At 35.0% G+C, this 72089-nt stretch overlaps 4 protein-coding genes and 1 long non-coding RNA gene across 8 annotated transcripts; 2 read left to right on the top strand and 3 right to left on the bottom strand.

Moving 5' to 3' along the window:
- Positions 1–7497: 7497 nt before the first annotated feature.
- On the bottom strand, positions 7498–8117 carry LOC140894634 (uncharacterized). The gene is made up of 3 exons (XR_012153879.1): positions 7929–8117; positions 7716–7852; positions 7498–7630 (listed from the first exon to the last, which is right to left on the bottom strand). It is a non-coding gene; the product is annotated as an uncharacterized lncRNA (long non-coding RNA).
- A 15469-nt stretch (positions 8118–23586) lies between these two features.
- Positions 23587–24513, bottom strand: LOC140861261 (syntaxin-125-like). The gene has a single exon (XM_073264271.1). It carries the CDS (start codon positions 24511–24513, stop codon positions 23587–23589), a length of 927 nt encoding a protein of 308 aa, XP_073120372.1.
- A 573-nt stretch (positions 24514–25086) lies between these two features.
- LOC140863468 (probable methyltransferase PMT21) lies at positions 25087–29580 on the bottom strand. 3 transcript variants are annotated; one of them, XM_073266920.1, is made up of 8 exons: positions 29440–29580; positions 27679–27950; positions 27244–27392; positions 26969–27164; positions 26640–26850; positions 25827–26502; positions 25424–25501; positions 25087–25341 (listed from the first exon to the last, which is right to left on the bottom strand). In XM_073266920.1, the coding sequence occupies exons 2-8, from the start codon at positions 27943–27945 to the stop codon at positions 25122–25124; spliced, it is 1797 nt and encodes a 598-aa protein (XP_073123021.1). In that variant the 5' UTR covers positions 27946–27950; positions 29440–29580; the 3' UTR covers positions 25087–25121. The 3 variants fall into 3 exon arrangements, with proteins under 3 accessions (XP_073123021.1, XP_073123020.1, XP_073123022.1); XM_073266919.1 differs by lacking the exon at positions 29440–29580 and adding an exon at positions 28384–28520; XM_073266921.1 differs by lacking the exon at positions 29440–29580 and adding an exon at positions 28307–28444.
- A 1171-nt stretch (positions 29581–30751) lies between these two features.
- LOC140865443 (anamorsin homolog) lies at positions 30752–34288 on the top strand. The gene is made up of 8 exons (XM_073270094.1): positions 30752–31123; positions 31594–31741; positions 32443–32603; positions 32710–32790; positions 32965–33124; positions 33214–33347; positions 33690–33764; positions 34017–34288. The coding sequence occupies exons 2-8, from the start codon at positions 31603–31605 to the stop codon at positions 34053–34055; spliced, it is 789 nt and encodes a 262-aa protein (XP_073126195.1). The 5' UTR covers positions 30752–31123; positions 31594–31602; the 3' UTR covers positions 34056–34288.
- A 4762-nt stretch (positions 34289–39050) lies between these two features.
- On the top strand, positions 39051–41413 carry LOC140866284 (acyl-CoA-binding protein-like). 2 transcript variants are annotated; one of them, XM_073271245.1, is made up of 4 exons: positions 39051–39204; positions 40617–40734; positions 40836–40898; positions 41152–41413. In XM_073271245.1, exons 1-4 carry the CDS (start codon positions 39193–39195, stop codon positions 41223–41225), a joined length of 267 nt encoding a protein of 88 aa, XP_073127346.1. In that variant the 5' UTR covers positions 39051–39192; the 3' UTR covers positions 41226–41413. The 2 variants fall into 2 exon arrangements, with proteins under 2 accessions (XP_073127346.1, XP_073127345.1); XM_073271244.1 differs by lacking the exon at positions 39051–39204 and adding an exon at positions 40315–40381.
- The last annotated feature ends 30676 nt before the right edge of the window (positions 41414–72089 follow it).

Below are 72089 nucleotides of genomic sequence, written 5' to 3' on the forward strand. Positions count from 1 at the left end.
TATTTCTGAGGTGGTCTGATTGTTCTTGACGATCTCCTGAGTTCAATCACCGGAGTTTGTAGACCTACTTCTTGTAGTTTCTTCTTACTGATTACTATCCTCCGACTCAATCATAGTATATATATCAATGAAACTTCATTTGACTTCTTACATTAAGACATTTATCTTCTGCTGCAATGTCTCACATTTCCATTGTACAAAACTTGCTCATTGAAAATGACATCTCTGCTCCGAATGGATCTTTCAATTTTGGTCATCCTAGAACCGATAACCAATTCAATGAACTTCATATCCAATAATGAAATATTTCTTTGTATTTGGGATCAAGTTTTCTTTCTACTTTTGGACTGAACCGATGTGAACATATGAGAGACAAGCAAACACTTTCAAGAACGAAAGGTTTACTACAATTGCCACTCCAAACTTCCTCTGGTATTCCTGCAATCATTGGTACCGAAGGTCCTTTGTTTTCAGATACGCCGCAATTTTTTACCTGCATTAGCCCAGAATGATTTTCGCTAGCCTCCTGCGTGCAATCTCATGCTCCTGGCACGTTCATTCAGGTTCTGTTCATTCTTTCAGCCACTCCATTCTGTTGGTATGTACCAGGATTGGTTTTCTCCACATTGTTCCCGTTTTGTGCAACATTACTTCTTGAACTCAAATCTTTCATATTCTCCTCCGTTATCAGACCGAAAGCACTTCACCGTTAAGTTGGTCCTCATTTTCCACCATGACTTGTCCACCTCTTAAAGGTTTCGTAAAATGAAGTAGCCCTTAACCAAAATCAGTACTTAAGGAATTAAATCATAATGTACTTGGAAAGAGATTCGAAGCTCCGAAGGTGAGTTCGGAAGCTTCGAGACATGATTGGAAGCTCTCCGCTGCAGGATCGGAACCTCCGATGGTATTACGTCAGGCATGACGTGTGTTGGGATCGGAAGCTCGCGATCCACCCCCTTATCCGAAGTCAACTAGTGATATTTTGACACTTGGCAGATCAGGATCTTCGAAGCTCCGATGGCAAAGATCGGACATTCCGATCGAGTATCGGAGGCTCCGATCGTTACTAGAAGGCCGAGAATTCATTTTCAATTGCCAATTCCGGATTTACTCTCTACTCTAGTCGTATTCGAGTTTCTAAACCTCCTAGGCTTTACCAAGTCCTCGAGGCGTTCGAAGTCATAGCAAAGTTGTGCCCAAGTTCTGGAGGCATCGACAGCAAAGGGCTAAACGACGGACGAAGGTATAGCGTTTTTTCTTCCTATAAATATTTAAGAGTAATCAAATAGCTTAGTTAAGGCTTGTAGAGCACATTAAATGATAATAAGTATCAGTATTGGCAGTGTAGAGTAACAATAGGCTTGGACCTAGATTGGGTAGAGCTCACACTGATTTGAGGTACGAAAGTTACTGTTCGAGATATCCTGACTGAGTATGCAGTGTATTTAATGTGACTGCATGGTTTATCTGTCATTGATTTATGTTGCATTCAATTGCATACTATCCTATCTCCTTCGAAGATGTCGGTTAGTAGGGTTTTTCCCCTATCCAATGTAGTGGTTGGACTTCCATCGATTTGGGTCCGCAATATCCAATGGTATAATGGTATGGGAGCCAGCCTCCTGAATCGACGCACACAGCGTGCTACTTACCAGGACCCGGCCTGTCTCTGTTATCTGCTCCTTGACCTCGAGTTTATAGGGAGTTCACTTTGCATGCATGAATACACATACTCTCGTACTGAGCGTTTTATGCTCCTGTTTTCATACTCTGTGTTTTTGGACACCCTAAGTCCATGGGCTTGTTTGCGATTGGATGAGGCAGGTGGATCCAAGAGAGGCGAGGCAGTTGTTGGCCTCTGGAGCTGTCGCCTACGGATTCATTTTGTTGTTATTAATTTGATTCAGCTGTTCGAGTCTGGTTGTATAATATTTGGGTATTTACAAGATTCCTTGTCTTGGGATTGATATTGTTTATGGTTTTCGCAGTTTTAATTCAGATATTCTTTAAATTAAGTTAATTGCATTCCTAAGTTCTGTTTAGTAGGTGATCCAGGTAAGGGTCACTACAGGAAACAATCATAAATTTATTTTTTAAAAAAAAACCAAAACCTTCCTTCTCGTATCATCAATAAATGTGACCTAATAACCCTAGCCGTCAAGGGATGTCACAAGAGATGGGTCCCATATATCAGCATGAATCAAATCCAACTTTGCTGCTTTTGTCTCTACCCCTCTAACCGCCTTTCGAAAAGCTTCACCCATTTCCTGTTTTCCAAGAACATAACTTTCACACAATTTGTGTTCGACAGTTTTTAACTTCGGTAGCTTTCCTTTTGATATCAGCATCTTCAGTCCCTTCTCACTCATATGTCAAAGCCTACAATGCCATAGACTTGTTGGCTTCAGCATCCACAGCTGCAAAAATTTCTCTGCAACTGGAAGTCATATAAAGAGTTCGCAGTTTTTTGTTCCTCGAACAATACTCATGGCCCCCCCCCCCCCCTTTTTTTTTTTTGCTAACTTTCCAAGAGCGCATCACCAAAGGTCACTTTAATGGCCTTCGTCATCGAGCTGTATCCCACTGAGATTAGATTCCGAGTCAACGTTGGTACATGCCTCACATTGTTGAGCTTCCAGATAGCATCCGTTTGACATGTTTCAAACGTGACAATCAACCCATACCAGCTATTTCCAAAGGTTTTCCATCAGCCAGGAAAACTTTGCCATAATTACCAACAGTGTAATTACTGAATAGCTCACGTTCACTAGTGGTATGAAACGACCTCCCGAATCCATAACACCAAAATCAACCGGCTTTCCATGAATAGTACTAAGACATCCTTGTACAGTCTCAGTAACAACATTTGCATTATTCTTGGCGTGATTTGCAAGTCCTTTTTCATATTGATCAGTTTCACCACAGCTCCTGCACGTCAATTTTCTTTTCACAAATAGTAGTTTTTGTCTTTTTCAGTTTCTTGATTTGGATCATCTGCCAAGCCATCGGTTTGAACCTTTTTCGCTGCCTCTGCCTACTAGTTCTCGAGATTAAGAGCAAATCTCGATGATGTCGCTTCTCCCGAATCCATCCTGCGAATTTCTTCACCAAGAATTCGATCTCTGACATCATTGAATTGTAATTTTCCTTTGCCAGCAGAATTACTAACCGCTGCCCGCATCGGCTCCCAAACATTTTGGTATAAGACGCCAAAAGAATAAGTGCACGGATCTCATCATCAAACTTGATTTCCACCGATGTTAGCTGGGTAACAATCGTGTTGAATTCATTGATGTGTGCCGTCACCGAAGCACCTTCCTCCATCTTCAAGTTGAATAACTTTTTCATGAGGAACACTTTATTATTTGCTGATGGCTTCTCGTACATGTCCGACAAAATGGACATCATCTCCTCCGTGGTTTTTGCCTCTGCCACGTTGTTACCACGTTCATTGTTAAGGTCAATCGTATTATACCTAACACTGTCGGTCAAAGAGCTCCCCACTCATCATCCTCCATCTTTTCTGGCTTCTACCCGGATAGAGGTTGATGTAGCTTCTTGCTGTACAAAATAGTTTTTAATCTGTAACCGTCAGAACGTGAAATCTGTACCGTCGAACTTATTGATTCCAAGGTCCCGATCCGTCATTTTCGGCCATCGCTTCTCCTGCCTTAATAAAATTTCAAAAAATCTTTTCTCCAAGGCTCCCGAACACCGTAACAGCTTTGATACCAGTTGTTGGTGGATTAAACTGAAGCGAACATGACGATAATAGAAATTGCGGAATAAAATAATCTTCAAGAACACCAAAGATTTACGTAGTTCACCCAATATAGGCTACGTCCACCCGGAGCTGCTGCAAATATTTATTACCGGAGAAATATTACAAGTGTATACAAAACACTATAATCTCTCCACACCCAAGCCTCGAGTATTACCGAGAAAATATTTTTCTAACTTACACAAAGAGATCACCGAAAAAAAGAACAACACTTTTTTTTCTACTCTTTATTTTCTTCTCTACTGTCAATACAAAAGAAAAATGAGATACAATAACTGAAATAAGGGAGCTCTATTTATAGTAGATCCTTCATTCTTCTTTCTTCAAATATTCGATGTGAGATTCTTTAATGGGCCTCACCCTTAACACTTAAATGAAACACTCACTTGCGGAAACATGTAATTCATGGCTTTAGCAAGTTCAAGGCCCTCCGGCCATTCACTACTGGTTGGGCTCCCACATCACGCAGTTTTTTTTTGAATTTTGTCTGCTTCACTGCATAATTAAATGAAGGAAAATTTATTTTTATTAATTTAGAGAAAAAGCTAGCTGACATATATTGTTATGAAACAATTAAGTTCTCTTCAAAGATACATGCATTGCATGGTGTGACCGACATAAGGATTTAAGGTACCTTGAGCCCGAAAAATGTGGGCGAAGAGTAAGGAGTTCAGCCATTATAGCTCCCATAGCCCACATATCTACCAAATAGATGCAAATCAAGAAATTAATTATCTCAACCAATTCCAAAAAACAGAAGAAGAAAATTTGTCATCAATAAATTTGTGTCGTATATATACTCACCGACTGGCGGGCCGGTAAGTTGAAGAACGTAGTAAAACTTCAGGCGCCCGATACCTGCAATATATATAGGGCTAATTGCATTAATCTCCCCTGTGAAAATTTTAAAAAATCATAAAATTCCATAAGAAATATTAACAGGCTAATGCATCCCTCAGTTTTTTAAAATGTAGCACATTTCACCCATATGTTATACAAACTCGGACACATTTATACCCTCTCATAGGGGTTTTTATGCTAATTTTTTTAAAACATGGGGTCTAATATGCTATTAATTTTACACATGGTGTTTTATGCTTTTTAAACTTTTCACAGGAGATGTGGATGCAATTAGCCAACATATATATATACAAGTTGAGTGACATTAATATTATACTAATAAGCTGGAAAAGTTATATTTATAGCTAGGCATCGAAATTAATTAAAGACTAGCTAGAACGAGATATGAAGAGTCAAACAAACAACTCACCATCGTGAGGTGACATAATCTATGAATAGGGGTGAGAATCAATCTCACGAGCCATACCGAGATCTGCAATTTTAAGGCAGCATTTACAAAATTAATTAACAAAGTGTTTTATGATATATATTCGATAATAATATTTCATGTAGCCCTGAATTTTAGATTTTTTATTTTTGTTTTCAAAAAATAAAAATAAAAAAAGCTAGTAACCTGGCTCGAGATCCGATGGAAATATTCACGTTGATGCATGTGTGCAAGACCTTCAAATACTTGGAAGAACTATATCCTGACTTGGTCTTCGGAAAAAGGTTTTCTGCTATTCTTCATTACTTGAAATAGATCGTATTCCTGAATTATAAACGAAAATTAAACAACACAGATATTAATTAACATCTTTTCAATTTTAATAATTATATGGACGTAAATAATTAAATAACCAATTTAATCATTATGCACGTAACCAATTTAATCAGTACTACGTACCATGTATTCAAAAACAAAATACAAATCACCACATTCCATGATAACTTCTTTGAGCTTTATTATATTTGAATGGTTCATTGCTCCCGGCGACTGTCAAGATCATCAAGAAAACCAATTCAACAATTAAACAAAATCTTGAAATCCAATGATAAAAAAAAAAAAAAACAAACAAACAAAAAAACCTTCCCTTCTCGGAGATTCATACATGATTCCCACGAACGATATCTTGTTTTCAACTTCTTGATAGCAACCTGCGCGCACTTTGAAGATCAAAAATAAATCAATTGATGCAAATGAATTAAGGCTCCGCTTGGATTGAAGTATTTCAAATCCATAAATTTCAAATGCATTTTTATTGTTTAGAGAAGTAGCACCACAAACATCAAATCCACTTCTTTTATGTTTATATGGTAATTCATGGTAGTTAGGATGAATTTTAAGTTCATCCAATAAAATGTTGATTTAGAATCCTTTTTAATCCATCTAAGTAATGTGTAAATAATTAAGTTATGAATTTGAAATTTCTCTATGTTTCATTGATAACACTAAAATTATAATCGAAATCAATGGATTTCAAATCCTTCATTAATCAAAGCGCAACCTTAAAAGAACAAATCATGACTTAATCGATTAATTTCACTCTAAATTAAAGTGATTTATAAGCTACAACTAGCTATGCACGTACCACTTCACCAAATTAAATACACATAGCCTTCCAAACAGTTCCATAAGAACCACCGCTAACTTTCTTGATAATATTGTATCTTTAAAATCGTAATATCGATCGATAGAATCTTGAGAAATATAATATAAAAATAAAAAGTGAAAACTATATATATTATATAATAATAATATCAAATTACATTTCCATGGTTGATCTAGCTAATTGTCACAACAACACTGGTAAATCAATCAACCAAGGGTTTATCCAAGCGTGCCTTACGTTCTGAGAAATATTTTGTCGTAATATTGGCGCAACCTGAGAAATATAATTTTCTTTTGTAATTAAAGCGGTGAGGATATACATAGTTGTGTTCAATTTATAATTTCTATAACCATATTTGACAGTTGGATAAGTGCGTATGAAAGAGGATATTTTGTTATGACAATTTTGAAAATAATATCTATTTTTTTTTTTATAGATTTGTCAAATTAACTCATTCGCCAATTTCAAAAGGATTTTTTTTGTGTAAAATATTATCTCGTTTAAAAAACCTTAGCTTGGAGCAAAAGTCGAATATTAAAATTACATTCATCGCGTTAGCTTCCCATCATTAATTATTGCGCATAAACTAAATAATTACCCATAAAGTACTAATTAATTAATTTTTTGTTCATAATAATATTTATTTTCTAATTAATAATGTAACTCACTTGAAGATGAAATATCATATTGTATGATAGCATAAATTAGTTATTCTAAATAATTATATTTCGTCACGGTAGTTTAAGTTTAGCTAGGAATTCATGTTTTACAATTTTATCTCGCAAAAAGCTTATATATTATCACATTTTATATTATATGCATGCTAGATTCATGTTTCCAGTGTTTTCATATTAAGCCGATCGATCATATATGCTTCATTTTTTTTTCTTTTATTGTTGTTACAAAAACATCTAATAAAAAATATATACTGATAGGTTACACCTAAAAATTCAATTGGGCTTGAGCCCAATCATGAAGGTCCACTCCGAATATTTTAAAGGCCCAAGCTTAATTAAATATAATATATATTTAATTCAAGCAGACCCCGATTTCTACAAAAGCCCATAAGAGGCTCAAGCCCATAAAGCTCTCCAAACATCTATAAATAGCTCAAGTCACCTCATTATTAAGGTACACACTTTCTTTAACACTATATCGCTCTACTCTCGATTATTATTCCTTGAGTAATAACTGACTTGAGCGTCGGAGTGTTTTCGCCGGGAACCCTCCCGGCTCCTCTGACTTTGTTTTGTGATGTAGGAACAACCCACTGAAGATCTCCAACGGAAACGTACAAGGACTTATTGATACTCCGGACTTTGCGGAAGTAACGTGTCATATACAAGTGATTTTTGGCTACATCAACTTGGCGACGTCTGTGGGAAACCGTTCACTACGTCATTGAGAACACATATTACTTCAAAAATGTCTCAAGGAAATATTAACAATGGAAATGCACCGCCGAGTATTACTCTCACCCGTGAAGACTTGACTGCGCTAATGGAAAACACAGCAGCACTCGCAGCAAAAGATGCAGTTGCTCAGTACTTAGAAACCCGCAAGCGCAAAAGCAGCAAGAAAAAGGCTCAGACTGAAGGCTCGTCATCTCTTGACCCTAATAACGGAGACCCAAATAAAGATAAATCTAAAGTGAATGATAAAGATCAAGGGGGGACTAAGAAAAATACTACTCAGAAAGACGGTGAAGCAAGTGTTCACACAGTTCATGACATTTCTGGCGAAAACAAGATCACTAATCCAGCTCGGAAGGATGGATCTCGCACACATGTAACTGGAGAGAATATGTCCGCAATTTTGCCGTCACGCCGAAGCCCCTTCACTGATGACATATTATCTGAAGCATTACCAAAGGGAGTCAAAATCCCCAGCTTACCTGAGTTCGATGGAACGAGTGACCCCCAAGACCATATTGACAAATTCTACGCAAAAGCGGATTTGTATGATATCACAGATGCTGCATACCGTAAAATTTTCCGAACAACATTATCAGGAAGAGCACTCACATGGTTCAACAAGTTACCCTCTGGATCTATTGCCAATTTGGAGCAACTTACTGACTGCTTCATCCAGAAATTCTCAATTAACAAAAAATACCCAAAAACAGCAGCATATTTGTTCACAGTCATTCAAAAAGAAAGAGAATGTTTGAGGGACTATGTTCGGCGATTTACTCATGCGGTGCACGAAGTCTTACACGTGAACCATGATTTGTTAGCTGGAATAATGCAACAAAACTTGCGCCATCGAAAGTTCAAAGAATCAATAGCGGGAAGGCCGCCCAAAAACTTAGAAGAGTTATTGGAAAGAGCTGAGAAATACATACGGGTTGAAGAATCTGTAGAGCCACACTACTTGAATAAAAGAAAGAGAGAAGAAGATAAATCAGATATTAGAAAGCGAGACGAGAAGCGAACAACACAGAGCCCCCGCCTCCAAAATACACCCCTCAATGCACGTCTGACCGATATACTGGTAGTGGCTGAAAAACAAGGGTTGTTGCGTCCCCCTCGCCCAATGCAAAATAACCCAAAGCACCAGCGTTCGGACAAGTACTGCCATTTTCATAAAGATAAAGGCCATACTACAGAAGATTGCTTCAGTTTGCGAGCAGAAATTGAAAAACTCATAAAACGCGGGCATTTGGGAAATTTTGTGGACAAGTCCCGCGGTGAGAAGAGAGATGACAGGCGTCGGGACGAACAACCAAAACGTGACTATCAAAAGCGACATGATGAAACTGGGAAACAACATGAAAGAGCTGATGAAAATTTGCCCTCAGGAGGGGTAATCGCCGTAATCACTGGGGGGGCCTGCTTGTGGCGACTCGAACAATGCAAGAAAAGCTCTTCTGCGGGCAGCAAAAGGAACCAACAATTTATCTAGCCCCACATCCTTGTCGATATATAAAATTGGAACCATCCAAGAGGGATTATCATTCAGTGACAAAGATCTGGAGAACCCTCGGGGCACCCATAATGATGCTTTAATTATCTCAGTCACAATATCCAATTTTTGGGTAAAGAAAATTCTAGTGGATTCAGGAAGTTCAGCCGACATAATTTTTCATGATGCATTCGTGAAGTTGGGTATTAGTAATGCACAGTTAGCTCCAGTCAACACTCCACTAGTTGGATTTTCCGGAGAAATAGTTGAAGCTTTGGGAGAAGTAACGCTTCCTCTTTCCTTGGGTTCTTACCCCAAAAGGTCTACTAAAATGATGAAATTCCTTGTAGTAAAGGCTTCATCTGCATACAATGTGATATTGGGACGACCAAGTCTCAATATATTCCAAGCCATCGGATCGAGATATCACATGAAGCTGAAGTTTCCGACTCCAGGAGGAGTAGGAGAAGCCATTGGTGACCATCGTCTAGCCAGAGAATGCCATGCGGTGACATTGCGGGGTTCATCAGGAAATCGTAAAAGACAAGTTTCTAGTGAGAAAAGAGCACCGAAACCTGGAAAAATTTTACGTGAAAATGGAATACATTTGGTGGATGAAGAAGCCCACAACAAAGAGAGAATAACAGCAACCGAAACTCTGAAACATGTGGCAATCATTCCAACTGATCCCAAGAAAACCCTAAAGATCGGGACCGAATTACCTTCTGAGCTGGAAGAGAAGTTGAAAAATTTTCTTGGTCGCAATTTGGACGTGTTTGCTTGGGGTGATGAGCATCTGCCAGAAATACCTCATGAATATGCGCTTCATCACCTCCGTGTTGATCCGAAAATGAGACCGGTGAAGCAAAAGAAAAGAGCATTTGGTCCAGAGAAAAATCGGCATATAGTCGCGGAAGTGGAGAAACTCTTAGCGGCAAAGTACATCAGGCCAGTTTCATACCCAGATTGGCTTGCAAATGTGGTTTTAGTACCGAAACCTGGAGGAAAGTGGCGTTTGTGTATAGATTTCACTGATCTCAACAAAGCATACCCCAAAGATCCGTTTCCACTCCCTCGAATTGACTTGTTAGTCGATTCGACAGCAGGATGCGAGCTGCTCACTTTTCTTGATGCATATCAAGGATACAATCAGATCAGCCTAGCGCCAGAAGACCAGGAAAAAGCAAGTTTCATCACTGATCGAGGAATTTATTGTTATGATGTAATGCCGTTTGGGTTGAAAAATGCTGGAGCTACCTATCAGCGTCTGGTAAATACCATGTTCGAACAATTGATCGGGCGTAACATGGATAATTTGAATATGTATATAAAATATGTGCAAAAATTATATTTGTTCCAAAATTTTATGAATTACAAATTTAAATCAATTTATAACTTCATATTAGTCATCAATCTATAATTTTGTCTAAATTAAAGATAGAAAAATATAATATATAATTGATATCTATATTATTAAAGCGCGAATAAGTGAAAACTGGCCAGTTTCCACCCGATTCCTTGCTCTACACCGCCCAACAAGATCCAAAAGCATTGACGGAAGGCGGTGGAGGGGATTGATGCTTACCACTTCTAACTTCTTCCATTGGTTCTCAACCTGTGCTTGGGATTGGAGAGCGTCGTGCGTGTTTGTTCCCCTTGGATAATTTGGTCTTTCATTATAAATAAATTTTTTTTTGGAAAATAATAGCACTATCTCTCGTCCTCCTTCTCATCTTTGGGTTTCGAACCCTGCTCTTCTCTCTCCTTCCGAGTTCTAACCACTAGACCACCAATGCTTTTATTTATCATGATTAATAAAAAAATACATATACAATTATAAGACGGTCAAGACCAGTCAAAAATCAATGAAAAGTGGTCGACACAAGTTGATATTTCTTCAAAATCAGTCAAAATCAACATACTGGTCGAGATCAGTCGACAAGGAAGTCAAGACCGGTCGAGAAGCAGTGAAAAGCGGTCGACACCAGTCGAGATTTCTTCAAAATCAGTCAAACTCAACAAACTCGGTCGATATCAGTCGATATAAATTGAAAATCGGTCTATGCAAACCAAAAAAATAAAAAATCAGTTCATATGAATTAGAAATAATTTCATATGAAAATCAATGATGATCGATCTCTTCACGATTTCGATTAAAAAAATATTCAACAAAAAACTGAAAAATGAGCAGAACAATGGTAATAAAAAATGCAGAATTATGAGGAAGAAGGAAGAAGAAAGAAAAATAACAAAGAAGAAGAGGGAGGAGATCAGAAAAAACACATATATACACTATATAATATTTTAAATGAGTGACAATTTAGTCTTTTTGTCAAAGGTCTATTTATTGAATTAACATCAAGACTAGGGCTATATCCCTCTTTTTTTCCATATTGTACACTTTGTCTGCGTTCTCAGTAGGGATATAAATTAGCCGAGCCGAGCCGAGCCGAGCCAAAAAATACCAGGCTCGGGCTCGGCTCGTTTGACAGAAATAAGGGCTCGATCTCGGCTTTTATGCCTCATAGAGTTGAGTTGGGAAAATAAAATATTCAACGTGTTAATGTGGTCGGTCATCAATGAGGATTCCACTATCCAAAGAGTATAAAGCTTTCTCTTTAGGAAAATTTTGTTGTGTAGTTACTGTTGGAACACGGTCGTTCTCCGGATCGAAAAAAAAAATGATACCCGTTGCAGCGGAAGTTTTAAAATTTTATATGGAACAATTCCATATCATGGGTATCAAATTCCTACGATTAAAATTGATAACATAAAATTTAAACAATGTAAATTTTACCTTAAAATCTCGAAGCGAGATTATGGACACCAACAGATTAATCTGCTCTTGTTGTATATCCCAAGAACTGATGAACGAACGTTTCTTCAATCAGGTCCACGAATGGAGATTTAATCCCTCTGATAGACTGCACTAGAAAGTCTATCAGAAGTTTCTACGAAGAGAAATTAACAGATTTGATCTGTTAAACCAGACTGCAATTTCAAAAATTACAGGCTGAATTTTCGATGACAGAGAGGGAGAGGGGCGGCGGCCACCTAGAGAGAGAACCAGGGTTTTCGAAATTTTTTTTTTTGCCTTATTGTGTCAATTTTTGTACTGCAATAACTTATTTATAATGTGGGCTGCTAACAGCTTAGGGCCCATTAGTCATAAGTTCAAGTCTGACAAGCAAAGCCCGCATGTTCAAAAATTAATATAAAATTCATCGTGACTCAGATTGATAGCAATATAGCAATAGTATATCATTATATAATAATAAGATAAAGTGAACGTCATTTAAAAAACGTATATTATATTAAACAAAGATTGTTTACAAAAAGAGACTCTCAAAGCCCTTAGCCACAAGTTGGCTAACGGGGCATCAACTCTTTCAATTACTTGATCTCGTACAATTTTGTCAGAGAATCCCAAATAAAATTTTCGCTCTTTATTTCCAAGATACTTTACAGTAATTTATTCGCTATAGCCAAGTGCAAATTGACAAAAAAATTTTTATTCATCTCACTCCACTTTTAATCGTCCGTGATTTTCGCCGGTCTATCTCCAATAGCTGCCAAGCAATGCTTCTTTGTTATACCTTCAATTTTCACAACAAAAAATTGCTTCCATTGAACTTTTCTATCTCGTACTTGACCGTCATCTTGATTAAACTAATCCTGCCTTAATAAAATCTCAAAAAATCTTTTATAATATGGAAGACAGTCACAGCTGCAAACATAGACAACAAAGCATACTCAGAATTTTTAAAAAATTTATACCAAGACTCTAATACTACTTGTTGGTCCCAGGTGCGGCATATTGAGATAAAAAATATGAAAATTGAAGAATAAAATAGACACCAAGATTTACGTGGAAAACTCCTAAAATTTATTAGGTTAAAAACCGCGGGCAAGATGAAAATATTTTACTATATTATTTGGAGAATTACAACCTCTCTTTGTGTTTCCAAATAGACACTCACTCTCTTAATATATGACAAAATCTATATAACAATATATATAAAAATAGATTGGAGAAAGAAGTAAACTAAAGAACAGCAGAAGGAACTTAAGGATGGGATGGTTTGAATGCCGAGGAAAGAGCTCTATTTATAGAGTTGATCCCTCGTGTGAAATCCTGCAAAGTAAATTCAATTTGATTTTTTTTTGCTTTGCCGCCTTTGTCAAATTTTGCCACCTACCATTATTATGACTTTTAAAACTTTCAAACCGACAATTTTTTCAAAACCTATTATAATTTTTTTAACCGAGTGTAATTTGAAAGTGAGATAAAAAAAGACATCTACTCGGTGAAGACATGTTATCTTCTATTCATCTTGAGATGGGATTGCTTCATTCCCTCATCAAGCTTCGGTCTCAATTCGATCTTTGTGGAACAAAATTTGGAACCTCAATACTATTCAAAGTGAAAATTTTCATTTGGAAAGCTGCCTCTAATTTCATCCCCGCGGGTTTAAATCTGGTTTGATCTCACCACATTCCACTGAGGTTTGTATATTTTGTGCAACTCTCCTTTGGATTTTACGAGTAATGTTTTGCTTTTTTTGAAATTTCTCTCAACATGCTAGAAAGCTGAATAGTTTTTGGTATATTATCCGTCTTCATCACGAGCATTCATTCTTGGAGCTATTATTTGGTGTGTGTATGATGTATCTCTCTATTTGTAGTTTGAGGATTAGGGTTTGTTTTTTGCTATGCGGTGTAGGGAGAGATTTGAAGGAGGAAACATGACAATGCTCTCTTATTTAATCCTATTGAAGTAAATTTGGACCAGTGTCTAATTATAGAATTTTATCTACTAAAAAAAGAGTACATGCAAGATTAGAAAACACATAACAAAAATTTAGCACAAATTTATATACTAAAAAAACTCCTCCACAAGATTATAATAAGCACCAAGAGTCAACTAATCCCAGAAAATCAGATCAGTTTGGGATCGAGTATTACACTGAGTTAACAAACAGAAGAACTCTCTTCCACCGAGATCGAGAGACATCTTGAAATCTAATTCATATAAACATAAACAACAAAATGAAGAAAAATCAAACAATTTTATTCAAGAAAACAATTTTATCTGATAAAAAAAAGCTTGCGCGAGATTAGAAAACATATTAACACAATATAAACACAAGTTAATTTATATACTAACAAACGCGTACTCAAGATTTGAATACACACCAAGAGTCAGCCAGTTCCAATAAAATCAGATTAATTTGAGTTTGAGGATTACATTGAGTGAATAAACAGAAGATCCATCTTCCACTGATCAGATCGAGATACTTCTTGAAATATTATTCATATAAAGAGAAGCAACAAAATGAAAAAAATTTAAACAAGTTTATTCAAGAAAACAATTGTATCTACTAATTAAAAAAAGCCTACACAATAATAGAAAACACATTAACACAAAATTAAACACAAGTTTTTATACTAACAAACATCTACAAAAGATTAGAAGACACACCAAGAGTCAGTCAATACAAGAAAATCATATCAGTTTGGGTTCGAGGATTACACTAAGTGTATAAATAGAAAAACCCTCTTCCACTGAAACTGAAAAACTTCTTGAAATCTGATTCATATATACAAAAACAACAAAATGAAGAAAAAATAAACAAGTTTATTTAATAAAAGAATTTTATCTACTAAAAAAAGTCTACGCAAGATTAAAAACATATTAACACAAAATTAAACACTAGTTTATATACTACAAACGCCTACACAAGATTAGAATACACACCAAGAGTCAGTCAATCCATGAATATCAGATCAGTTTGGGTTCAAGGATTACACTGAATGAGTGAACAGAATAATCCTCTTCCATTGAGACCGATAAACTTCTTAAAATCTGATTCATATACACAGAAAAAAATGAAGAAAAATTAAAAAAGTTTATTCAAGAAACAATTTTATCTACAAAAAAAAGCCTACGCAAGATTAGAAAACACATTAACATAAAATTAAACACAATTTTATATACTAACAAACGCCTACACAAGAATAAAACATACATCAAGAGTCAGCCAGCAGAAAAAATCAGATCAATTTGGGTTTGAAGATTACACTGAGTGAATAAACAGAAAAAACATCTGTTGGGTCGATCAATCTGAGGATGTAATTATTGATTTTATGCTTCAGTAATTTCAATTAAATTAAGAGTGCAATCTTGTTCTTTTAGTGGAGTAGAATAAGATTAATAAATTATCTTGATTAATCATGAGTTGATTAGATCAAATTAATTTATTGGAGCTTAATTTAATTGGGTCCGATCAGGTCCTTTCGGTGGCTCAAAAATAATCTCAAATAAATTATATGAGTTATAATTTATGGTCCGATCAGGTCCCTTTGATTCTCGCGCGCGCGCAGTACACAAATTCTGCTGCGAGCGACGATTTTGAAAAATTCATATCTTGAGTTCTAGCCGTCGGATCGAGCTGAAATTTGGACAGCAGCTTCAAAACATCTTGAATTTATTTTGAACGGTGTAGATCGGATTTGGATCTCTCTAAAATTAAATTTGATTTTTTGAACAAATATGCTCCGTAATTCACTCTTCAACAATTCATTTTCCTACAAAATTAACCCGAGGAGTGAAATACACATACGTGCACTAAAACACATAAAAATACATTAAAATAATATGAATGCACACAAAATAAATAAAAACCTATCACAAAATAATGCACATAAAATACACTTATCAATACCCTCATACTTAACTCTTGCTCGCCCTCGAGCAAGACATGCAAAAACAACATGCAAACAAAAATATAAGTGAGGACGAATCATGAACAACATAGCCTCCGATAAATCCAACTTAAAAAATTAAAAACCACAAACTTCTGATTGTTCACAATACACTGTCAGTTTAACGTAAACGTGTGTGTGTGTCATGTCATTCCAGTTTCATGCAACTTCAAAAGAATCTGTCCTAATAATGCTTAGCGACCTATGACAATTCAATGCAAGTATCACAATCCAGCACTCCGTCACCTCAACAATCCCAAACAAAAACATGCACTTTCTTGAGAGTAATTACGTACCTCCGGATTTTGCACCCGGTATTTTCTTATAAGCCCCAAAAATTACCCGCAAACTTAGCTATAACTAAGATAGGATTCGAATTTCAATCTCCTCGTCTATAGCCCTGATGGAGCATCAATCACATTTAACCCCGCAAACTTAGCTATGGAACAAAGATTAGGATTTCAATCATTTTCCAAGCCCGGATGGAATTGGTATTTTAAAATTTTAAATTTTCAACCCCTTGGAATCCACATACTTAGTCAAGAGCAAGAGATTAGGATTTCAATATCTGCTCGTAATCCGAATGGAGTTAACTTAATTTTCAACGAAAGTTTTTCAAAATTTTTTTACAGGTATGCCCAATATCATACATGCAATGTCTAATAACTATCAAGAATCCAAAGCACTATCATGAACAACAAACACCTATTTCCGTGCAATGGTCAAACAAATACGAACTTCATCAATTACTTCGCTACACTACACCAGTCTAACATGCGTGCTTAAAAAGATTCATGATTCAACCAACAACTTCTCATGTTCAATCAAAAGCAACATTTTTAAATTTTTTTTTCACAACTCTATCATCATCGGCCAACATTCATCATTCATCATTCTCCTTATTCATATAACACAAACACATAACATAATGAGATGCATGAATTCGAAATATATGCAATAAACTAAACCATATGAATGCAAATAACAAACAAAACTATTCTACCCCCCATACTTATCCAAAGCATTGCCCTCAATGCTTCAGAAACAATGAACAAAATGCATAACAAACACACAAATGCAAGACGAACAAAAACAAAATGAAAAAGACAAAAACACTCCTCTGGTTTTCGATTCATCCTCTTCCTTCTTGACAGTATCAGCTGGGACAACAACAACAAACTGTGTATATCGGCAGGCTCGACAAACTGGAATGGGAAAAAAGTAAAAATTAAATAAAAAAACAAAAACCAAAAATAAAATAAGAAACAAGGGAAATAATTCTGGGTTGCCTCCCAGTAAGCGCTAAGTTTATAATCTACAGCCCGACTATGCAGAAGCAACCATCAAAGAGCGGCTGCCGCCCATAGAAAGAATCATATGACTCTACGTATGGGTTATGATTTCCTTCGCCCTCAAGCTTGACGTGATATATGCAGTTTAAGCTTGTCGGTCCAACAACACTTGGTTTGAAATTTTCTTTTGGAAGGAGACTCCGAATCTAGGCTGAAGCTCATAGAGGATGGAATATGCTGGAGGTGGCGTCAATGGCAGGAAAGAATCTTCTAACGGTGTACATGGAATGACCATTGACGAGGTAAAATATGTAGCCTTGTATGTTTCTTCCTCCTCCATTGTCACTTTTGATTCATCCTCACAAGAAGATTTCTCAAAAATTATTTCCTCATGCTCTGGCTCAATTACTTCACGCTCTTGGCAGATCTCAGAAACTGTTTCTCTATGAAGCGCAATTTGTTCATCCAAAAGACTCAAAATTTTGATGCGGCTTTCGAAGAACTGGTTTGTCTCTTCCTGCCTTTTCACAAAATTCTCCAACTGAGCTACATGATCTTTAAAATATCCTACACACTCTTCTTGATGCTTCGGTGGTTGGTTCGCAAAATTTGTGGAGTTGAATTCTTGATGATATTTGTGACTCCAACCTTGCAATGAAGGATCACAATGCCAATGGTAGTCGAAATTCGCCATATCATTTAACAAGTGCATAACACTGTCTTCATCTCTTCTGAACAGGTGACTGCCAGTGGCCAAAGCTCCATAATCCACCCATCTTCTTGTAGTCTCATCCAAACCACCATAAAAAATTTGAGTGAGCGTGTAGTTCGAAAATTGATGAAATGGAAATATGTTCGCCAATTCATTGAATCTCCCCTAAACAGCATAGAAAGGCTCTGAGTATTGTTGGTCAAATCTTGTGAACACCTGTAGATGATCCATCCCCAAGCACCTCACAAGCAAAAGAGAAAAAAAATTAAAAATTAAAAATAATCAAAGGAACGAAAAAAAAAGTCTAGTCTCAAGCAAATAATCTATCCTAATATTAACTAAACAGTCCCCGGCAACGGCACCAAAAACTTGATCGGCTAAATCGGTGTGATATAAATCTACTGGCAAGCGTACCAGGTCAAATAATAGTAAAGTGGACTGAGAGTCCAAGTATCGATCCCACAGGGACTGTTGTCAATTCTCAAGAATTAATTATTTTACTTAATCTAGACAAAATAATAAAAAGCAATTTGATTTAAATAAAATAAGAATATAAAATAAAAACTGCTTAAGAAATAAGAATAAAAATAACTGAACTAATCTTGTAACATGTAGTCGATTCAGGACTCAGATTTAATTTTAATTCACGGAAATTCTCCTAATTTGTTCAAAGGACTATTTCTAAAACAATCAAACCTATTCAAATATTGATGAACTAATATTTCGTAATTTTAATCAAATTTGAATGCATTAAATATTTGTAAAAATTCAGTTTACACCCAAACCGCACACTGAAACCGAATTCTATTTCTAGTCGGTTTTACAATATGTTAATTATCAAAGTGATAAAAATCAATACCTCATCTGTCGACTTGGAATCGATTAACATGCAAGCAAACAGTTGATCAGACTATTCACAAGACAAATATAAATCTGACAATCAATAAAATAATATCAACTCTGAAAAATCCCAAACAAACATCCAAGTTTTCTACATGAATTTGTTCGGCTCAATCACGTCGTCTTGGTTGAAAATAAACTACCCAATAATTAAAAATAATAATTAAAAAATAAAAAGAAGAAGAAAAAAAATAGAAATATTCTCTCACAAGCCTACAGCAGCCACCTTCTCCCTTGTGCAATCTCTCTGCCTTCTGGAACTTCGGAACCCCCAAAAATATGTTATATCTTCTATATATATGGTCCGGAACTTGTACCATTAATTAATTTCCTTCACAAAATAGGACTTTTCAGAACAAAACTGACGCCAAAACACGCGCGCGCATAACAAAAAAACAGAGGTCTGTAACTCCGATTCACGCGCGCGCAGTACAAAAATTCTGCTGCGAGAGACGATTTTGAAAAATTCATATCTTAAGTTCTAGCCGTTGGATCGAGCTGAAATTTGGACAGCAGCTTCAAAACATATGAAACTTTATTCGAAACTGTGGAGATTGGATTTGGATCTTATAAAATTAAATTTGATTTTTTTGAACAAAGCTGCTCCGTAATTCACTCTTCAACAATTCATTTTTCTACAAAATTAACCCGATGAGTGAAATACACACACATGCACTAAAACACATAAAAATACATAAAAACAATATGAATGCACACAAAATAGATAAAAACCTATCACAAAATAATGCACACAAAATGCACTTATCAGTCTCATCTTTGGCTCTTCGACCCCTTTTTTCATTGTCTCTAGTCGGGGCTGGAACACTCTGAATTATGTAATAAGCTTCTCCAGGGCCTGATCCAATTTCTTCTGGAGAACTTCTTGCATCTTATTAGCTTCGACCTGAGAATCCTCCAAGGATTTCCTCAGAGTCCATACTTCTGCCGCATGAAGTTCTTGGGCCCAGAGGAGTTCGGATTCTAGCCGGGCGTTTTCTTCATCAAAGGAATGGACCCGAGCACCCTCATGATAGAGGTTGGTGTGGGAATCCTCCACTGCATTGTCCAGCATGCACAAGCCTTGGGAAGATGATCAAGCAACAAACCCGGGTTAATTAAATAAGAAATAAGGAAAAAACAGTAAATAATAGAGAAAGAACCAAGAAAGAAATTTATCGTATACGTATGAGGGATTCCTTCGGACAAATTGGAAGTGATTCCCCTCTCAGACAAGAGCACCCTGTCACCAGGGGATAGTAAGCTCTGCAGAGTGGACACTTTGGAGAAGGCCGTCCCTGTCAAAGAAAGAGGGAACCGGGGGCTCCAAGCAGTAACATCATCCCGGCCACCCCATGCAGGGCACGCCTGGTTGGTTTGAGTACTGATGGCCTTGGCATCCCAATCGGCATCAGCAGGGTCCACGAGATGTTTTGGAAGAACATGAGAGGAAGGTTTCTCTAAAGCAGGTTCTTCGGGGTCACTTAGAATGACCATATCAGGCTCCCGGGTTGCTTTCCTCTTGCGGTGGCTCAGAGGCCCTTCATCCTCCAAGTCTTCTGGGGACAAGGAAAACTGAGAATGAGGCTCCGATAAGGGAGCCGAGATGAGCACCATCCCATCCCCCTCCGTCATTTTCCTTGGCACCGGATGCGAGGGGAGGACTTGAGCTAGTTTAGTAGAAGAAATAATGGGAGCAACCAGGCGGCTCTGGCCTCCTTCTTTTCTCTTCTTCTGAGTAGGAGCTGAACCCTCCTTGTCCACCCTGGCTTTTTTCCTATTTTCGGTTAGGGCTGTAACTTTCTCCTTGACAGCTCTTCTCTCTGCCGCTCGTTTAGAAAACTCTTCTTTCATCTCGGGCTTTTCTGCATAAAGAGGGAAAAACAAAAATAATTATAAATAAATGTGTATGCAAAAGCGACCAGAGCAAGAAAGTACAGGCCAAAGATTACCAAGTTGAGTTTCCGAGATGTCGTACGCATCAATCACTTGGTTAAGGGGATATTTCGCCCGGGCACTCAACCCATAGGATTCCATGTTCTAACCCGAATATTTTTGAGAAGTGTGGTGATACCCAGGTAAGATAGCTCTGGGTTATCTTAAGACCCGGGTGATTGTTCTATAACCCAGGTGGAAACATGCTCACCAGGTGCTCGTGAGAAGTACTCGATCTTTGGTCCGGTAGCCCGGGTCGGTGGGAAAAGGTCGGGGACTATGAAGGTAATAAAGCTCGGCTTGGCACCAGGACCCGGGCTTTATATTTTTAGAGGCTAAGAAGAGGCCACGTCCACCTTGCGTGTATTGAGTTTTATTACGGATAAGGGCATCAGTAACCACGTTACAACGGTATGGACTTCTCCAGAGATTACGAAAAACATCTAGTCGCATTTAATGCTCTCCCATCATATTTAATGATTATCAGGTGAGCCCATACTATGTAGTCATGGAATAACCCAGTTGATCGGTTATATATATCTGGCTCCCGAGCTCGGTTAAGGTACATTCACTATCACCTTTCACAAATTTTTACATACACTTACTCTTCCAAAATTCCTAAGCCCACTCCATACATCCTGATTTAAGCATCGAAGTAGCGACGCCGAAAACCCTTCCCTCCCCACTTACGAATTTTTCTTGTTTTCTAGTGTGTAAACTTCATCTTCAAGGAGACGAAAAAACTTGTTGATTCATTGCCCGGATTCATACCCACCACTCGAGAATTACTTTTATGATCTTCGCATAAGAATATGGTATTTTGAATTCTAACTTTTGTGGATGAATTTTTTATATGAAACTTTCGATAAGGTCATTGAAATTATGTAAAAATATTGTTAATAAATTATCTTTACTATTTTATAATAGTTGAGTAGGTTAGAATAACTGTTGGTTTGAGGACACTAACTTTCTTTCTCATTTTACCCTCTCTTCACATTTTTTTCTTAATAATTCTTATACATCAATATTCACTCTCACAATTTTGTAATTACGTAAGTCATGATCACCCAATCCATAACCTTCCCACTATCCCACTAAATCTCCCACTTATTTTATGTTTAAAAATAACTTTTATTTTACACACGCATAGCATGTGCATTTTTTTACTAGTTTTAATGAAGGATCGGTGAGAATGGATACTTCATAAATTTTGGTTGAATCAGTGCACGATGTTAATTCATAACTCCATATATTAATTGTTAGATAAATCATTCCAAGCATAAAAAAAGTACAACAATTGTGATTCTACATTAAATATTTTTTAATACTCCACCCAATTAAAAATGTTTTGTAGTAGAAATTTATGTAGTGTTTTCGTTGTCAAAACAACAAAATGTATATTATTTAAGTTATTATTCAAAATATAATTAGAATAATGATAAATGTATAACCAATATATCGTAAAACGATATTTACAATAATTATATCATGATATTTTGATATTATATCATGAGATTTTAATATTATATCGTGATATTTGCATTCATTAATATATCGTAAGATTTAAAAAAATAATTTTTTTTTTGAATTTTGTATGATGTAAAAATTATACTGTTGTATAAGTTTCGTTGTACCTATACCATTAAACTCATATTTTTATTTTATTTTATTTTTGCATAAACATCTCATTAATACAATAAATTATTACATTTTATTGTTTGTTGGGAGCTCATTTTTTGGTCTCCATATTAATTCTTCTCGTCCCTAAAAAACATCAAGTACGACCATAATCACGTTGCATGCGAAAAGGCAAATGAGTTTAGTTCAACTTATATAAGGGTACTATTTTAATAGGAGATCTAATAATTTATAATTTGTCGATGTTAACACTATAATATTAATTATGCATATATGTTGACATGTAGACCCTCGGATAAATGATTTAGATATCACCCAAAAGGTAGGATCTCATTAACTAGGAAAATGATATAGAGTTATTTTATGGTGTTCAACACTATATGCCCACTTCATGCCCATCATGTACAAGTCAACTCATCTATTGTACCGGTCAACTCATCTATTGTATATGGTGGGCATGAAGTGGGCATATAATGTTGGGCACCATAAAAGAACTCAAATGGATATATATATATATATATATATATATATATATATATATATATGTGTGTGTGTGTGTGTGTGTGTGTGTGTGTATAATGAAGGTTACAAATTGGATTACAAAATGCATTTGAAACTACAAAATTGTCCTTACATTTTATTTGGAAAAAATCTTTAAAAATGATCAGTATATTTGGATGCCTAAAAATAGAATTTGGAATTGGATTTAGAATTGGATTTGGATTTGGATTTGGAATTGGAATTGGAATTTCTGAAATTCAAATTTCATTTTGGTGTTTGGAAAAAAAATTAAAAATACATATTGAAATTTGCTAGCATAAATTTTAGGAAAGTGATATTTTTTTTAAAAAAAATGTTTGAAAAACTTAAATTTATAACTAAAGTTTATAAATTTATTGTTAGAAATAATTTTATTATTTTATAAACTCAAATCCCATGAATCCCATGAAATTCGACTAATTTTGTAAGAATTTCAGTTAGTTAAATAAAATCTCATGAAATCCATCAAATACCAATCTCGTTTTAAAATTTCATTTTTTCAAACATCAAAACAATATTTGTAAATCCAAATCCCATCAAATCCCCTCCAATGATTCCACCAAACACACTGTATAATTCAATAATTTTAAATAAATTTTGTAACCCAACTTATAATCTCATTTATAATTGTACATGTAACATGGTAATTGATACATGCGGAAATTATTAATTGTTTCCGAACAAATCACGCTCTGTTCGCAGAAGCGCGATTATGAGACCCATAGTGATCACAAATGACACGCCAATTGCTGTGTACGCCTGTCTTCTCGTCTCTCTCTCGTGATCCTTCAAATGTCCTTTCGCCGCCGCCGCCGGAGCCGCCGGCACGATGTTCTCCGCAGGGCTCTGCGTGCCAACGCCAGTCGGCACCTCGACTGGCGTAGCCATGCCGAGTAATATCTGGTGCAGGCTCATCAAGCTCTTCCGGGCCTCTATCATGGCGTCACGCCTTTCGTGAATCTCCGCCACCGCGTCCAGAACGGCGCCTCTCCCGTGTTCTTGCATGGCTTGGAGAAGAGACCCGTCGGAACCTTCGCACAAAATCAAATGATCGATGGCATCTTCCGTCGCCTTCTCTCCGGTGATGGCGAGGTATCTTCCCTCCATCACTTGCTTCTGTTCGATTTCCATTTGAGACCTCAGCGCCTGGAAGTTTCGCATCATGAGCTTCAGGCTCTCGCCCAGCCCGGAGATCATGGAGGCCCGAGAGATGTCGTCGTCGTTGGAAGCCGGCCCGCTCCCGGGCAGCTTCCGCAGAGCGGCGTTGGCCCGAAAAAGTGCGTCGAATTTCTTGTTGATTTGCTTGGCCAGCTTGAGAAGGTAATCGAGATCCATGGTGAGTCGGGTGCGCAGATCTTTCATGGTTTTGGCAGTACGTGATGTTGTGATTATGTTTTGGTGGGATTCTTTGAGGCTGTTGTAGATCTTCTCCACGTTCTTGATATCCTCCTTCACGTTATCCACATCATCTGTGAACCTCTCGGCTGTATACGCGAGGCCGGCCGGCTCGACGACGTCGTCCATGTTCGGGTTTCCATGTTGGTTGCTCTGTTCCACGTAAATCTTGAAGGAACCGCTGAACTGATTGTTCATTTTTTAACAATTTTTATTTATTTATTTATTTTTATGTCGGGGTCGCGAGACTCCGGTTTATATCCACTACGGTGTCTCCACCGTGGTCCTCTTCACGGTGCATGAAGAGGATTTTGGAAACAAAATATGGGAATTATGTGATATTACCATAAATTAATTATTAAATTCTCCGTCGCGAGGTTTTGCATTCATGCATGGTTGAAATTACTTGAGAAAAAGATGGGAGAATATTTAAGGGCTTTGCCCACCGGTAATGTGAAAACATCATGACCAATCTTTTGTACATGTCAGAATCAAGACTCCCCCCCTTTGACTACAACATGCAATTTATTGGTAGGCTGTTATATTTATTGGGTCGATTCAATTTATATTTTATATGCAAATCTATATCAACATTTATGAAATAGGGGTTGAAAAAAGATTTTTTTTTTATTGTGCAATCGAGGGGAGCTCATACAAGCTTTAGTACACAAACTTTTCTCTTACGGCTCCAGCAGCATGTTGAAATATATAAACATCTCTAATCTCTACACTGCATGGAGTCATGTCCATAATTTATCCCCCCCACCCGCAAGGCGACACAACGCACGTATCTAGCTAGAGAGCTGTTATGAACTCGGCTCAGAGGAATACCACAGTTTTTTCTGGCAAATCAATAGCTTCTCAGTCTTGATACCATTTTCTGTTTCTTCTCCATGACAATCCCATCTCATCCCCTTGGCGATTGTGGCGACAGCATCAATGAAGTAGCTCGATTCCCGGATAATTGCATAACCTTTTGGCCGTAGTATTCGGTCCATCTCTAATAGAACATACTTCATTTCACATCTGCCCAAATACACAATTTGAATCACCGCTATATATTCTAGTATCGTTTCTACAGTACTATAGCCGAGCATTGGCGATTTACCTGTGAGATTCGGCAGTGAAAAGACCATCTAAATGAAGGAGATCATATGTTCGAGGATATGTGGAGAATGCTTCACACCTAAGGAAACATGGCAAATGAATCAACGTCATTTGACTAAATACATCAAGTATACAATATATAATGCGTTTGACGACGTTCAAGTATAAAACTGTTGCTAGACATTCTCCCATTAAATCGAACTTTTGGACCAAGTAGCCTCTAACATGCTATAAGTATGAGGTGTAACAGATTCAAATTCCCTCAAAACTTAATACATTTTCTTTTAACTTCTAGGCCTATGTTACCCGATGCCAAATAGATCATGCTATCCAATCACTTCTTATGAGCTCAACTTTAGGGGAACAATGGGTTTTTCAACATTTTGAAGTCCAAGAAATATTACCAATCATGATAGGATCCAATAAGTCCCCTGTCATAAACCGCAGCAAGCGTATTCGGGGCGTATGAAGAGACGATATTCATGACCCACAAAGGAGCATCTATCAGAACAGCAGCAAAACCGCCGTACGCTGTATTCATATCCATGACATTTCTTATCTTATCAGTTCCAATTTCAGGGAGCAACTTCTTGTAGTGTTTTACCCTCGTCTTCCATTTTCTCTCATCTCGCTTGAAAGCACTGCTTTTGCTACCTCGAACATCAGAAACACGCTCTGGAACAGTATGCAATCTTTCAGGCCATTTGTCAAGGGAGTTTAATGCTAGTTTCGTGTACTTCGGATTAGGAGCAACGACGCAAGGTCGAATTGGTGTGTACCATGCCGAATCTGGTTCGGTGCCATCATCACAGTTCGGAGGGTAGTTGTCTGGATCGTCAAGATTTTTGTAACAGCTATCATCGGCTAGTTTCTGCCAAATGGCAATGTCATCTTTTTTGTTATACAATTTGAAGCATATTGACGAAAGCAGTTCTTGCAACTTATCGTATTCAGATTTCTGCTCTTCTCTTGTAGTGTTCCATCCCTTCCAGCGACGTTCGTAGTTTACCGGGGGTCCAGAGAGTACCCAGAAACCCCCAGGGCGGATTATACGATGCATTTCAAACAGGTAAACTCCACCTGAAAATGATTTTAGCGCTAGGTAAAAATTTGAGATTCTAAATTCTATGACATGGTACAATCCAATGAAATTTGCAGATACTTGTCATGACAGATTGGAGAACAAGTATGTGTCATAAGATGATAAGGACAACTACCGAATTCCGTCCATGGAATAAGGCATCTAGAGCAATGTGCAATGTCAAAGGAGTTCGAAGGGAAAGGAAGCCGTTGGGTGGAAATGATCCCCAGAATCGCGGGTATCCCACGTTCCAGAGCAAACTGAACTTGGGCTTCATGATTATCTCTCGGGGCGAGAGAGACAGTAAGAATCCCACGATCGAGCAAATCACCTCCCCAACTTGCAACCTGAACACATACAGATAACAAAAAAATTTATGTACTAAAACTTTAATTCCAAACGACGCACTTGCAAGGCCTACTCAACTAGTTTGAGAAATGAGGGAAGGAGATTAAGTGGACTCACCCCACATCCAGTATCGATCGCGGTCCGAATTGTACCATCTTTCATTTCTGGAATTAGATCTTGCATCAAATCTATGTACTGGCCAACACCATTCGGGAACATAGTGCCGCCACCAGGGAATAGAAACTTTTCCCCTTCTTTCCTCAGCCAATGCTGATCTGATTTTTGTCTGTTAATCCAATCATAAGGAACATTCCTGACACGAGAGAACATTGAATCTGTAAGTTTTCACAAAAAACCCTTCAATTAAAATAAGTATTCGTTATTCTTATTACCTGTACCAACATTCATCTCTACTCTTTGGCCATCTGATAGGAGACTTATAACCGTTGGGCGGCGGTACTAAACATTCTTGGTTTTCGAACAATGGAGGGCAATGGCGTTCAAGAAAAGAAAGCCTGTGGCGACTGTACTTGTTCCACTTCTGCAGCGGTATCATAAATAGCAATATTATCAAAGATTTTTTAGCACAGTAGTGGAGCCAAAAGAGTGATTTGGTGAAACTGAAACTCAAAACATAATGGAGGCCAAATAATATTTTTTGTAGATGACACATAAAAACATACAGATATTGGAAAGCTTATCGGGGAAGGGCGGAGAGTGGGCCAACCAGCCCTCCTTCTGGTATTGCAACTAGTCCTAACGCAACTTAATAAACATGCACTGCGAGATTGTAACCTCAATAACATGAGATGGATTAATAAAATTACCCTTGGATCGGTACATGGTGTGTAATCCTGATAATCTACGGTGCATTCAGGAAATGTTACGGCTTTGATCTGAAGATGGCCTGCAGTGGTTTCCTTCGACGTGACGGCTTTATTGATCACCTGAGTTGAATAAATATCCTTTTCCGAACAAAAGATTCCGCCAAGATAGAACGAAAACCCACATAGAACCAGTAACATGATCGCCATGGGAACTGTCCTATAATATTTATCGGCTTGAGAAGTCGACTTTCCATCCTTATTGATCATGGTGTCTGAAAATCATCCAAATTGTAAAATATGTAATGAATTATACTCTTATCGAACGTAAACAAGTGATGAGAAAAACCCAAGAAAGGGTGGAAAAATTAGAAGAGTTCATTTTCATCAAACTTCTGACTAGCCAAGTGATAATTAACATCTTAATAATGAGAATCAAGTAACACAAATGAAGTACATAACATGATCAGACAAACAGAATCCAGCCGCAAATGCAAACTGCTAGTATGTGCCAACAAAGGATTCAATGTTCAGACACAATAAGGGCTGTCACATATTCGAAAAGAGTTCGAGGTAAATGTTAACTAGAAACACCATCCTCAGCAAAAAAAAAAAAAAAGAGGAAATTTACACAAATAAAGCTGCCAGAACAAGTCAAAGAAGGCTCTACATCTCCACTAACAACTATTTCGTATCCTCCTGTTTTACCAAAATGATTAAACCAAGTTAAAAAACATGACATGCGCAGTTTAATAAAGCCATTCAAAACATTCACTCGATCAGATGTGGAGCAGGGGTATTCCAACAAGTGCAATAGCAGACAAATTGATATGAATTGGAGGTTTAAAACTCATACTTTTTTAAACAAAAAAACACAAACAAATTAAATTTTAAAATCTTTTATTTGTTAGATGCAACTTTCAAGATCATCACAGTTGGTTTTGCCACGAGTCTGCCCCTTATTGTAAGGGACTTTAAAAGATCTGATATCATGAGGGACCCGTCACATTTTCCAAGTCAAGAAATGCTATAAAATTTGACATGACAATGTTGGGCCCTATTCCTCATAAATTTTAGCAGTTTTTGTAAAGTTCTATTAATTACAAAGTCAGTAATAAAATAAGGGAGAAGGGTATCCAATTCAATCAATCTCACCTAACGTAAAAGACACCATGAAAAAAAGCAACCAAAAGCAGAAGAAAGAGATAAAGCATCATTGCACACTACAGGAAAGGGAAAGGGACTACTGAAAAGAACCAAAGTTTTGATATTCATCAAAATATAATTGAAAATCAGGAAAACAACATTCAATTTGTTTTTCTTTTTTAAAAAATAAACAAATATAAACCAAACAAGTTCCTATGAACTCAATCACCACTACCAGCCGACCAAGGGGTCTCCTTATTGATTAATCTTCGGAATAAAGAACTCAACGTAGTATTCAATTCTACCAGAACAAGAAAACTGATCCTAACCCAGAAATTTTGATGAGTTAATCTCCAAAATTTCCCGAGCGTGTGTGAAAGGGAAGGAATAGTAAGCAGAGCATTTACAACTGCAAAACTCAGCATATTAATAGAAATATTGCTTAAAGATTCAATCTTTACACCAAACTATATTCCCCGAGACAAAGCTTTTGCTTCATCTTACTAAAGAATTCAAACTTCATCTATATTTTCTAAAAAATTTCTTACTTCTGCCCAAGCTACTTATCCTAGGCCCACCCCCATAGTCACAGCAGGAAAAATAAAAATAAAAGTTTACCTTCTGCAATACTGTGTATCAATTAACTACGCACACTTCTAGGTGTGAACGAATTTGAAGAACTCAAAGCACTTTCCGCAAATAAAGCTCTGATTTTTCAAGGACCCAAGTTTCTTCAGGCTGGCCAGAGCAGAGGTCTACACCTGTGTTTGCTTTCTTGAAAAGAGAATGAAAATGGCGAAGGAATGTAATCATAGAGACCCTTTGAAGAGGATGACAAGAAGATGGGACAGTCTTGTTTGTACCCACACTGTCAAACGAAACTCAAACTAGCAAGCTGTCTTCTTTTGGGTATTTGTTTTTCCCCCATGGATGGAATAAATGACATTCCATATAAAGATATTTTAGATTTTTTTTTTTTTTTGTAATAGTGAAATATTAGATTTACTTTTTTGAAGAAATGAATTATTCGATTTTAACTAGCACTTTTTATTGTTTCCACATGATATATGATAAAAATTATATGCATATGTTAAATCTATTAATTTAATAAATATCATCATAATAAACATATAAAGAAAGAAGCTTTAATTTTGTCATCGAAATTTATTTACCATAAAATTAACTATTAGGGGCCAATAGGGGGGAAAAAACAAAAACAAAAAAACAAAAAAAAAAAAATCAAAAAAAGCATCATTAACATAAGCAACTTCAAAGATATAGGAAGAATGCATGCTGAAAAATAAAGACACAAAAACTATTATTAAAATGGATAAACCAATATACTCTAAAAAAAACTATCTCAAAACTTCTCGTTTTAAAATAGTAATTGAAAAATCTAAAATAGAGGAAATAGATCTTGGCCAAAATGTGATCAAATTCACATGTTGTATGTTTCTATTCAATAATCAAGATGGTGTCCATAGAATCTATTTGTGGAGTCATAAAATTGAAATTCCAAACTATTGAAAATCACCGACAACTCCGATCCTTACATATGCTACAATCAAAGGCAATATAGACATGAAACACCCCAAATCAGCATTCCTCGTGAGTCTTGGATGATGCATCGATAGAGTTGTTATTCGGATTCCCCATCAAATTAAATAGCCATCCATATTTAATTTGTAAAGCATCCAAAGGGATATTTTTAGAACAAAGTTATTGTGATAAGTACCTAAACATTTGTTTTGCATGTACATTTTGATATTACATTATACAATCTGTTGGTATGTCAAATTTAAATTATAGAATTAATTAAATGAAAGATATTGCAATAATTGTTTTTGTCGAAGCATAATTGATGCTGAATTGCTCATTATTTTTCAATAATTAAATAGTTTTACTAATAATAAAGTATGAAATTAAAATGATTAAACCAAATAATTAAATATTATCGATTTTCTGATTTTTTTTTTAAAAACCTAATCGCCACCGCCACTTCACGGCCCGTTTTTGCCGCCTTCCGCAGCCGGAATTCCGAAATTTATCGAGGGCCTTGGAAGTGGGAAGCCCATGCTATAAGCTTCATTTTGATACTCGTGTTCTACAAAATTCGCGAGTCGAATTCGAGCCTGTCGTGCCCTGTTTCACGCGATTCTTCCCTCCCGTGTTCTTCTTCGTGATCGGTTGCGTGATTTTCAGGGCTTGAGTAACTCGATTTCAGCTCATAGGCGAGACGTAGAATACCTTTCGATCCTCCGCTGGCTATTGTTTCCCGATTGGAGGGGACACCTTATCTTCGGTGAGTTCCGAATGCACTTGCAATTCTGCGCCGTACTTTATTTCCGTTATTTTGATCTATCTGCGTGAGATATGTGGCTGGAACCCGCTTTTTCCGGTTTAAATCGATTGCGTGTAGCCCGATCCCTGTGTAAATCATGGGTTCTCGTGGTTGAATGCCTTTTTTTGGCGATTTTTTTCCTTAAGTGATTCTTTGTCTTTTTAAAAAAAAAATGTTTGTGTTGACCTAAAGTAATTTTTTTTTTTTTGTTGGGGGAGGGGGTTGTGCATACTTGTTACATCATTTGTAAATGATCGAGGGAAAGTATGAGCTAGGATTAGGTTATTTGGAAATGTTCGTTATTTTTGTCTTCTGAGATGAAAAGACTATAAAATAGGAGTATGGCACCAATTTATTGTTTAGAGGGTTTTGCTGGCTAATTGATAGAATTTGTTCTTAATCTGTATTTTGTTCTTCCATTTCTGATGTAGGGCATAAAGATGGGGCAGGATAAGTTGGTGGTGCTGACTGATCAAGTAGCCGTGTCTCTTACCACTATTTGGGAGGCAATCAAGGTGGTGAGGAAGGAGGGATTTGAAAAGCTCGATCCTTTGATCATCACTCAAGCTTCCTCAGACTGTAATTATTTTTTTGTTTTTATGCATCAATATTTTTCTTCATAATAAGCTTGAAACTTTTTTATTTTAAGTGGAAATGATGTAACCCCAAGAAACTCCTGTTGTTATGTGATATACAGCGTTGAGTGAAGTTGAGTATTGTTTATCTCGAGATTATGTTAGCGCGATATCTTTTTAGTTTTTCTTTGATGCTTCTCTTTACACATCAAGATGAATCGCTTCTTACTGTTATTATATCCACATGTCTCTAAAATAAGGAAATCTGTGGTGCAAATGTCACATTTGCTCGATATAGAGAGCATTGTATTCCCTTGAATGGGCATTTGCACTTTTTTCTTGATCGCTGTCCTGCTACCCATTTGCTGCACGAAGGAGGCCAATGGGTTTGTAAATGGTGACTATGGTGTTGCCCTGATCCTTCACATATTCACTGCGATAATTTAGTGCTCGAAAATATTTTTGCTTTCCCTGTATATTTTCTTAGTCACATAAGATTGCCTGCAGCTACTCACAGACGTAAAATGTGTAACGGCCGTTGGCCCTCCTGTTATTTCTGAATTCATCAATTTAATAAGTTTATTCAAACCTTTCCAATTTATAGATCCAAAGTTGAGTTGATAACAGTTTGTGAACGTACCTTATGGTTTATGGATGTCTTTGCCTTGAGTTTGTTAATTCACGTGAGTTCATACATTGTGCCAGGTCTATTGAAGGAGGAAGCTTCATCTACAGATGATATTATCTGTGTTTGTAAATCATTTGAGTTTCCCAGTGATAATTTGCTGGTCAATATTTATAGCGTGTTAAGACCCGGTGGAACTATTCTTGTTAATTTGACTTCGGAACCTGCCAAGGGGCAAACGGTAAGTTTGCAACTGGGTGACATATCTTGCTTATTGTAGTATTCGGTGACAATTGTTTTTTTCTTGATGTATGTCAGAATGATCTTGTGTGCAATTCTTGTTGCAGATGCAATCTTCCCTTGAGCGCAAGTTACTGTTGAGTGGGTTTCTGGATGTACAAACTTCTGAAAGTAGCCAATCTCTTGCAGTGAGCATCAAACCCCTCACTTTTTTCTCTCTTTTTTCCCCTCACTGATTGCCATTGCATTCTATTGATCTGGTCATTTCTATGTCTTATTCCCTTGTTATTTATATGCTGTGAGCCATTAGATGTTTGACTTTTAGGGATTTCTAAATTGATCTGATTGTCTGCTGCCGCCAGGTGGTGGGTAAGAAGCCCTCATGGAATATTGGTTCGTCATTTTCCATTAAGAAATTCATGCCAGTTCTACCCAAAGTCCATTTTGACGATGATATGGATTTAATTGATGAGGATAGCCTCCTCACAGAAGATGATCTAAAAAAACCTCAGCTGCCACTTGGTTAGTGTTTATGTTAGCGGTTCGATTGTTTATTTATAGTCTTATGTATGATCGGTAGGTAGAAATTTGAAAATATTGCCACCTACTAGGTGATTGTGAAGTTGGAAGTGCGAGGAAAGCCTGTAAAAACTGCACTTGTGGAAGGGCTGAGGAAGAGGAAAAAGTGCTGAAGCTTGGACTTACCATAGACCAGCTGAATAATCCTCAATCTGCTTGTGGAAATGTGAGTTCAATTCAACTTTAAAATGTTGTTTTGGTATCTGGGTTTATAAATGCCAGACGTTCTGAAAATGATAGGGTGCTACTGAATTTTTTTAATATGCTAGTTGCTGTTTTATTTTGTTTCAAGCTGATCACTCTATCACTTTTAACAGTGACTGCAATATGCAAACATTTTTAATTAATGTTTGTCTTTGAAAAGCAAGTTCAAAATATGATGAATTCTTATGTCGGTTTGGTGCTTGCGAGTTTCATTGTCACTTTCTGCATTGGCTATGGAGCTTGTTTGTATAAGAAACTCTGTTTTTCACCCATATAATCTCATTAATGATTGCTGTCTATGCAGTGTGGTCTTGGTGATGCTTTTCGATGCAGTACGTGCCCTTACAAGGGTCTTCCAGCTTTTAAACTAGGCGAAAAGGTACCTCTTCTGATATCCAACTTCACTGAACGACTTCTATACACATTGTAATTACGACTCCCGGGATCTAGACACGTATGAACTATGCTTCCAAATTATTCTAAAACGTTTTGAATCTACCTCCCTAAGTATATGCCAAAATGTTTCACAGCCACCTACTCAAGGACATTTTGAAGCATACCCAATTTTATGTCTTTTTAGCTTGTGATGTACAAGAAAGTAATTAACGACACAATGATGTTCACTTGGCAGGTAACATTAACAGGAAGTTTTCTTGCAGCTGATATTTGAGAAGAATCTGAAGAACTTGAATCTGGACAAATTTGTTGCACAACAGATGGATCCATTTTACAAGTGTTTATTTTCGCTACTCTAGTACTAGCCTAGTTGTGGACAAGGCTTCTTAAAAGTAAACCAAAGTCTCTATGCTATTTGGGGTTCTCGCTTTTATGCTCTTTCCATGAACAAAATGAATTTTTTTTCTTCAATGAAATATGTCAGTGTGAGCCTCGTAGTTTGATTTACTTGTATGTGCAAAAATGAATCTGCATGTGCATCAGAATTATATATATAATCAGTGTTCTTTGGACAAAAAAAGAAAACGCAAAGCATCAGCGTTTTGTCTCACAAAAAATTGCACTTTTTCACGTAGGATGTTAATTTAAGATTTTTATTCAGAATTTTTGGGAAATCAGGTTATGGTGTGAATTCAACGATTTATATGATCCCCGATCTTTCGATTTGCGTGCAAAAAGTGACATGTAAACATGAACAATGAGGTTAGGGAGTTTGAGGATTTTTCTGGCAAAATTTTTCCGACTGCCAAGTTCGGAATGGTGAAAAATTAATGGCTTAAAATTACAATAACTTAAAAGTAAAAATTGATACTAACTAGGTGTCAAAAATGAACTTAATCCGTAAACCTGACACGAATTGACCTGAAAATTATCAGGTTAGGGTTGAGGGCTTTGGGTTCGTGTTGAATCGGTTGAACCCGAAACCTAACCCGAAAAAATTAATCGGGTTCAGGTCAACATATATGATCCTAAACTTTTTATTATTGTTATTTTTATAAAAAAAAATTGTGATGGTTCAAGTCGATCGAGTTAGTCGGTTTAGACGGGTTCGAGTTCAGATTGGTCATTTCCGGGTTGATTGAGTTTTGATTAAGAAATTTTTTGATAATATATTACGTCAACCCGACCACATCAACAATGTGATCCAGGACATGCGTGACAGAGATAACATACATAAAAATTAAATTCCCACCCATTTTCACCAAAGCCAACCCGAGTGATGTGAAATGAGAACTATGAATTAAATTGAGAAAAAAATATGAATATTTGAAACTTTTTATCTAACGTGTTTATTTTCCATGGATGGAAAATAAGATGTTACTCTTGGAGTAATTTAGAGATGAATATTTATCAATACATATAAAAATAATAAAAGATACAAGAAAAATATGGTAACAAAGAATCATAAATAAAGGTAAAAAATTTTCAAAAAAATATAGGGTCGATCGAATTATCCGCCAAGACGATCATGGAGCCTATAGCATTTCAATCTAGAACTTATCACAGTGTCTCTGTTCCAGAACAGTTATTACAAGTATTCCACTCGAATTAGGCGTATAGATTGGGCTATATATGTTAGAGTTTTAACTTTCAAGGATAGATATTGGTGGCTATGTTAGCATCTTATTTTTAATTAAGGCCAAGGTAAGTGCGGACGATGCATACATATATATTAACTAGTAAAATGCACGTGCTCCGCACGTAAGATTACTTATTTTTATAACCAGTTATTTATATGATTGAACTAAAAATGATACTAATAAAAAAATATATAGTAACTTATATTTTATATATATTGTAAAACATGTTACGTATTTCTAATATTTATTTACTTCACTATTTAATTCAAGAAAAAACTATTGACTCAGAAGTTTATATATAACTTAGAAACATGAATATATCATAAACCAAAAAATCAGATACCTTAGAAAAACATGTCACACATTGAGTACAAAAAGATATATAGATGAAAATATAAAGAAGTTAAAAAAGATACTATAAAACTTTTACTCAATATTAAATGGCCAAAACGAATGAGAAATCAAAACATACTATATAATTGTAATAATTAATATTTAGATATAATAATATATGAAGTTAGCATTTACAATTAACAAATAACATAATAACTAAAATTTCTAAGCCGCTAAGTTTTTTGTCATATTAATTTATTACTTTATCTTATTTTAAATTTTCAAACTCTAATCATATATATATATAATGTTAATAACTTATAATTAAAGTACTATGATTTTAAACTTATTATATATTATCTTCATCATTTTCTATAAAAATTAGTCAGAGTTTTAAAATACATAAATAATAATTAATATATTAATTTATTAATTTATCACTTTATTCGTACTAAAAACCTTCAAAATTATATCAAATTGAATTTTCATATAAATGTTATATTTTTGTTACAGTTAAACAATATTTTTAAAAAATAAATATCAATTAATCTACTATATTAGTAATATGATATATATATATATATATATATGACAATAAACAATGTTCTTATACAAAATAAATAAATGTTTATAGTAAATATTATATAGAATTTTGACAAATTCTCATAAAATATTTAATTATGAGTATTATTGATGATGATATAAATATTAATGTCAATTAATCCACTATATTAGTAATATGATAAATATGACAATAAACAATATTGTTCTTATACAAAATAAATAAATGCTTATAGTAGATATTATATAGAATTTTGACAAAATCTCGTAAAATATTTAATTATGAGTATTATATAAATTATAAAAAAAATTTATACATAAACTTCATATGTTATATTATGATTTTTTTTATTTCATTTGTGTATTTCCAATAATTCAATATAAATTTTTATAATAATATTAAATTAAAAAATAGATTATTATAACCGACAAATAGTATAGTAACAAATGTTGCAAAATAAATAAATAAATGCTTTTAGTAAATATTATATAGCATTTTGATAAATTCTCTTAAAATATTTAAAGTAAATAAAAAAATAAAAAATTCAATATTTGTTTCAAATTGTATATTAATAAAAAGTCTTGCAAAATAAATAAATGATTATTGTAAAAATTATATAATATCTTAAAAAAAATTCAAAATATTTCTGCTATAAAAGTATAAATGTAGGGGTAAAGTTTTTTCATTGTCTATATACATGTTTACCTTTTATTCTATATAAATAATATATTAATGAGGGTTATATAAGTAAAATTACATAAAAAAGGCACAAAGATGGAAAAATGAATAAAACAATTGGGTGCAATAAGTTCCATTTGAATGGAGTCTATTAACTCTGAAAAAAAAAAGAGTTTATTTAATTCTATAACTTCTACTTTACTTCCTTCTTATTAATTGTGTCATACAAAAATATTTATTTACTCGATATAAAAAAGTCAAATGGTAGAAATAAAACTATTAATTATCATTAAATGTTACTTAGTAAAAAAGTTGAACAAAAATAACTTATTTACCAAATAATACTTTGATATATGTAAATTATTGAAATAAATCTTGAATTTTTGGATTTCTATCTATTTACTTTAAATTTTTTGAATTTTTTTGAAGATACTATATAATACTATAATCATTTATTTTGCAAGAATTTTTATTAATATGCAATTTGAAACAAATCTTGAATTTTTGAATTTTTTTCTATTTACTTTAAATATTTTATGAGAATATGTAAAAATTCTATATTATATTTACTATAAGCATTTATTTATTTTGCAAGATTTATTTCTATACTATTTGTCGGTTACAATAATCTATTTTTTGATTGAATATTATTACAAGAATTTTTATTGAAATATTGGAAATACATAGATGAAATGAAAAAAAATCATATTATAATATATTAAATTTATGTATAACAATTTTTGTACGACACAATTAATAAGAAGGAAGTAAAGTAGAAGTTATAAAATTATATAAACTCCTTTTGTTTTTGTTTTTGTTTTTGTTTTTTTTAGAGTTAATAGAATTCATTCAAATGGAAATTATATGTGAGAAATTATTACACTCAATTTTTTAATTCATTTTTCTATATTCATCCCTTTCTTTTATGTAATTTTACTTATATAACTCTCATTAATATTTTATTTATATAGAATAAAGGATAAATATGTATATAGACAATGAAAAAACTTTACCCTTACATTTATACTTTTATGGCAGAAATATTTTGAAATTTTTTTAATATATTATATAATTTTTACAATAATCATTTATTTATTTTGCAAAATTTTTATTAATATACAATTTTAAAAAATATTGGATTTTTTAATTTTTTATTTAACTTAAATATTTTATGAGAATTTGTCAAAATGCTAAATAATATTTTTTTGGTCAATTCAATATAATATTTACTATAAGCATTTATTTATTTTGCTATTTGTTATTATACTATTTGTCGGTTTACAATAATCTATTTCTTAATTGAATATTATTATAAAAATTTATATTGAAATATTGAAAATACACAAATGAAATAAAAAAATCATAATATAACATATGAAATTTATGTATAACAATTTGTTTACAATTTATATGGAATTCATTATCTATTAATTCAATATGTATATCATCATCAGTAATACTCATAATTAATAAAAATAAGAATGATTCATTTAGAAAATTAAAAATAGATGGATAATATAATTTTTTTATGTTTATAATTAAATAAGAGATGAATTGACACATTGTATTTTTTTTAAATAATAAAGAAACTATATGCCAATAAAAAGAAAGAAAATAATTATTAATTCTTTTATTACACTTATATTGTAATAGTATATGAGGTTAGCTTTATAAATGAAATATGATATTTGAAAAACCAATTACAATGTTGTGCTTAATTAATGAGTTCACAAAAAATATTATATTAATTGTTTTTTCTTTCTAATTAATATAGCATGCTTTTATTAATATATTAAATTATGAAACTTATTATTCATAACATTTATAGGGAGTTCTCTATTCATATATTATATTAAGTACAACTTTTGTAGAAGTATTAATATTATATTATACAAAAAATATTTTAAATGATCGGTTATTTTTATTTTGATAGTAAAAAAATATGTGAATAACTCAATTAAATATCCATTGAAATTGAATTGAGACGTCAGATTGTCTCACCAAAGTATTTGAAAGCGAATACACTTCCCCCACGGCGAAATTCTCCAACTAATTAAAACTTTGCTGTAAAGTGCATAAAAAGCTCCGTCAGTGGCGAATCCTCAGCTATATAAACAATATTAATTACAGCTGCCCAAGCTTCTTCCCATAACATCAAAATTAAGTTCTCTGCGATTCAACAAAACTCCATTGAAAAGATGAGTTTGAAGGTATATATGCTAATCGCATATGCATTGAGAATTTCGCATTTATTCACGTACAATTTCTTTTTTTCATTTTTGGCTGCAAATTAATTCCACTTTTCCGAACGTGAGTGTGCTTGCATTCAAGATTATATATATATTAATGTTACCGTATACGGTTGATCTGTTGTTGGGAGATCGATCGATCGATCGTGGATTTTAATTGCAAAATATAATGATTTGTTGTTGAATATGATCTCCTGCAAAAATATATATTCTTCTTAATTCCCTTGTCATATTAATTTACTGAGACCTGGTTAAGATTTTTGATCAGTGTGGTTGAAGATTTATCAATACACATGGTTTATCGGGTCCACCATTTTCTTGGTAAAACCCACGTATATTGATTAATTTCCACTACCTATACAGGTAGGTTGAAATGATCCCCAACATAGACACTGGTGTACGTATAATTAATGAAGATCATTTTGATTTGTTCTTGATTTAGGAAAATTGTTTCGGTGTGTAATGAAAATCAGGAATTAAGCCAAAATTTATATTACTTTCCATAAAATATACGGGAAAAATGTTTAATTTGTTGTTATTAATTACCAGTCATGTATATATGATCTACTATCCTACTCGTCTAATCATGAATCCCGGTTTATCGTGTTTATGATCTGATATATGGATGGATTACAAAGTACAAAGTGCAAACTACAAAATATGATTCTTGGAATTCAAACTTGTTTGTGACATTATCTAGCTCTTATATAGTTCATGTGAAGCAAATTAAACTTGAGTTCTTGCCTGCACAATGCGGTCAATTATTCAACACATGTCGCTCCTAGTACTAATTTCCACTGTCAGTTTTTTGCCTTGCTGAGAGGTGTATAATATTTATAAAGATGCATTTGATATTGTGCTTGAAGTTCCAAAGCAAGTATCAATCACTGGAGGTCGTGTTCTTATTTATTCCACATTTTTCGGTCTCTTTTTATATGCATAATAACTGCTATTTTTAAGGCCAAAAATGCAGTAGTGATTGTTTGTCCCTATTCCAACGCAAGTACCTATGGAAGGGGGCTCATTTTTCTTATTTATGTGGAATTAAGGTGTAAATTGACAATGGCACAAAGCAATTATCAGGGACATCATGCAGTTGGATATTATTGACCATATCATGATCAGATGGCAGCATCCGGTGTGGTGTTTATCTCGATAAAATGAGTCTACTTTAACTTGCAAATATTTTTTTGTCATTAAACTTGCATTTGGTTCTTCTTATGGCATTTGGGCAGTCCTGAAGCGGCTTGCTTCCAACTTTTTCGGTATTAGGAATTTCCGATGAAATCGAAACTACTATAAACTTCTTGGTTGTTTTTGTTCAACATTAACTGCTAAAACTTATATGCATATATGTACATTCCTGTGGCCAGGAGGAATTTGAAGAGCATGCTAAGCTAGCTAAAACTTTGCCGGATAATACGACCAACGAAACTTTGCTTACTCTGTATGGACTCTACAAGCAAGCTACAGTTGGAAAAGTCAACACAAGTTAGGCTTCGCTAAATTCAGTTTAAAATTTTAGTAAATCCTACATTCATCACAATTCTACTACTGTGTTGTCCCAAAAACATAATCCTTGACAATCGCAGGCCGTCCCGGTATGCTCAGCATGAAGGAGAGAGCAAAGTGGGATGCTTGGAAGGCTGTTGAAGGTATTCAATTCACAATTCATTTATGAGGGTTGGATGATATAGTGATGTGAAATAACTGATGAATCATTTGATGTATTTGATTCAGTAGATAAGTTTTTTTTATTCTCTCTTGAAGATCACTCTTTTTCAACAAAATGGCAAATAAGTGCTAATATAGTTGAGCTTGAGAATAACACTACTGGAGCTGGCTTGTGTGCATTATTCGACAACTCTAGCTTGATTCATGCTTAACGCATATTGTAACTTATGGCAGGAAAATCGTGCGAGGAAGCGATGAATGACTATATTACCAAGGTGAAGCAACTGAAGGAACAAGCTTCTGCATGATGAATAACTCCAATTAAGCAGTACTTATGTATGATCTACTATATATTGCCAGAAGTTCCGAATTGTTCAAGTTTTAAATGTTTATGACTGTTTGAGGTTTCCATGCTTGTATGACTTATTTATGTTTCTGTTTCATGTGCTCTGAATCCATATTATGGCAAACATATATATTATAACACATGAAAATCTTTGCGTGACTCGGTTTCTTTTTCATGTTTTATACTCTATCCAAAAAATTGTGGAATATCTTTAGGAAAACTGATTCTTTTCAAATATTTCTTCTACATGCATGTAATCTATATCATCTGCGCATAAACATATTAAGGTGGTGTTTGCAAGAGCTTATTTGAAGTGATTTTTAGCTTCTACCTACGATTTCCAAACATTTCATTGGCTAGAAGCTTAGAAAAATTTGAAATAAGATGTTGCAAAAACTCTACAGAAATGATATTATTATGACAAGAAATGGTAGCATAGGTATACTGTTACAACCAAAGCCAACGCTCCCCATTGTCGTGCCTCATTCAAAACGACCCATTTCATCAACAAAAACCCGAGTCCAACCAAGCAAACCCACCCAAGTTCTTCCCCATTACAGTTGAAACTAGGCAAGCAAGCAAAAGCCAAGTACACAACAAGTATAAGCACGAGAGGGCCAAGAAGAGTCGTGGTAACCGCATATATTACCATCGCAAATAGAACTGGCATAGCAATCGTATAAGTATTCGAATAAATCGCAAGGAATACTATAAAGGGTACGAGCAAAATGCACAAAAATAATGCATTTTCTGCATCGGAGAGTACTAAGGGAGTGTCGACGACTAGGAACATGACGTTGCCCCGGAGGAGGAGGCCTAATGCCACCACTAGAAGTAGTGGGAGTAAGGGAGATAGCCCTTCGGCCATTTTAAATGGATGGTGATTATTGAGGCACTGAAGTGTTTGTATTCATGAGTAGCTAGCAAGAAAAATTCAAGGTTTTTTTTGGTTCTTTTGCATGGGAACGGTGTGGTTTTGGGGATATAATAAGTGGGATTTCTGGTATTTTATATTTGGTTGGTATATTTCAGTCGATGTTTTGGTCAACCAATGTAGTTGTTTGGTAGTACTACTACTTGTTTACATCAGCAAATGGAAGACCCCAAATACATATATATCCCTACGTTGTGTCAATGAAATTAGTTTAATCATGAATATATATATACTAGCCACCGAAGCACACGCGTTGTGTGTAATATAATACATAAATATTTTATATGTCATATGTGTATATATGATTTTATTTGAAAATATTTTGTTTGATCATGGTATTATAGTTTTTTTAATTATGAATATAATTGAAAGTTGAAATTTAAGGTTGATAAGAGAATACTAAATTATGATGGTGTTTACACAATATTATGTAACAAAATTTGGACATAAATGATATGTAAAGCTCAAACCTACAATACATTATATCATGATTCATAGAGACATAAAATCAAATGAGATCAAATTTCAAATCAAAAAATGTTGTCTTACATTTAAAATGTATTTACATGTCACCTAATAAGTTACAAATTAGATGATTGCATATTCGTAATGTAAAAGCAAGTACACATATAATCAATTTGACAAAGTTACATACAAATTTGAAGTGTGAGCGCAATGCAATTGGAACTAAGAACAAATTAAAGCCTAAATTCAATGGCTTTTAATGGAACATGACCTCAGATCTTGCAAATATATACTTGTAAAAAAATAAGATAAATAAAAGTAAAACGTCAAAACCAATATTTTTAAATATATGATAATTTAGTACTCTAAGTAAATATTATGTTTTTCTTTTCTATTCAAGTTAATAGAAATATCCAAAATAGTAATAAGCTTAATTACCATTCATCCAAATACCCACACATGCATACAACTATAGCACCGTTTTGTCAACCCCTTATAATGAAGCAGGTCAGTTAATAGCCTAATATAACAAATTGAACTACATGATTTTGAAAGGCTAATATAACATGATATAAAGTTTTACGAGGATCTGATCATAAATGTGAATCATATCTTTTCCGATGAACTACATGATTTTGTAAGGCTAAAATCTCATGAAAACATAATCAGCCTGCATAAATTTCTTGGAGTATGTCATGTTCAATGAAATTATCCTATGATAAAATAAAAAACTTGACAAATATTGAATCTATGTTCACAATATTGAAAATCAAGGATGTCAGCGTGAGAAATGTCTAACTCATTGATGGATTAATCAGGAAGTTATAATTTTTTTAAAATAAATACCATAAAAACAGATTGTTCGTGAGGCAAAATTTAAGATATAAATCCACTGACAAAATCTTGAACAAAAATTCAATCTCTAAAATTACAATATATATATATTGTCAGTGGATATATATATATATATATATATATATATATATTTATATATATATATATATATATATATATATAAATACGTTATGTCAAGTTGAAGAATATATAAATACGTTATGTCAAGTTGAAGAAATTAATTTGAATATATATATATATGAATATATATATATATAAATGTATATGTATATGAATATAATATTAATAGGTAAAAATGATAAATTGAGTAAATATTATTTCCTCATAGACATATACTTATATGATCAACAATCATGATACCTCAGTACCGACAATCGACATCCTAGCAATAATTTGGTCCCCTAAGACATCTCCAACCCATATCTTTAATTTTGCATCTTCTATCCTTCAAAATATAGAACAATGATATATCTATTTTCAAAAATCTTCTCCAATCCATATTCTCTAAATATTATCAAATACTTCATTTCGTGCATGTTATGTATTTTTTGGTCATTACCCTGTTCATTATTTTCATTTGATGTTTATTATATATAGTAAAATTACAATTAATTATAAATTAAAAAGAGATTAAATAAAATTTAACAATAAAATTAATTAAAAATTTTAAATATATAAAATGAATCCAAAAAAATAGAAAAAGACTATTATACAATTTAAATTTTTTAAATATATAATATAAAAAAAAATAAAATAAAAAGGGACTATTATGCAATTTTTTAAGATTGTATTTTCGTAATTTTGACATCCTCTATATTCCTTTTTTATTTTCCTCTTCTATCACTGTAGCACTCTCCAAAATGTAGAGTGCAAATAGAGGATGGTTGGAGCATCTCCTCTCCTCTATTTTGGAGAAATCCTCCATTATAAAGGATGGTTGGAGATGCCCCATTTCCTCTATTTTTCATCATCTATCCTCTAAAATAGAGATCTGCGATCTCTATTTTTAAAAACCTTCTCCAATCCATATCCTCTAAATATTATCAAATACTCTATTTTTCTTTTTTTTTTACAACACACATATATATAATTAAATAAATACATAATATATCTTTCAACTAAATTAATTCGATAAGATTCAAATAAAAATTGTGTAATATATTAATAATTATGTATTATATTATTAAACATATTAAACATTAAAATTTAATCGACTCATTTTTTTTTAAAATGTTTGTAATAAATTGTGTTTGTAGTAATTTGTGTTTTGAATAAAATGTTTGTACTAAATTGTGTTGTGTTCTTTTTAATGACCTTGTTCATTATTTTCATTTAATTTTTTTAATAAATATTTAAATAACAATTAATTAATTAAAAAAATTCAAATAAATTTTAATTTTAACTAAATTAAATAAATGAAACACTGAAATTAATTTAAAAATTTTTAAAAATAAAATGGATCAAATAACCCACTAACATTTAATTTAAAGATTGAAAATAATATAAAATAATTTGAAACAAGGACCAAAAAATAAATTTATATGGCAAAAGGTCTAATTAATAATTTTGGAAGATGTCATTTTTGTAAATATGTCATCCTCCAAAAACCATGCTCCATATGTACAGTGGAGGATCACTGTAGGAGGATGCAAATAAAGATAGGTTGGAGGCCAAACCATCTTTCATTTTGGAGAAATCCTCCAAAATGGAAGACGGTTGGAGATGCCCTTAGAGGTAAGATAATTAATTCCCTCTATGGCTCTATTTCACATAAGTTATGTTTTGATAAAATACATATAAATTGTTACGATAGTTTGGATAAATATTTAGCTAGTTTTATATTTTAAATATTCTTGTTGATGTGCCTAGCTAATTACAAAATTTAGTTCTCTTTTGTCATGCTTGAATTTATGTTTTAATATGGTATGGACAGTGATGGGATACCGACCAAAATATCGAGTTTTCGGGATACCGTACCGAAATTTTTTCGATATATAAACATTTTTTTGATATATCGAATTTTTTTTCGGTAGTTGTACGGTATCAAAATGGATTTTTTCCATACCAAAATTTTGAAATTTCGATATCGGTATCGGTATGAATTTTTTTCATACCAATATTTTGGATACGGTATACCGAAAACCCACCCCTAGGTACGGTACAGTATTTTGTTTTACAAGCATGTAATACAAATTTCAATAAGATATATGTTACTCCGAACTCAAAATTATCTAACAAATGCTTTGTATGATAACCGATTGTTCCTGTCATATAATTATTATAATTGTAGGAATTTTAAGTTTTGTACACTGTAGTATATATCTAATATTTTATAATATTGTATATGGTGAAACAAAGTGTAAAAGTATTGCATGCTTCGAAAATCTTAGTCTCACAAACGCAAAAACTTTGGTGATAGGCTAGTTAAGTAACTGAAGATATAATTGTGTTTACGAAGTTAAAACATGTTGATAAATTTCTGTGCTGAAATCTTGAAATTTGTTCTGGTTTTGATTTCTGCGAAAATGGTAATGCAAAATCGGATGTTTTTGGATCAGTACACGACTCCGGGTATGAATCAGATGTTACTGCTGCATCTATGGAGAAGAACCAATTAGTCGATGAGGATGATGATCAAAATCTTGGATCCTAGTCGGAAATTATGTTATGCATGTATGTACTTTGGCCAATAGTTCAATTATAGCAACTCTTTTTAAGTTATATATCTTACTATTTAATTATTTTATTTTTTTGAATCAACTATTTAATTAAAATTTTGTTAATTATACTAGTAATTTTCAATTAATTTAATGAAGATTAAATGAAAATCACAATTATATCTTCGTCTATGCAATATTAATAAAGTTGAGTATAGATTAGCTAATTTATTTGTAATTTATCAATAATTACGATAAGATCGGGTATGGTGTGTAGATCGAGGGGGTAAATACACACTTTAAAAATATTTTGAGCTACAATAGTTCGGTTCTTGAAATATTGAACACCGATGAATTAAATCGATTTTGATTTTCAAATCAAGCAGAAGGCACTCAAAATAATCATTCGTAGAAATTGATTAACAGTTTGTAAATCATTTGAAAAAGAGCAAGTTGAAATGATGAAAACAGTTTGATTGTAACATTTTATCAAACACTTTGAATGCAACATTTTGGTCTATGAAAAACACAGAAAATGCTTCAACAATTCATCTTAAAAACAATAGCAAAAGTAAAGTAAATGCAATAATGAAATATACACAAATTTGTTTATGGATGTTCGGAGCTCAATCTCCTACCCTTCTTCCTCCTCGGAAGGATCCACTAAAAGACTTTGACTATTACAACTCTTTGCAACAACCTACTCCAGTTTAGGACTTACACACAATCGCCTAAACAAGAACTCCTAGCACACTCGATTGTAACCCGCAAACTCACAATCCGCATAATGTTTAACGTCTCTTATGTCAAGACTACAAATACAATCTTTAATGTCTTTCTGTTAAGACTCTCACTCAACTAATCTATGAAATACATCTATATTTTATATGCATGTGAGTGAGATGGGTGTGAAGAACTTGACTGAAAAGCTCAATAATTTTGTTATGTTCTTTACACCAAGGGCAAGCTCTCAACTAGCTAATATTAAATCTTGTTTAGACGCCCTTTGCCTTTGAATCCCCTTCAAAATCTTGTATTTGATCTTCAAGATGTTGTATTTATAGGCTCCAATAATGATATAGCCGTTAGACACAGAAATAGAGCCGTTGGAAGATTTCTGTATTGTTGGAGCGAAACTGATCTTGGAGCTCAACTGAGCTTTGGTGCGAAACTGGAGTTCTGTAGCAGTTTTGGTAGCAATTGAACAAACTTCGATTTGGTAGCAGTTGAGCAAACCTCAATTTGGATAAGTGGACTGATCTTGGTATGATCCGTTGATATCTGGGCAAAGTGATGAACAATAAAGTTGTAGTCCTTTGTCTTGGCTTGCCACAACATCAAGAATCACTCAATTTGAGTTTTATATGAGAGAGTTAAGCTTGAAATAACAAACCTGCTCCAAAACAGTCGAGAACAAAAATAGTTGAGTGAATGTGGTTCAGTCGAGTGTTATATCTCTTGATTCTTTGATTTCTCGGCAAAGTGATAAATATAAAGGTTGTAGCCCTTTCTCTTAGATTTCCATGAAATCAAGAATCACTCCATTTTGAGTTCTATGAGAGAGATATGCTCAAAATATCAGAATGTGCCAGAAATTCTACTCTGCAGAATTTCAGTTCTAAACCAAAAAATTAAATACAGTTTAGCACCTTATACTCTCATTCATACTTTGAATTGTGAATATGATTTGTAGATTATTGTCTTAGCTTTCTAACACATGCTGAATCGTTCCATTTGGAAAAACGAGCTGCAAGATATGACCAAAATACCAGAACTACTTGAGGTCAACTGCTTCTGTTTTCTTGCTTGACTGATCAATTCAGTTTGGTCTTAAGATGTCGGTTTGATCAAGATAACATCCGTTTTTGCCCAATTGACGTGACATACGATATGTTCCAAATTGAGTTTTCTATGCAAACTGCAGTCATAGATAATCATTTTAATCAATGAGCTGTGAGATATCATTGAAACACTAAAGCTCGCTAGAAATTCAATTTGGCTAATTTTGAGTTTTGGCTTCCATATTGAGTTAACAACTTCACACTAAAATAAATATGTTAGAAACACAATAACAAGTTTTGTTATCATCAAAATCAAGATTGCTTGTGTTTCACAACCCAACAAATTATCATATTTTATCCTTTTTTTTAAAAAAATTAATTAGTAAATATTTTTTAATTTTATCTTAATCTAAACTTTTGAATATTTAATTTATCATGTCAATTCTGAAAATAAAATGAAAATTAAGGAAAAAAATACATTTTTAGTCTTCATACTTTCATATGAAAACATTTTTGGTCACTAAACATTTCAACACAACACTTTTAGTCCTTACCATTAAAACTTGTCATTTATTTTAGAGTTAAAATATATTTTTGAGAACTAATTTATGATATTATTAAATTCTAGGGACTAAAAAGTGAATAAAAATAATAATAAAAATATTGTGAAAAGATAAAATATAAAAATATTAAATGAAACACTCATTTATTTTAATATTTTTATGCTATATTTTTATATTCAAATTTTAAAAAAATTATTTCAAAACTAAAATTAAAAATAGAGTTTCAAGATTAATTTTTTGGACAACTTGCATTTTTTATTCTTTGTAAGTTATCATTAATTTTTAATATTTACAAAGGTAATTATATATATTACATATTTATATTTGATATCTTAAGAAAATTAAAATTTTATCTAGTCCGTATCTTATTACTAAATAAAACTAAAATAATTAATTAGATTTGGTATCAAATCCAGTTATTTAGTATCAAAAAAATTGAATAAATTCTATTTTAAGAAATCATTAAAAAAACATATGAAAAAATGTGCTTATTAAAATATTTATAAAAAATGTTAATTTTGAAAACATATTCAATTAATTTTTATGCAAAAATCTCATATATAAAGTAGATATTTTTGTTTAAATAAAAAACAGTGAAATGTGATTAATAACATTATAAAAAGTAATAAGTATTTTTTTTATGTCGTAGATATGTGATTAATTATTTATGGTCTTTATTTTTTCATGATTTTTTCATTTATTTTAGGTCCTGTAATTTAATAAATATCATAAATTAGTCTACAAAAATATATTTAATCATATATAAAATAAATGATAATGACTAATTTTGTTGCAATTTTAAAAGTTTAAGGACTAAAATATCGCTTTAAAATATTTAGGAACAAAAGTGTTTTGATATGAAAATATAAAGAATAAAAATATACTTTTCTATAAAATTAATTAATATAAAAAATGGATAGTATTATTTGCACTCCAAAAAGTATTAATAATACTTTACGTCCTTACTTAATTAATTTATTACTAGACAATCTTGCCCTTATAACATCTTTCCTTTTGTAATTAAATTTTAATATACCTTAAAACCCAAATACAATACTTTTGTCGGTCAACAAATTAATTTTAATTCAAAAAATAAAAATAAAATCAATACCTATAAAAAAAATCACCGAAATTTAGAATGTATTAGAATTTTTTTTTGAGTTGAGGGAGGATATTATTGTTACAATTGAGTCTCGAACTCGAGACCTTGTCCCACACTTGTGATTTGAGACCTTGATTTCAGATGCGCTACACTTCATTGGTGTATGTAGAAGAACTTTTAAATAACAATAAGATTAATATTATTTATATTTTATCCCAAATTTTAGTATTCATATACTAACTATTTGAAAATTATTTTTACAAGAATATAAAAATTATTGGGATGTAAAATTTATTTATTCATATTAAATTTGAGATAGAATATAAAATATCTTAACATTTTTATATCAAATTAAGATTTTTTTTAAATATATATCTATTTCTATTTAGTAAAGATGAGAGTCATTGACCTACGGTTTGGCATCTTGGTATGACTTTTTAAAAAATATAATCTTAATTGTTTAATTTATTTATCCTCGATCAAAGTAGAGAAAAAAAATTAAAATTTTAAATTTGATGGAGTTCATCAATCTTTCTCTAACCGTCTTCCTTCACGTTTTCTCTAACCATCTTCCTCACCTTTTCTTTAACTTCTTCATCATGACCCTAAGAGCATGTACAAGGGGCGAGGAAGCCCAACGCCCCACTTCATCTTCTTGCCCCTCCAAGGGGCGAGAATCTCGCACGCGGATGTTATCCGCGTGCGAGAAAGAAATGGGCTCGGCGCGGAGATGCCCATTGTTTTATTTTTTTTAATTTTTTTTAAATTGATAAACGGCTTTTTTCTTTTTTTTTATTTAGTTTTTTAATTTCCTTTTTTTTTTTATAAATTTCATGGTTAGATTAATCTGGCCGTTGGAGATCCAACGGTCTAGATTAATCTGATCTTTAAATTATTAAAAATAAAAAAAAAAATTAATAATTAAAAAATCATTTATTTTTTTTAAAAAAATAAAAACTTCAAAAAAACCTTCAACGACTAGTAACGGCTATATTTTTCAATCTTCTATAAATACTCTCCATTACTCCTTAAAAAATCAACAACTTCTTCTACACTTTCATTCTACAAAAAAAAAAAATTCTTCTTCTTTTATTTCATTCAATCCAAACCCGAAAATGAATCCATGGAACAATAATGATCTTAATTCTTCTCCACCAAACTTTTCGCAATTCAATGCTCAATGGATTGGTCTTTCTCAATCTCAATACTCCGACGAGCAAATGTTGAGCCATATGTTCAATCAAACTCAGTTTTCCCAAAATCCAAATGAATTCCCTTCTCCTACTTTCGAAACTACATCTTCAAAATCAAAAATGAAAGGGAAACAAGTTGTTGCTGCAAGTGAGGGTGACTCCATCACAAAGAAAAAGTGGTTGAAAGACAAAGATGAACGTCTTGCAAAGGCACGGTGCAACGCGTATACTAATCCGGCACATAGAAATGACCAAAACATGTTGGAAAATGCGGCTTTCAGATCAAACAAGATTGATACCCGGTGCAGCGGAAGTTTAAAATTTTTATTATATGGAACGATTCCATATTGGGTATCAAATCTTTACGATTAAATTGTGTATGTAAAAATTTAAATAACTATTATAAAATTTTTACCTTTAATCTCGAATCGAGATTCTGGACACCAACAGATTTCTCTGCTCTTGTTGTATCTCCCTGGAACCGATGGACGAACTGTTCTTCAATCAGGTCCACGAATAGAGATTTAATCCCTCTGATAGATTGCACTAGAAAATCTATCAGAAGTTTTCTACGAAGAGAGTTAACGAATTTGATCCGTTAAAACCAAACTGTAATTCAAAATCACAGGCTGGAATTTTTCTCGAGTAGAGAGAGGGAGAGGGGGCGGCCACTTTAAGAAAAATAGCTTAGGGTTTTCGAAAATTTTGTGCCTGTTGTGTTTAATTTCTGTACTGCAATAACTTATTTATAATGCAGGCCACTAACAGCTTAGGGCCCATTAGTCATAAGTTCAAGCCCGACAAGCAAAGCCCGCATGTTCAAAAATTAATATAAAATTCATCGTGACTCCGATTGATAAACCGATTTCACCAATGTGCACAGAAACCATTTCTGCACCTTTTAAAGTCAAGATAAATTTTTCTGAATCCGAATTCAGTGATTTCCAAAAATGCCCATCACTATGTCATTTTAGGAAATCTCACTCCTCTACTCTTAAATAAGAAGTCCAACTTCTTTGTTCATTAAATTTAACTCTTTAAATTTAACTATCTCAACGGGGATTAAAAATCAATTACACTGTGTGACCCTCAATGGTTCAGGGATACAGCTAGCCGTGGGCTCACAACTCCTTGTGACTCGGAACAACAATTTCCGACTTGCCCATCGAATCATGGTATGAGCGCCTAGCAACATCGCCCCATGATTTCCTAGGTATCACTGATAGTGCCTACAAGAACCAGTAGATTTTGGTTAGCGTACAGTACGGTCCCTTCATCCATATATCCCGATCGAATCAACAACCATTGGTATATCGAGAGTCGCTCGAGATTCGATAACTATGCAATACATCTTGAAGATCAAATAGTGACATCGCATGTGCTACTAAGAAACCATTTCTTAAATCACATCATGTACTCTGGCCAGAGATTCGTCACACTAATATCTCCTCAGATCGCATAGGATATCCATACTCGCAAGTATGTGGTGAATCCTTGACAACAAAGCATCGACTCCTACATGTGTTGTAACTGTACCCAATCCCGACACCTGATGACCCCAATAGAGTCGGTAAACGAGTCAAAGCACAGTACTAGCATATAGAGTCTCAATGATGTCTCAAGTAGTAAGGACTAATGGTGTACAACCAAAACCGCGGACTTTATCCACTCGATAAGTGATAACCACTTGGAAAGTCCGGATAGGGTAGTTCGATCATTCATCATATGAATATCCATTTGCATGCTTTGAACATCTCTATGTTCCTTACCAATGAAACGTGGTACTCCGCATCGCAAATGCTAGTCTCAAACTCGAGCGATCCTCATCCTTATTCTCGGACGGCTCAATCGACTAGGAACAGTTTAGAATATACAGTGACTATAAGATGTGTTTCATGATAGACATCTCCATGTTCTACCACATCTTACATACACTATAGTATATTCAAGGTCTTTATCAAAACAACAATAGTATATCACAATATAACAATATGAAGAAAGATAAAGTCATTGCCATTAATAAAAGTGTAAATTATATTAAACAAAAGATTGTTTATACAAAGAGTCATCAAAGCCTTTAGCCACAAGTTGGCTCACTGGGCACCCACTCTTTCAATCTCCCACTTGCCCTATAGCCAACTAGTCATACTACGTAGACCCATTTCTTCGCGATGTTTGTCAAATAATGGTCCTGGCAAGGGCTTAGTAAGTGGATCAGCAATATTGTCTGCAGAGGCCACTCTTTCGACAGTAATGTCTCCTCTTTCCACAATCTCCCGGATGATGTGGTATTTCCTCAGTACGTGTTTGGATCTTTGATGAGACCTTGGTTCCTTTGCCTGAGCAACGGCACCCGTGTTGTCACAGTACACCGGGACTGGACCAACAACTTCAGGAATGACGCCCAACTCTTGGACGAAATTCCTCATCCAAACGGCCTCTTTAGCAGCAGCTGATGCTGCAATGTATTCAGCTTCAGTGGTGGAATCCGCTGTGGTGTCCTGCTTGGAACTCTTCCAAGAGACAGCACCGCCATTGAGCATGAACACAAATCCAGAGGTTGACTTCGAGTCATCCACGTCACTTTGGAAGCTAGAGTCGGTATAGCCTTCCAATTTTAGTTCTCTTCCTCCATATACCATGAACATATTCTTAGTCCTTCGTAAGTACTTAAGAATGTCCTTCACGGCTTTCCAATGCATTTGACCGGGATTAGCTTGATATCTGCTCGTGACACTCAGAGCAAATGCTACATCCGGTCTGGTAGATATCATCCCATACATGATACTACCTATGGCTGACGCATATGGTACATGTGTCATTTTCTCTATCTCTTCATCAGTCTTGGGACACATAGACTTGGATAGAGAAACTCCATGACACATGGGTAGATGTCCTCTCTTGGACCCATCCATTGAAAACCGTTTCAATATGGTGTCGATGTAGGTTGATTGAGTGAGTCCTATCATTCTCTTAGATCTATCTCTATAGATCTGTATCCCAAGAATATAGGATGCCTCACCCAAATCCTTCATCGAGAATCTACCTGATAACCATATCTTTGTTGACTGCAACATCCCTACATCATTCCCAATGAGTAGGATGTCATCAACATAAAGTACTAAAAATGTCACAGCATCCTTAACTACTTTTTTGTACACGCATGGTTCCTCCGGATTCTTGATGAAACCAAAATCTTTTATTGTTTCATCAAATTTTTGGTTCCAACTTCTTGATGCTTGTTTTAGACCATAAATTGATCTCTGAAGCTTGCATACCTTATGCTCGCTTCCCATAGATGTGAACCCCTCAGGCTGCTTCATATAGATTTCTTCCTTAATGTCTCCATTAAGAAAAGCAGTCTTCACATCCATTTGCCATATCTCATAGTCATACCATGCAGCTATGGCAATAAGGATTCTTATGGACTTGAACATTGCAACTGGTGAAAAAGTTTCATCATAGTCAACTCCTTGTCTTTGAGTATAACCTTTCGCCACCAATCGCGCCTTGTAGGTCAATACCTTACCATCAGGCCCAAGCTTTCTCTTGTAGATCCATTTACACCCTATTGGAACAATTCCATCGGGAGGATCTACTAAAGACCAAACTTGGTTTGTATGCATCGAATCTATTTCCGACTGCATAGCTTCAAGCCATAAATTTGAATCCGCATCAGAAATTGCTTCCTTGAAGTTTCTTGGATCACATCCAACATCGGGTTCACCTTGATCCCCTTCAAGAAGAAGACCATATCGAATAGGAGGTCTAGAAGTCCTTTCGGATCTTCTAGGTATAGGCGTGTCCAGCAATGGTTCCTGAGGTGTAGGATCGTTATTTTGTATTTCGGGTTCTTCTCGAATTTCTTCGAGTTCCATCATCTTGCCTTTCTTATCCAATAAGAACTCCTTCTCCAAGAAGGTGGCATTCCTCGAAACAAACACCTTTGTTTCAGCAGGATAATAGAAATAATATCCGATTGAATTCTTCGGATACCCTACAAAATAACATAAGCTGGATCGACTATCCAACTTATCTCCCACTGTCCGCTTCACGTAAGCAGGACATCCCCAAATCCTCAAGTACGAATACTTAGGAGCTTTGCCATTCCATAACTCGTATGGTGTTTTGTCCACTGCTTTAGTGTGGATGTTGTTCAACAACAATACCACCGTTTCAAGCGCATAGCCCCAAAACGAAGGTGGAAGCTCAGTGAAGCTCATCATGGATCAAACCATGTCCAACAAAGTTCGATTACGACGCTCCGATACACCATTCAGCTGTGGTGTCATAGGAGGAGTCCACTGTGAGAGAATCCCATTCTCTTTCAGATAGTCCAAAAACTCGGTACTCAAGTATTCTCCACCTCGATCCGATCGAAGTGCTTTAATACTTTTACCTAGCTTGTTTTCTACTTCAGCCTTGAATTCTTTGAACTTTTCAAATGCTTCAGACTTATATTTCATTAAATATAAATACCCATACCTTGAATAATCATCAGTAAAGGTAATGAAGTAGGTGTGGCCATATTGAGTCCCAACTCTAAATGGACCACAAACATCTGTATGGATCAAATCCAACAGATTTTGACTACGCTCAGGTTTCCCCTTAAAAGGAGATTTAGTCATTTTTCCTTTTAGGCAGGATTCACAAGTAGGTAGAGAGTTAATATCAGACATATCAAACATGCCCTCTCCCACTAGCTTGTTCATCCTCCTTGAGGAAATATGACCTAGCCTAGCGTGCCAAAGGTTTGCCGGGTTTTGGCTATCGATTTTCCTTTTGTTTGTTGTTGCCGGTTTATCAACATAATTTATTGGAACGTCTTTTAGTTTTAAGTTGTATAGATCGTTTTCAAGTTGTCCATTTCCAATTAAACATTCATTCTTGTAAATATTGCAAATCCCATTCACAAAATTGCAAGAATAACCATCTCTATCAAGCATAGAAACATAAATAATGTTTTTAATTAAATCCGGAACAAATAAAACATCTCTTAAAAGTAACTTAAAACCGTTCTGCAAAATTAAATAAACATCTCTCACGGCTTTTGCTTCAACTCTGGAACCATTTCCGAGCCTCAGCTGGGTCTTACCCATCCTAAGCCTGCGACTTCTTGTCATCACCTGCAAATCATTGCAAATGTGAGATCCACATCCGGTATCCAATACCCAAGAAGTAGTATTAAGTGAAACATTTATTTCAATATAGAACACACCCTTTGCAGTTCGCAACTGCTCTAGATATTCCTTGCAGTTACGCTTCCAATGACCGGGCTTCTTGCAGTAATGGCAAACATCCTTGGATTTTTCCATGTTTGAAGCCTTTGTCTTGTACTTCTTCTCGGGTTCTACTTTCTTGGGTGGGGCAGAACGTTTCTTACCCTTTGTACTTGGCCCCTTCTTAGTAAAAGAAGAGGAGCCCACCAAGAAAGCCGGTTTATCCTTCTTTAATGTGGATTCATATGTCACAAGCATATTGACCATCTCTTCAAGGGAGGCCTCTATCTTGTTCATATTGAAATTTACCACAAATCCGTCAAACGAAGAAGGAAGAGACAGAAGTAGTAAGTCCACGTTGAGTTCATGCTCCAACACCAAATCAAGGGTTACCAACTTCTGTATGAGCCAAATCACTCGTACCCCATGATCACGGACCGAAGTCCCTTCATGCATGCGACACGTCATTAGCTCCTTTACAGTAGCGAACCTTTCAGCCCTCGATTGAGCCCCAAAAAGTTCCTTGAGTTGAACGTGAATGTCAGCAGCATTCACGGTGTCCTCAAATCGCCTCTGGAGTTCATCAGACATCGAGGCTTCCATATAGCATTTGGTCTTGATATCATGGTCCCACCATGTATCAAGTTTGGCTAATTCCTCCGGACTTACGTCAGCTGGTGCTTCCTTCGGAGGAGATTTCTCTAACACGTAGAGCATCTTCTCCGAAGTCAAGACAATCTTCAACTTACGGAACCATTCCGTATAGTTTGCGCCAGTCAACTTATTTTGTTCGAGGATCGAGAAAAGTGGATTACGCGAATTCATTGTATGAAATACTGAAAAGAAACAGACAAATATCAGTGATTGTTTAAGCAATTTACTAAGACATAAAATAGGCGAAATTTATTTTATGAATCTCACTCCCACTATTTTAACGATTTCACTACCCTCTAGTGAAAACGGGAAACTGTTTTCCTTAGTGAGAACATGGAGTCCAATTGACAAACTTATAGTCCCGAATAATATCAGCCAACCATAATTTTCAAAAGGTAGAGCCCAATTGCTTCCAAATCAACCTCCACGTTTTTACCTCATGTCCAATAAGGGCCCAATAATATGACGCCGATTATTGTGACATGTCAAGATGACCCATCAATATTAAGTTGTGATGGACGGTCGCCATGTGGATCCCCCAATAATATGAGCCGATCCCATGGGAGTTCCACCCAACTTACAACATGTGTCGATCCAATGTACAGCTTTCCGACGAACGGGCCCCCCCAATAATATGAGCCGGACCGTATCTGCGGGTAGCATCTCATACATTGATCGTTGATGGAAGGTAGGAACATTTAAACAAAATTAAATTTCCTTTATTTATCTTGATATCAATTTTAAATCATATTTAAAATGAGGGATTTTTAATTATAAAAATTTGTCTCATCATTTTTTATTTTTTTATTTTTTTATTTTTTTAAATTTTGTATGCTTGTCGGATTCACACAATTTTGTCTAAAACATGCATACAACTATAATATCACATATTATATAGGATGATCGATTCCATTTCTAATCGACCCGTGGTTGCCAATCACGAGTCTTAGTCCAATCCTAGGTAATATGCAGTATGAAATGCAATCCTATTACATTTGCTTCCAATTTACATTTTTTCTATCTTTATTGTCTGCTGGGCCCACCTCCATCTTCAAATCTTGATCTCCCACTAAATCTAATGTATTTACAATAAATAACAATGACAAGTAGGGGATACATTTTTAAGGGGTGGGAACGGGCCATAAACCAAGCCCACTTTTATTACATATGACATTCATATTGGGCCATAAACCAGGCCCATTAATAAAACCAACAACAATAAAACAAATGTAAATTCCTAACATACACCTACAAAATTGGTCATGGCAATCGATCATCCTTATCCAATAACATTTAATTCAAAATTAATTTATTGGATAACATGCAATGGCAATTTAAATTTAAAAAGATAAAATCATATCTCATACATAAAATCTTATTTTACATATAAAATCATATTTTATCTTTTTATCAAATAAAATCATATTTTATCTATAAAATCCAATTTTATACATAAAATCATATTTTACTCAATATATCCATAAGATCATATCTTATCATCAATTGTACCAAAAATTAATTAATTTCAAAATTCAATTAAAGGATAAAATATTAAAATTTTCCAAAAATTCAAATTTATCCAAAAATCAATTTTAAAATTTTCGGACTCGAACAATTCGATCCGACGCCTCGTGGACCAATCAAAACAATTTTCGATCGGACCAAAAATAGAATTTTAACATATTAAAATTTAATTTAAAAAATTAAAAATAATTTTTCCCGCGGGCCGCCCGGGACGTTCCCGGGCCGGGCAGCCCGGCTGCCCCTAGGGCAGCGACGATCGCTGCCCTGGGCAGCGCACGAGCGATCACATCGCTGCCCTGCGCAGCGCCCAGCGCTGCGTAGGGCAGCGCCGTGCGCTGCCCCTCCCGGGCAGCGATCCAATCGCTGCCCGGGTTTTTGCCCGAAAAATATTTTTATTTTAAAATATTTATTTTGTTTCAAAAACCGAGGCCTAAAAAATTTTTTGTACAATCGATTAATTTAATCGCTTGATCTGAGCAACCTGGCTCTGATACCACTGTTGGAAAACGCGGCTTTCAGATCAAACAAGATTGATACCCGGTGCAGCGGAAGTTTAAAATTTTTATTATATGGAACGATTCCATATTGGGTATCAAATCTTTACGATTAAATTGTGTATGTAAAAATTTAAATAACTATTATAAAATTTTTACCTTTAATCTCGAATCGAGATTCTGGACACCAACAGATTTCTCTGCTCTTGTTGTATCTCCCTGGAACCGATGGATGAACTGTTCTTCAATCAGGTCCACGAATAGAGATTTAATCCCTCTGATAGATTGCACTAGAAAATCTATCAGAAGTTTTCTACGAAGAGAGTTAACGAATTTGATCCGTTAAAACCAAACTGTAATTCAAAATCACAGGCTGGAATTTTTCTCGAGTAGAGAGAGGGAGAGGGGGCGGCCACTTTAAGAAAAATAGCTTAGGGTTTTCGAAAATTTTGTGCCTGTTGTGTTTAATTTCTGTACTGCAATAACTTATTTATAATGCAGGCCACTAACAGCTTAGGGCCCATTAGTCATAAGTTCAAGCCCGACAAGCAAAGCCCGCATGTTCAAAAATTAATATAAAATTCATCGTGACTCCGATTGATAAACCAATTTCACCAATGTGCACAGAAACCATTTCTGCACCTTTTAAAGTCAAGATAAATTTTTCTGAATCCGAATTCAGTGATTTCCAAAAATGCCCATCACTATGTCATTTTAGGAAATCTCACTCCTCTACTCTTAAATAAGAAGTCCAACTTCTTTGTTCATTAAATTTAACTCTTTAAATTTAACTATCTCAACGGGAATTAAAAATCCATTACACTGTGTGACCCTCAATGGTTCAGGGATACAGCTAGCCGTGGGCTCACAACTCCTTGTGACTCGGAACAACAATTTCCGACTTGCCCATCGAATCATGGTATGAGCGCCTAGCAACATCGCCCCATGATTCCCTAGGTATCACTGATAGTGCCTACAAGAACCAGTAGATTTTGGTTAGCGTACAGTACGGTCCCTTCATCCATATATCCCGATCGAATCAACAACCATTGGTATATCGAGAGTCGCTCGAGATTCGATAACTATGCAATACATCTTGAAGATCAAATAGTGACATCGCATGTGCTATTAAGAAACCATTTCTTAAATCACATCATGTACTCTGGCCAGAGATTCGTCACACTAATATCTCCTCAGATCGCATAGGATATCCATACTCGCAAGTATGTGGTGAATCCTTGACAACAAAGCATCGACTCCTACATGTGTTGTAACTGTACCCAATCCCGACACCTGATGACCCCAATAGAGTCGGTAAACGAGTCAAAGCACAGTACTAGCATATAGAGTCTCAATGATGTCTCAAGTAGTAAGGACTAATGGTGTACAACCAAAACCGCGGACTTTATCCACTCGATAAGTGATAACCACTTGGAAAGTCCGGATAGGGTAGTTCGATCATTCATCATATGAATATCCATTTGCATGCTTTGAACATCTCTATGTTCCTTACCAATGAAACGTGGTACTCCGCATCGCAAATGCTAGTCTCAAACTCGAGCGATCCTCATCCTTATTCTCGGACGGCTCAATCGACTAGGAACAGTTTAGAATATACAGTGACTATAAGATGTGTTTCATGATAGACATCTCCATGTTCTACCACATCTTACATACACTATAGTATATTCAAGGTCTTTATCAAAACAACAATAGTATATCACAATATAACAATATGAAGAAAGATAAAGTCATTGCCATTAATAAAAGTGTAAATTATATTAAACAAAAGATTGTTTATACAAAGAGTCATCAAAGCCCTTAGCCACAAGTTGGCTCACTGGGCACCCACTCTTTCAAAACAATGCTAGTTTTTGGGGAATGGTTGAAAAAGAATATAACCAAGAGTTGCCAATAGGATGAAAAGTTCGCTCTAGGGATAACATGCACCAACATTTCCAAGATCTTGCAAAATGAGTTTTCGCTTTCCAAAACAAAATGAGCGAAATAGAAGCCCTCAACCAAAGTGGATCGTCATTTGAGATGAAGGTATTCTTAAAATTTTATCACACTGTTTTATTCTATTTTGAAAGTAAAAAAATTGCTAAATTATTATTTTTAATTAGTATGCTCAAGCTCAAACAATATTTGAGAAAGATTGTGGAATCGCATGGTCCGACGAGAAAGCTTGGTTAGTCCTTAAGAATCAACCGAAATGGAGGATATGGTCGTTAGTAAAATACGAAGGCGATGCGACAAATGCGACCAAAAAGCTGAAAAATCTTTCTCCACGCCCACTGATACGCCTACAGCCGATGAAAGAAATGACGTGCAAGAAGTGGAGAAAACCATTAGACCAATGGGAAGAAAGGCCTTCAAGCGAGCATGAAAGGATCCGACTCAAAAAATTTTATGATAGATTTGTATGCAAAAATGCGCGATGAGCAGACAAGATTTTATGAAATTGAGGATACGAAGATTTCTATGGCAAGAGAGCATTATGCAAAAACTGAGGAACGAATGTCCAAGAAGTACAAAATAAAGTTGAGGAAGCAGGAAATGAAGGAGAAGAAACAAGCAATGAAAGAGATGAAGATGGAGAGAGAGCAAGAAAATCGAATCATGAAGAAAGATATTAATGATCCAAACATGAATGATGTGCAACGTGAATATTTTACAAAGATGCAACAATCATTTTTTCGTAAAAGATTTGGGCATTAATTTATTTTGTTTTTGGTAATTTGCTTTAATTATTTTTACTTTGTTAAAATTCTTAATTTTGTGTATTTTTGAATTTTTTGTAATATTTAAATTTTAATTAATTATGTGTAATTTTAATTTCTTTTAATTATGCAAATTTATCTTGTGTTTAAATAAAAATATTTATTTAATGAAATAAAAAATTAATATTTCAACATCCACTCTACAACATCATCTCACCCTCGCAGAACCAATCAATGAAGTTACCAACTTCCTCACACCAACTTCATCTCTCTATTGAACATGCTCTAATAATCCTAATCGCTGATATCCAACACTCATAAAAAAAAGAATATGAGGGAGGGTACTGGAACAAACATGGGTCGTGAGGGATAAAGCCGAGAAAAGTCGATGTCGATCGAATGGCCCGAACAAGCAATCGATTTGTGAAAGGTATTTTATTAATGTGTTTATTTCACTATGCTATGTGTATGTACAATCTTCACTGATTGTATTTTTTTATATCTAATGGATCCCATTTTCATTTGTCATAGCGTATATATTTGCTTCTGTTTTCTACATTTTTTTCATGGATTTGATAATTGTTGACATATGAATTTTGTTGACTTCATTTAATTTGTAAATTCAACAGGATCACTTCAAAAATCAAAGCTAATTCAGAAATGCAGAGTATGAAAATGCATCTGCAGGTCTAACACGATTTTTTATTTTCCTCAATATTTTGCTCTTCATTTGAACAAGGAAACATTTATGTAGTGAAAATATAACAATAATTGGTTGAATTTTTGAATTATGGTGGAATTCTTTTCATGCATTGCAAAAGATTTTAGTAATTCTCAAGTTTTTGTACAAGGATAGAAATCGCTGAAACAACGTGGTTAAAAATCTCCAACTTTTTTCTCAAGATTTTCTCATTATTCTTCTTATATTCAACTCTCCACGATCATTGTCTCAGTCGAACTTCCCATTTGTTTCCACTTCTCGATTTCTCATTCATTCCAAAACAAAAAAATTAAATCATCAATCTCACGCAACCATCAATCGACCGTGATTAAAGTTCGTCAAAGCTTCATGATGGGTACAATTTTAAACCAAATTCTTCTTCTGGTGTCAATTTTCGAACACATATTCACTAATATTTTGATTTTTTTTTCAGTTACTTATTTGAAATTGAATGCAGAAACATCTATGAAGAATCATATCTCGAGCCACTAATCATGTTGAGTTTTTATTCATAAATGATGTAAGAAAACAAACTTATTCTTCAACGAATTGTTACAGGCTACTACTTAGCATTGTGATGTTTAAATTTCGGTGTAGCCTTGCATGGCTTGGGAGTTAGATGGTTCGTGTGATCATTGCTATTTTTCGATGGTACGTACATTAGTTTTGTAGTTTCTTTAAGTACAAATTAATTGAGCTTTTTTTTTTTTGGTAATTGCAAATGTTTTTTTTAAACACATGAGATCATTAATTGGTATTTGTACATAAAAAAATAAATCATTGATACCTCTTATCATTCATGCAAGTTCACAAGTTTTTATTTTTTAATTTTTTTTGTGTAACAAAAATGTTTCTATCGACAATATGTACTTACTATGAAAAAATTATTGACTTTGAATTAAACAAATTATATGACACGATGAAACGGATTTGCAAGGTATCTGTTTTTCTGTTTTTACCTTTTATGCAATGTTAATCACAATTTTTGAAACGACCCTAACTCTCTAAATAGAAATAAATATGCGGAAATTTTTTTTTTTAAAATAAAACTATGTAAAATAGATGTACATACATGCCCATACATATATGCACAGAATAAATAGATTTTAAAATAAATAACTTAAATAAAAACAACCTTTAATAAATTAAATATCTGAGTCTAACATTTAATAAAATACTGACATAAGCAAACTAAATAAAATTTGCATGCACTGAAAATATTTGAATAAAAACATACAATAGTGTCAATTTACTGAAAATAAGTAAAAATGTGTAACATGATAAAATATTCAAAACATGCATATAGACTCAGACAACGGTCACGGGGTCACTGCATGTCCGCTCATAGGTCCTCGCCGCCGGTGGGTACTACGTCCTCCTCTACGTACTCACCTGCACCATACTAATGTAGTGAGCCTAGAGGCCCAACATGCTAACATAACAAGGGTTTAAAATAATTTAAATCACTTTAATACTAATACATAACATATACATGAATGAGCATGCTTAAAAATATCATGAACATAACATAAACTTAAATTAAACTTAAATATCATAATAATACATAAACATTGTTGAGCAAAGTATTTTCTAACATCGCATGGTTGTATCCATAGTGTAACCTTAAATACATACATTAAATACTGATCAGCGTGGTAACCAACGTACGTGGCGGTGACGAATCACCTCTTAAATTGGCAGTAAACTGCCCTTCAATAGTTCACATATGGGGACGAATCTCCCTTAAATTGTCACACTACTTCAACTTCCAACATAAAATTATTTTCTTTTGCTCAACCCTAAACATTAAATCATGCATAAAAATTATTTCATGAATGCATGTACTTAAATAAAATGTGTGTCTTTCATATATATTTAATTTAATTTCATACTAACATATAAATATTAAAAATAACTTCCATGCATAAAAATAATTAAATATATATTCAGGACACATGCAATTTCTCATGGGTTGTCCTGAACTGCTGGCCCTAACACTCAAGCCCATTTTCTTAAATTCTGGCCCATTAACATACTTAAACCCATTAACACCTTTCTAATCCCAATAAATCAATTAAAGCCCATTAGCACATACTTGGCCCAATAACAACTTAATCTGGCCCAATGGGCCTAAAAGCCCAAAGACTGGCCCAATAATTTCCGTGGGCTCCAAAGCCCATAAAAATTATTGGACTAACTTAAAATAATTATTCAAGCCCATTAAGAAACTTAAATGTAGCCCATTAATTTAATTAATCTAATTAGCCCAATTAAAACACTTTAACTTAATAATTAACTTAAAAATAAAATACCCGAGCTCGACTAACTTAACTCAGACCCGGACCCACTAGACTTGACCCATGACTTACTGAAACCGACCCGGACCCATGACCCGACCCGGAAAGCACCTAGAACCCTAAAACCCGAAACTCTATCTCCCCTTGTGCTGCGGCCGTGAGCAGCCCTGAGCGGCTTTAGAAAAACTAATCGTGCCGCCTGCTCCGGCCACCTTTGGCAGTGAAACTACTGCCCATACTTAACCAACATCAAGCCGGTTCTAACCCCACAAATTTTACCTCAAACGGATCTCTGTAGAGGGAGAACGAACCAAAACAATCTACACCTAGTTTCTGCTCACGCGCAGAACGCGACCAGAGGTTTCAGGCCGTTCGGCCGCTTATCTCCGGCAACCACCGGCCGGAAAAATTACCTGTACAACCTTCCCCAAGGTCTTGGGGTTCTAACCCAATTGGAATCACCCTCAAACTCGTCTTCAACAGTGCACACGAACCATTCTCCTAAAACCGCTCAAACTGCAACCTGTTGCGCATCAGAAATAGATGGCTTTGGTTCCAGCCTGTTACACCCATAAAACCTGACCAATCTCGACCCTAGGGACCCTAACACACCCACCTAGACATGCACCAGCAGTTGGTCATACCATGTTGGAAGAAAACTTGAGTCATGATCAAACAAATGCATAAACATGTCATGAACATCAAAACTGATCCTTAAATCTGAAAATTTGAAGAAAAATCGATGCTACACAATACACACTCTATAATATCTGATAGGTACAAAAATTTGGAAGAAAAACATGCCTTTCACCGATGTTTGAAGAGAAAAAAGGCGAAGGTGACGATTCCGGGACGACGGGACGACGAACAACCTAACTTGAAGCTTGAACAAACGAGGCTATGGAGTTTTCTGTGGGAAGCCGATGAAAAGATTGAAGATTGGGGTGGGAGAAGAAGGGTTGTCGGCTGATGGGGTTTTGGGAATAGATTAGGGAGTGATTTAGGTTTAAAATATTGGTAGATAATTGAATAATAATAGATATTACTCAATATAAAGATATTATACCTTAACAAAATATTTTAAACTCTTAAATAAAAATAAAAATCTGATAAAATATCTCAAATCTCGAAATATTAATATAGGATAATTTTAAAATTTAATAAAAGTCAATAAAGGGACTAATTTTGACTAAAAATCAACCCTTAATTAAATATATAAATAAATACTAAAATTTTCTTGACAAAATATCTTAAAATATTATTTTAAGGCTCATAGAACTCATAAAATATTTTTGGCTAAATATTTTGGTATCTCGTCCGTCCACGGTCCCGTCTCCGCGATCAAAACAATTAAATTTCCATAAATCATAAAAATCACTAATTATGGGTTAAATGCTTAAAATAACTTAAAACATGCACAAATAATTTCACATAATTATTTAACCCATAATCTAAAATTCTAAATAAATAAAATCCCTAATTATGCATGCGAATTTACGTATTAAAAATTCCGGGTGTTACAATTCTCCCCCCCCCCCCCTTAAATTGGATTTCGTCCTCGAAATTAAAGTACTTACCCGAACAACTCCGGGTAGCGAGTCCTCATGTCTGCCTCGGTCTCCCAAGTAGCTTCCTCCTCCGAGTGATTCAGCCACTGGACTCTGACCATCGGTATGACCCGCGTCCTCAATCTGCGCTCCTCCCTAGCCAAGATCCGTATAGGCCTCTCATCAAATGCTAACTCCGGTGTCAACTGAAGAGGCTCAAAATCCAACACATGCGACGACTTAGAGACATATCTCCGAAGCATGGATACATGAAAAACGTTGTGCACTGCTGCAAGCCTTGGCGGTAGAGCTAAACGGTAGGCCAACGTGCCAACTCTCTCCAAGATCTCGAATGGCCCTATATATCTCGGATTAAGCTTCCCTCTCCGACCAAATCGTACCACTCCCTTCATAGGTGACACTCTCAGAAACACGTGATCACCTACTGCGAACTCCAAATCTCATCGTCGAGTATCTGCATAACTCTTCTGACGACTCTGAGCAGTCCTCATGCGATCCCGAATCTGAGTCACAATGCCAGCTGTCTGCTGCACGATCTCAGGACCCAGTAAAATCCTCTCACCAACCTCATTCCAATGCACAGGAGATCTGCATCTCCTCCCATACAATGCTGCATAAGGAGCCATACTTATAGACGACTGAATACTGTTGTTATAGGTCAACTCCACTAATGGCAGTCTAGTCTCCCACGAGCCCTGAAAATCGATGACACAGGCTCTTAGTAAGTCCTCAAGAATCTGTATCACTCTCTCTGACTGACCATCTGTCTGGGGATGAAAAGCTGTGCTGAACAGTAGTCTAGTCCCCAATGCTGTGTGCAAACTCTTCCAAAACGCAGACGTAAATCTCGGATCTCTGTCTGATACTATGGACACAGGTATGCCATGCAATCTAACAATCTCCTTGATGTAAAGATCTGCATACTGTGTCAAGGAGTAGGTAGTCCTCACCGGCAAGAAATAAGCTGACTTGGTGAGTCTATCCACGATCACCCAAATAGCGGTACACCCTCTAGTAATCCTCGGAAGGCCAACTACAAGGTCCATCGTAATGTTCTCTCATTTCCATTCCGGAATAGGAAGAGGTCTAAGAAGTCCTGCTGGATGCTGATGCTCTGCCTTGACTCGCTGACAAGTCAAACACTCTGACATCACTCTCCCGATGTTTCTCTTCATCCCGGGCCACCAATACAATAACTGCAAATCTCTGTACATCTTCGTACTTTCGGGGTGAATGGAGTATGGAGATGTGTGAGCCTCTGCTAAAATCTCAGCTCTCAACTGATCGACGTTCGGTACCCACATCCTACCACGGTACTGAACAATGCCATCCAAAATTGTATAAAGACGACCACCCTTGGCCTCATCTCTCTGCCTCCAACGTTGTAACTCCTCATCAGTAGTCTGTCCAACTCTGATCCGATCTCGTAGAATCGGTTGCACCGTCAACACTGACAAGTTCGGTGCATGACCACTCGAGTAAAACTCCAAATCAAACCTCTGAATCTCGCTCTGCAGTGGTAACTGCACTGTCAAACACGATACCACTGTCGACTTCCGACTCAAGGCATCGGCCACTACATTAGCCTTACCTGGATGGTAGCTAATGTCGCAGTCGTAATCCTTCACTAACTCCAATCATCTCCGTTGCCTCATGTTTAACTCCTTCTGAGTGAAGAAGTACTTGAGGCTCTTATGATCCGTGAAAATCTTGCACTTCTCGTCATACAGATAGTGCCTCCAGATTTTCAAAGCGAAGACCACTGCTGCTAACTCCAAATCATGTGTCGGGTAGTTCTGCTCGTGAATCTTCAATTGCCTCGACGCATAAGCAATAACCTTACCACACTGCATAAGTACTGCACCTAAACCTAGCTTAGACGCGTCAGTGTACACCACTAACTGCTCGTGTGGTACTATCATTGCCAAAACCGGTGCGGTAGTGAGTGCTTCCTTCAGCTGACCGAAGCTCCTCTGACAGTCTGGACTCCAAATAAACTTTGCATTCTTCTTAGTTAAGGAAGTCAAGGGTACTGCAATAGAGGAAAAACTCTTGATGAACTTCCTATAGTATCCTGCCAAACCCAAGAAACTGCGAATCTCCGAAGCATTCTTTGGAATCCCCCAATTCTGAACCGCCTCAAACTTCGACTGATCCACTGCAATCCCATCTCTCGAAATAATGTGGCCAAGAAATGCCACCTGCTCAAGCCAAAACTCGCACTTGCTGAACTTGTCATACAAACAATGCTCCCTCAAAGTCCGCAAGGTTGTATGTAGATGCTGTCTATGCTCCTCAATGCTCCTAGAGTAGATCAAGATATCATCAATGAAGACTATGATGAACTGATCGAGATACGGCTGAAATACCCAGTTCATGAGATCCATGAAAACCGCTGGAGTATTGGTCATCCCAAATGGCATCACTAAGAACTCGTAATGCCCATAACGTGTCCGAAAAGCAGTCTTGGACACATCTGCATCTCTAACTCGCAGCTGATGATAACCAGATCGCAGATCGATCTTGGAGAACACTGAAGCTCCCTGCAACTGATCAAATAAGTCATCTATCCTTGGCAGTGGGTACTTATTCTTCACCGTGACTCTGTTGAGCTCTCGATAATCGATGCACAGTCTCATACTGCCATCCTTCTTTTCACAAATAACCACTAGTAGAATTTATGCCTTTTACTTCGCATATTAACTGAAGTCGTAGATAGATAAGTACCGAAGTAGATGCACGTGAAGTAATAGGTACCATTTTACTTCGCTTAATAACCGAAGTATTAGGCATGAAATTACCGAAGTAATAGGGTACCATTTTACTTCGCTTAATATTGGACCGGTTCTGAAGTAAAAGCATGCCTTTTACTTCAACATTTACATTATGTGACGAAGTAATATAACATCTATAACTTCGCCATTTACGTTGATTGACGAATTAAATGCGCGTATTTTACTTCGGCAGTTTTCTTAAGTGACGAAGTAATAGAACATATATGACTTCTGTTGATTCATTAAACGACGAAGTAATAGAACATATATGACTTCGGTATTTACATTGAGTGATGAATTAAATGCTCTATTTAACTTCAAATGTTATGTAACTTGGCGAAGTAAAAACATGCCCTTACTGCAGCAGTTTCATTAATTGACGAAGTAATAAAGTACATATGGCTTCGGCTTTTACATTGATTGATGAAGTAAAAATATATGTATCACTAAATCAACATTAAACAATTTTAATTAGATACAATAACACCATTAATATATATATATATATATATATATATATATATATATATATATATATATATATATATCTATATATATCTGAAACTTAAAATACGGTGTCTGGCAATAAGTCGATACTGAACTCCACCTCTCTCACTGGTGGAATTCCTGAAACATCCTCCAGAAAGACGTCCGAAAAGTCACGAACCACCTCTATCTCTGATAATGATCTGCTAGATAGTTCGAGGCCGTGACAATACTCGCTAGAAAACCTCGGCAACCCCGTCTCAACAACTTCCTCTCCTGAATAAGAGATATCACCTGAGGAGTACTACTACTCTGAGATGCATGAAAAGTAAACGGGTCGACTTCTAATGGTTTCACTGATACTGTCTTCCGACGAAAATCAATCGAAGCTCCATTGACTATCAACCAGTCCATACCCAAAATCAAATCAAACCCGCTCAACGGCAAAACCACTACATCTGCGTGAATGGAGTGCCCATGTAGCTCTAACTCCAGCTCTCGGATGACACTAGAGGTAGTAATAATCTGTCCTGACAGCATAGTGACATCATAACCACTGTTGGCAATCTCAGGTGTGATGCCTATCCGTCTGATAAACGCTAGGGAGATAAACTAATGCGTAGCCCCTGAATCTAGCAACGCAAACGTGGAGTTTCCTCCTACTAGAATTCTTCCGATGATTAAGGAGGTATCTGGGTCTGCCTCCTCAGCCTGCATGACAAACACCCGCCCAATGGTGTTCTTCTTCCTTGGGCAGTTGTATGCCCCATTCCCTAGCTCCTTGCAGTGGTAGCAAACGTTGGAACCGATCAAACACTGACCTGAGTGAGGCCTCTGACACTATGGGCACAAGGGAACTACTCCTGTCTTAGGGGCCCCGCCCCTCTGCTGCTGCTGCGGCTGGCGCCCCTAAGGCCTCTGCTGTTGTCCCTGCTGATTCGGGCCCTTAGACGGCCCAGTAAACTGCTTCTTCGCAGAAATCTGCGAAGATGGTCGATAAGCTCCTGGCTGGAACTGCCTCTTGCCTTGCTGTTACCTCTGCATCTCTCGTCTTCCTTCCTCAGAACGCAATGCTCTGCTAACTGCCACCTCGTAAGTAGTGACATCCAACATGCGAACGTCATGCTTGATGTCAGCCCGCAATCCACAAACTGTCTCAACTTGTCTGGTGCACTCAGCAAAAGAGGCACGAAGCGACACCCTCTCTCGAACTGGGTAATGTAATCCACCACATGTTTCTTTACGTAAATCGACATGCATAACTAAGTGCTTAAAAAAATTTTCTGCTAACATAAATGCTTAAGTCTTAAACATGATACGACTAAATCAGACTAAAAGTAATTAAAACTTACAGACCGGTAGCGTGGATTTCTGAGCTCGTATAGCAGTAATGACCCCTCCAAGGACCGCGCTCTGATACCAACTGTAACGACCCACTGTATCAAGACGGGTCTTTTCAGCGTGCTTATGTCCTCACTCACACGCACCCTGAGAAACTTCCCAGGGGGTCACCCATCCTATAATTGCCCCAAGTCAAGCACGATTAACTTTGGAGTTCTTATGTGATGAGCTTCCGAAAAGAAGATGCACCTTCTTGATATGAGCAGTACATATGAAATCTTTTAATCCCTCCTCAACTATGTAGTCCCATACCTACACAGTCTCAGAATCCCCTCTCATTCCGGCACGGGATCGGTTCATTCATGTCTCCCTCCGCCTAGAAGCCTTTCAGGAGCCGCTCATTGTCCGTGCAACCTCTTGGCACCGGCGATCACTTCCCGCCTCTTCAGCCCCGGGCGTCACAATTTTAGAGTTGAAGTACGTAAGAAAATTATTTCAATTTATGTATGCATCCATTTATTTTGAATTTTTCATTATATATACTAGTCACGGTGCACACGCGTTGCGTGTGTATCGTAATATTTGAATTCCATGATGTGTTAATAAGATATAAGAGCATCCGTAGTCATAAATCTGTACAAGGGGTTTATGTTCTGCCACATCAAAAATTAAAAACCTCATATCTTTTTAAAACCTCACTCCATTATCATAAACATCTTCAACAACTTTATTATGGGTCCCACTGTCAATTCATATATTTATTTATAATTTCATTTACATTTATTTCCTTTATCACATATATTATTAATTAAAATTTTTAATTTAATATTATTTTGTATTTGGAATTTTAAAACATTAATTTTATTAAAAAAATAATTTGACAAAAAAAACTTAAAAAACTTTAAAAGCAACGAATATTTGGAATTTTAAAACATTAATTATAAAAAAATAAATTGAAGGATCCGTTGTACACAAAAAAAAAAACTGATTACATTTTAAATTTTTTTTTTTAAATTGCAACAGGCAGCGCGGGGCCGCTGCCTAATTAAGTTTTCATATTTGCTTTGTAGTATGTAATATAATTTATGAGGAGGGGTAATTTAGTCTATACATTAAATTGACCATGACAATTTTTATAAGGGGTTTAGCTATTATTAAATAGTAAATATATTAAAATTATTTTAAAAATTCAATGATATGTATCTAAAATTCATGCCTCAAAATTTAGCATATAAGTGCCATTTTTTGAAGTTATAGATTCTGGATGATGAATTTTCAAATAAATTATAAGGTTTGACAAAAATATATGATGGCATTTTTGGATTGTTGCATGTGAAATTTGTGAAGATTAATTGTCTTTCCAATTTAATAGGAGAACGTTGTTTTCGATCTTCTTTTGAGATGGAGTAATATCACTTTTTTTTGGAACTAGATACAGTTTATCTGTTCCTGCATGCTGACGATCGAGCGCGAAA

The sequence above is a fragment of the Henckelia pumila genome, chromosome 4, assembly GCF_033568475.1.
Source record: "Henckelia pumila isolate YLH828 chromosome 4, ASM3356847v2, whole genome shotgun sequence".
Classification (NCBI taxonomy): domain Eukaryota; kingdom Viridiplantae; phylum Streptophyta; class Magnoliopsida; order Lamiales; family Gesneriaceae; genus Henckelia; species Henckelia pumila.

Coding starts and splice junctions, on each gene's coding strand:
- LOC140861261 (XM_073264271.1), bottom strand. CDS start 24,513: ATGAACAATCAGTTCAGCGGTTCCTTCAAGATTTACGTGGAACAGAGC.
- LOC140865443 (XM_073270094.1), top strand. CDS start 31,603: ATGGGGCAGGATAAGTTGGTGGTGCTGACTGATCAAGTAGCCGTGTCT. Junction 32,791..32,964: donor AAAGTAGCCAATCTCTTGCA/GTGAGCATCAAA, acceptor TGCTGCCGCCAG/GTGGTGGGTAAGAAGCCCTC. Junction 33,765..34,016: donor CTTTTAAACTAGGCGAAAAG/GTACCTCTTCTG, acceptor TTCACTTGGCAG/GTAACATTAACAGGAAGTTT.
- LOC140866284 (XM_073271244.1), top strand. CDS start 40,334: ATGCAGTTGGATATTATTGACCATATCATGATCAGATGGCAGCATCCG. Junction 40,382..40,616: donor TGATCAGATGGCAGCATCCG/GTGTGGTGTTTA, acceptor TCCTGTGGCCAG/GAGGAATTTGAAGAGCATGC. Junction 40,735..40,835: donor AGTTGGAAAAGTCAACACAA/GTTAGGCTTCGC, acceptor TGACAATCGCAG/GCCGTCCCGGTATGCTCAGC.
- LOC140863468 (XM_073266919.1), bottom strand. CDS start 28,417: ATGTCATGTTTTTTAACTTGGTTTAATCATTTTG. Junction 27,393..27,678: donor CACCATGTACCGATCCAAGG/GTAATTTTATTA, acceptor ATACCGCTGCAG/AAGTGGAACAAGTACAGTCG. Junction 26,503..26,639: donor TATTCCATGGACGGAATTCG/GTAGTTGTCCTT, acceptor AATCATTTTCAG/GTGGAGTTTACCTGTTTGAA.